This window comes from Homo sapiens, chromosome Y (genome assembly GCF_000001405.40).
Source record: "Homo sapiens chromosome Y, GRCh38.p14 Primary Assembly".
Taxonomy (NCBI): Eukaryota; Metazoa; Chordata; class Mammalia; order Primates; family Hominidae; genus Homo; species Homo sapiens.
Genome location: NC_000024.10, coordinates 3780106 through 3852194, shown reverse-complemented (window position 1 = coordinate 3852194; position 72089 = coordinate 3780106). Strand labels below are relative to the sequence as shown.

General features: G+C 36.7%; 1 long non-coding RNA gene and 1 pseudogene across 3 annotated transcripts; one reads left to right on the top strand and one right to left on the bottom strand.

Annotated features, from left to right (window-relative positions):
• The window catches only part of LOC100533723 (endogenous retrovirus group FRD member 1, envelope pseudogene), a 2027-nt pseudogene extending 872 nt beyond the window's left edge, over positions 1-1155 (top strand).
• Positions 1156-16636: 15481 nt separating this feature from the next.
• LOC105377227 (uncharacterized) lies at positions 16637-51544 on the bottom strand. Of its 3 annotated transcripts, XR_001756053.2 has the most exons (4): positions 48243-51544; positions 47699-47810; positions 42452-42626; positions 19159-19788 (listed from the first exon to the last, which is right to left on the bottom strand). It is a non-coding gene; the product is annotated as an uncharacterized LOC105377227 (long non-coding RNA). The 3 variants fall into 3 exon arrangements; XR_001756054.2 differs by lacking the exons at positions 19159-19788; positions 42452-42626 and adding an exon at positions 16637-16731; XR_938641.3 differs by lacking the exon at positions 19159-19788 and having other exon boundaries at positions 40533-42626.
• Positions 51545-72089: the final 20545 nt, after the last annotated feature.

Here is a 72089-nt window from a genome sequence, read left to right as displayed (position 1 = left end):
CAGCTCTACCACAGAATATGTTCTACGGACCTAACTCAAAATACTTTTTTGGGGGGGGCGGGTGGGGGAAGTGGGGAGAATAAAACCAAGGAAACTAGTCAGAGCCAAACTCCATGCATCCAAGTCTTAGCAAGCATAGCTAGCCACTAGCTACCTGGTGATGTCAGCAACCTTGGGATTTTATGGAGCTGTCCTCACTCCCTTATTTCATTTTGACATCTCTACTTGGCTTAAAACCGGAGGAGCCTTCCTTTCTATATTTGTGGCCAATCATTTCATTAATGTCTCCCCACTAACTAGACTGGAACTTGTACCATAAGCTATGTATCCCAGGACACCTTCATAGCCCTTGGCAATCTCTCTCTTCTAGTACCAATCTGTGGGCATTCCATCTTGCCCAGGGTCAGGAGGACTGACCAATTAATTCCCCTTCCTGTGGGACTTGACATTACAACTGGTACAGGCACTGGAATTGCCACAGTCACACAAGCCTCTTTGACCTATATAGCCAACTTTAAAAAGATATAGCCAACAATATTGGTGCTATGGGTAAAACCTTAACAGCTGTACAAGAACAAATAGACTCTTTAGTATCCATAGTACTCCAAAGCAGCTGAGGACTAGGTATGTTAATAACAGTGCAGCAAGGAATTTGTTTAGCCTTACCCTTAGATAAAAAATGTTGCTTTGGGTAAATCAATCAAAAAAATACAAGATATCAGGCAACTTATAAATTGAGACTCCCATTTACGGGAACAAACCACTCAGGGCTAAATTGTGAAAGAACCTAAAAATGGTTCTTCCGGGTTCCTCCCTTTTTAATATCACTTGTTAGTCTCCTACTTTTGCTCCTTTTTGGTTCGTGTCTTCTAAATCTACTAACCCAGTTTGTCTCCTCTTGTCTTCAGGCCATCAAGCTACAGATGATCCTTAGTAAGGGATACCATACCCTCAACATTTGAGAGTCACCCTCTACAGAGCATCCCTAGATGCCCATCAGTAGAACAGAACAGAAGTGAAATCATGCTTCTGTCACCCTTAGACCTGGCTGGATAACACTTTCATCAACTTACAGAGCTACCCTGCCCTGACAGCTAGCAAGAGGCCAAGACCCACAGAACAACCACCACAGCCTCCCTGTCAGCAGGAAGCAGTTACAGAAGATGGACCTTCATTCATTATCCCAAAGAATTGGGTCTTAGACTTGAGCAGGGAAATGTTACAGTCGATAATTTAGCAGACAATAGCAGGACAGGAGAGCAGAAGAGCACCCTGCTGCCAAGAATGTCAGGCGACCATCAGGTGAATCACGTGATAGTCAAGTGCTTGTTAAACTGCCTCTCTAAAGTGATAATTAGTCACAGCCAGTGCCATGGAAAGACAGTCTCCCAATAGATAGAAAAAAACCTGAAGCTGGTGATCAGTAGCTTCCCAATAAGATCTTAGGAGTTGGATGAGCAGGCTTAAGCATGTGCACTAAGAGGCAAAATGGCAGAGTTTAACCAGTATATGAAATTCCCCTGGAAATGCTCAACTGGTAAGGAAAAAAATGCCTCAAAGGAGGTTGTGCACAACTTCAGTAAACACATTGTGTATATAAGCCCTCACAAGTGCTGGCAGACCACTGTGTATATGGACAGACTGACCCAATGAAAAAATTGAAAGGAGAGAAATGCAAACCATAGATCAATGCCAATGTATAAAACTCTAAATCCAGGGCTAAGCAAGGCACTTGGATCTCCAAAGTCACCCTCTTGTCCCTCTTCGAAGTGTACTTTGCTTCCTATCATTCCTGCTCTAAAACTTTTTAATACACTCTCACTCCTGCTACAAAATTTGCCTTGGTCGCTCACTCTACCTTAAACCTACTTCTGCTCCTTGGCTGAATTCTTTCCTCCAAAGAGGCAAGGATCGAGTTTGCTGCAGACTGTATGAATTTGCCAATAGTAACTCTACCATGAGGACTGGGCCACACAATGCTTTCACAGTGTATTTTACTAAAAATACATACTCAGAGGCTAGTGGGCAACCCAATGCCAGTTAGCCTATTCTGTGATCAGCCCATCCTCCATGGGCATCTTATCCCCCAGTGGGGAGTGTTTATATAGCATCTAGGTGTCCAAAACCATGCTTTTTTTTTTAATCCAAGCACAAAAGAAAACAAGTAGCTCCCTGCAGTAGTAACCATTTACTTTAAGCAACTGCCATCAGCGACCTCTAAAAGTGTATTTTTTTCTTAGCCATTACACATACCAAGGTCAAGTTTTTCACAATGCAAAGTAATTTCTGGTACCCCTAAAGGCCAAAGGGATTGGGTAATGCAATGCACAATAGGCTGAAGATGGCAAAGAGGAAAGAGAAATAGGTTGAATTAAATATGATAATAAATTTTAAGAAAAGAAACAAACATAGGTGCTAAGCACATGTTTTGTTTTGTTTAAGAAAAAAAATGTTTTAGTCCACCTAAAGAATTTCCAAAAATAGGTTGCAAAAAGAAAAGGCAGAAAGGTATGAAAACCATGAATTTGTACCATGAGTGAACCCTAGGCCTTTGGGTGATAATGGTTTGACAATGCAGGTTTATTGATGTAACAAATGTACCACTCTGGTTTGGAATTTTGATAGGGGTGGAGGCTGTGCATACATAGGGCATGGGTTATGTGGGAAATTTCTGTAACTTCCACTCACTGTGGCTGGGATCCTAAAACTTTGTCAGGAAATAAAGTCTATTTTATAAATATATAGTCCAGTATTCCTCAAATATAGATAAAGGAAAACAAATAAAAGGCAATTATATCCATCAATATGTGGGAGTTTGCCCAGGAATTCAAGAGTTATGTAACTTTAAAATATCAATTTTATTCACCATATTAATAAAATAAATGTTTAAAATCAAATGATAATTTACATGTAGGAAAATAATTTAAATAATGTAATATATATTTATTATAAAATCTCTCAGCACACAAGGAGCAAAAAGAAACACACTTAATCTGATAATGGGTGTATTTGAATTTCCTACAACTAATATTACACTCAATGGTGACATGTTGAACATTTTCCCTGAAAATTGAACACAAGGCATGATATTGAATCTTACCACTTTTGATCAACATTGTACTGGAGGTCTTGTCCATGTTGTAAAAGGAAAAAAAGGCATAAAAACTGAAAAAAAAAAACTGTCTGTTTGCAGATGGCATTATTGTTTTTATAGAAATCAAAAAGAAAGCTAAAAAACAACTAAAAGTACTTATAGGTGAGTTTAGCAAGATCACATGATAAAACATACATATAAAAATTATAATGAGAATATAAGAAACAGAAGTGATATTGAAAAATATCTTTTATAAAGTAATAAAAATCAAATATTTATGAATAAATTTAATCAGATATTTGCAGCACATTCACACTGAAAACTATAGAATATTCCTAAAAGTACATTTTTAAAAGAACTGAACAAATATGAAGATTTATTGTGTTTATGTGTTGGAAGATTCAATATGTTAAAACATCAATTCTTCCTAAATTGAATTATAGATCTAAAGCAACTTTTTCCAAAATATTATTAGAAATTAACAGTTTATTTTAAGGATCTGTTATTGTCAAAACAATCTTTAAAAAAGCCAAATTTGATGGAATTACACGGTCTGATTTTAATGATTACCATGATACTGCAATAATAAGAACAGTATTTTTGGGCATAAGAATAGGCAAATGGATCAAGGAAACAGAATAAAAAGTTTCAATATTACTATAATGTGACCCAAATCAATGATATTGAGAATTCAAATTCTTTTTTACATATGCTGATGGAAGAAATGGATGTCCATGTGAAAAACTTCTGAAAAGGCGTGAACCTTGATCCTTAATTCATGCCACTCACAAAAATATTTTAAGATGTATGGCAGAGCCACATTTTTTTGTATGTGTGAGATGGAGTCTCACTCTTTTGCCCAGGCTGGAGTGCAGTGGCATGATCTCAACTCACTGCAATCTCCACCTCCCGGGTTCAAGCGATTCTTCCGCCTCAGTCTCCTGGGTAGCTGGGACTACAGGCACATGGCACCACACCCGGCTAATTTTTGTATTTTTAGTAGAGACAGGGTTTCACTATATTGGCCAGGCTGCTCTCGAACTCCTGACCTTGTGATCCGCCAGCCTTGGCCTCCCAAAGTGCTGGGATTACAGATGTGAGCCACCATGCCGAGCTAGTAGAGCCACATTTAAAAACTGAATCTATAAATCTTCCACTAGAATAAATAGGCAAATGTCTTCACACCCATGATATAAGCAAAGTGTCTTAAATAGCACATGAAAAGCAATACCAAACATTTTTTAAAGTATTAACAAAAATTCCTCAAATAAAAATTTCTGCTCATCAAAAAGTACAATTTAAAAAATGAACAGAGATGCCACTGCTATAAATTATATTCACTCTATATTCAATGAAAGCTTTGTATCAAGAATGAATGAAAGTCCCATATAATCCAATAAGATAAAACAAATCTATTAAAATTTTAAAAAGCTTAAATGCATAGTTCACTGAGAGGACATATGAATAACCAATATGCGATGAAAAAGTGCTCAGTATTATTGGTCATCAGAAAATTGCAAAATAAAACAAAGATATATTACCTCACACCCACATTGATTGGCTACAAAAGGATTGACTAATTCAAATATTAGTGATGGTGTGGAGGAACCAAAGTTCTTGTGGTTGTTTGTAGGTTTTTAAAACGGTATAACTACTTAAAATAACCTATGCCGCTTTGGAAGTTTCTGATAGAATTAAATACACATTTGTCCTGTGATACAGAAATTAGCCCTTCTAGAAATTTACCCAAGTAATATGCAAAAATAATCTACAAAAAGATCTGTACATGAATGTTTATAGCAGCTTTATTCTTAACAGCCAAACCTAGAAAGAAGCCAAATATTTATCAGCATATAATGGATAAATGAAATGTGGTTTATCCTTATAATGAACTAATATTGTAAAATACAAAAGAATGAACTACTTATACGTGCAGCAACATGACGGAATCTGAGAATATTATGCTCAATGAAAAAAGGCCTGGCACAATATAGTACAATTATCTCTCACTATTCACAGGGAATTGGTTCTAAAGCCCCCTGCAGATATCAAAATCCATGAATGCTCAAGTCCCTTATATAAAGTGGCATAGTGCAGTTGAATCCGCATTTGCAGATACAGAGGTCCAGCTATACATATTATATGGTTGCATTTATATGAAAATGTCAAATAGGCAAAATTAAATATTTTAATAAAAATCAAAGCAACAGTTTCCCAAGAGAGATGGTTCAGAAATTGATGGGGAGATACCACACACAAGAAAACTTTCTGGGGTTATGAACATGCTCTGTATCTTACTAAGGTTATGAATGACATAGTTCTAAGTCTTTGACTCATTGAATTTCACGTTTATAATGTATGAATTCTACTATATTCAAATTACAAGTGTAAACCATAGATATAAATTTTATGTATGTAAGCATAAAAAATACATTCAAATAAAAAATACAGAAGTAATAAAAACACACTTTCCTATCATACAGTATCAAATGGAGACTTCCAATCACATTTATAAGTCATCTTTTATATTTTGGACAGATATTACTCAGAATACATTCTCCTAAATTTAAGGACAATCCACTTATATCAATTGAATGCTGCAAACCTGGAGATTTATAGGGATTCTAAAGAATTTTTTTATCATTTCAATTTAATTTTCAAAATCCAATTCCTAGCATGTTACTGACACCAAACATTTAATAAGGATGTTCAAGCTGGAGTATACAAATTCTGCCAAAATATGTCTGATGCTTACACAGACCTCAGGAGTTCAATGAACAAAATAAATTCATTTTACAGTCTCATAACTCTATATAGGACCCTCAAATTTGTTGTAGATAACAAATTCTCAGTAGTACTACTCATTTTGTACAACCACAGGCCATATAAATGTGGTGTAGCATGACACATAAATCAATTTTTTAAAGTCTTACTGGGAACTTAATCTTACTGAGATATTTTTATACCCATGTAGCATTTCCTGACACACACTTTTCATACATGGTCTCTGAGGATTTATTTACACCTGTTAGTTAACCAAACTCTTGCAAGTAAATTTGCATTTCTAATAGCCCTGGAGATATTATAAAAAGTTTCTTCACAATATAAATTACACATGCTTGTCAAGGCAATTTTTGACCCTGTATTCCCATAAAAGTGTCTCTATTACCATCTTATATCAATGCCCAGTAACATTCTGAATTACGATATTAAATGTCCCAGTCCTTTAACATCTCCTTATGAAGATATGTGAGAAACCATCAGTTTGAATGTGAATTTGTAGCTTTTTATAGATCAATAAGCTATATGGGTGTTACTTTGTTGATTGATGCCCACCCAAGTCTTCTGACATTGAAATTACAGAACAAAGACTTTAAAAAATGTTGCTGTGCCATTTATATGCTTTTTTTCTCATTGAGGGTAATCAATGATCATCAAATTATGTTCCATTCAATCATCTCATTAAGGAAGAAAAATCTACCTCCTTTAATAGGAGGCTTTTAAGGTTTTAACAAAACGATAGCAATGAACTTTTTTTCTTAGCCAGTGAACTCATTCCCAATCCTTAAATTTATTTCCTCAAACTGGTGGATCTAAGCTTTCTCAGGAAATCCTTAATCTTTTTAAGAAATTCAAGATTAAAAAATTAGTCCTAAGCACAAACGATGCCTTAAAAAGCCCCGTCGATATGCACAAATATAAATTTCAAGTAAAAGGTTTTTAACACATCAAGCCCCCAATTCCAATTAATTTAATCACTACAGTTTAAAGTCAAGTAGCCTCATATAATTCTCTCTCTACTCTATAAACATGTCATTTTCAGGTACGATCTTATTTCCATAGCATTTCCTCAGCCATGTGAATGGCTGCCAGAGTGTTACAAAATTTAACAATTCACAAAGAAGGCTCCCTTCAGTATATAGTTAGACATAGTTAACACCAATCTTACAGGTTCCTAGACAGGTACATTCCTTACCATTCGAAATTTCTGGTTTCCTATTATTGAACAGAATATTGAGGGAAACGTTATTAGTTTCCTATTGCTGTTGTAACAAATTACCACAAACTTAATGGCTTAAAACAGCATACCTATATTATATTATGGATCTGGAAGTCAGAAGTTCAAAATCAGTCTCACTTGCCTAACATCAAGGTGTCAGCAGAGATGGTTCTTTTGGGAGGTTCTAAAGGAGAATGTTTCGTTGTCTTGCCTTTGCCGACTTCCAGAGACCACATGCATTTTTATGTTTATTTTATTATTTTGCTGTTGGCTTCTACCTCCGTCTTGGAGTCCAGCAGAATAGCATCATTCAATTGCTCTCTCTCTCACTCCTTCTGTAGCCCCATCACCTTCTCTCCTTTTGACCTTTCTGCATCCTTCTTATAAGGATCACTTTAATTACATTAGGCTAACTCAGATACTCCAAGATAACCCCCCATCTCAAGATTCTTAACTCAATCACATCTATAAAGTCCCTTTGGTCATACAAGGTAGCATATTTACAGTCTCTGGCTGTTAACATGTGGACATCTTTGGAGGGCCATTATTCTGTCTACCAGACTTGTTTGCCGTTTACGCTTTGGATGGTATAGATATTCTTTCAAATCTCTAATTGTTATTTAGAGAGGCAGTGAATGCTTACAAGAAATACGAGGAGGTATTTCTTCTACTTCCATTTATGTATAAGCAATGAGGGTACAAATTGTGCTTTTCGGTATTTCCAATATTTAGACATTTCTCTTTGAAAATATAAAGGAAACTGGCCGCACGTGGTGGCTCATGCCTATAATCCCAGCACCTTGGGAGGCCGAAGCAGGTGGATCACCTGAGGTCAGGAGTTTGAAACCAGCCTGGCCAACATGGCGAAACCCCATCTCTACTAAAAATACACTAAGTGTTAATGCTAGAGCACCTCCCTAAATTTACTTCTGCATACCAAGAGAGTTAAAGGTTTCCCAAATAATCCTCCATCATTTTATCACATTTCCCTGTAATTGAATCAATTATCTTTATAGTAAAAAAGCCCCATATAACTGCCTTCTCCTCGTTAAATATGAATCAATTATTTATAAAAATTCACCTATAGCAGTAAAAAAGATAGGTCTGCAACATGTTAGACAATTGATGATTATTTCACTTTGTAGTCATTTCTCTCTAATGTGACATTTCTGTAGACAGTTTGAACACACTTAAACATTTTCTTCACTTACAAGATCCTTAAGAGAGGCTTTTATGCCTTACAGTCACACAAAAATTGAAAAGGAATTGTCTGTATCACATAAATTCTGCAGGCTTTTCAAGGTCATCATGGAAAATTTTTCCCAAAGCCTCATAAAACTGTGCCTGTTACCTCTATTTACATAAACTCTATAATAGTGTGTATTATACTTTTGAGTAATAGAAAAGTTTGAACTCTCCATATTAAGATGAAAAGTTTCTTCTTGTAATTTTGTAACACATTATTGACCAATTATGTACAAGGAATCTGGCATATTAACTAACGGCCCATTGTCTCACACTGTATCTGAACACTATCACTTCAACAATATTGGCTTCATTTAACTTCACAATGATATGCCTGCTATCCATGCAGGTAAGCAAACATTTTCAGTGTCTTCATTACAAAAAGCAATATCTCTTTATCGAAGGGCCACTTTTTTGGACTTGTAGAAATTAAGGCCCTTGTATCATGTAATACAACCATTCCTTTAATTTTCTCTAATAACCTGCAGCAATTGAATAATTTAAGAGAATTCCTTCCTCGCCATTTAGATATGCAAATTTTACGTGTGATATTGTTTTACAAAATTTTAACTTTAATGACATGTTTAAAAATTTAAGTTTGATTATGGTATTGTGTTTATGTTTTCTGGAGGAGTACTTATCTTTTTGAGGAGCATATAGAATATTGACGGATTAAGTAATATAATGTAATATAATTTCTGAAATTGGTTTAATAACAATGTAAAAAGGGAAGTGACAACATCAGTGTGGGTATATATGAGACAAGAGTGCTCATGAGTTAATTGTTGGGGATGAGTTGGGGATGAGTTATGAGTACATCCAGGGCTTCATTATATTATTCTCCTTACTTATATATGTTTGAAATTTCCTGTAAAGTGCTTTATTCTGTTTGTTTTGTTTTTACTTCCATTTGGCAGGGTCAGTATTCTCATACTCCTGGTTCGGAAACAACAGTATCAACACGACCACCACATTAGAGGCTGTCTGAAGTTGACTGGATGCCCCACAAGCACCAAAAACAAGTGACAACTGGATTTAGTGAAAGAAGATCTGTTACATAAAGGAGGTTCATATTATTAAAGAGATAACATCGGGAATACAAAGGCAAATTTAACAAACCTGAATGGCACAATAATGAAAACATTTCTTGTCTGTATCTTGACATGCACTTTGTAAGTATTTTTCCAAATTTTCTGACTATGTCATAACCCTTTTTTCTCGAAGCCATAAAACTTGAACCACCTCTTCGATGTATGCACCATGTTGTGCTAGTCTGGTACCTTGCTGTATTCATCTTTGCTATAATGCAGTTCTCTTTCATTTAGTGTCTCTCTCTGTTTCCACTGCCAACTCCCTAATGTTGAATTAGCTGGTCTCATAATTAACTGACACAGTTCCATGTAAACAAGCAGTGAACCATTTTTATAACAGACATTTATTTTATTTCAATTCGTTTTCATTTTCATATTTCTATAAATTTAAGGGGTACAAATACTGTTTTTTACATGAATGTATTGCATAGTGGTGAAGTCTGGGCTTTTAGTGTAACCATCACCTGAATAGTGTACATCGTAGCCATTGAGTAATTTCTTATTTGTCATCCTCCTCCCACCCTTCCAAGTCTTCAATATTTATTATTTCCACATTCTATATCCATGTGTACACATAATTTGTCTCCCATTTATAAACAAGAACATGTAATATTTGACTTTCTGTTTCTGAGTTACTTCTCTTAAGATGATAGCCTCCAGCTCCATCCACACTTCTACAAAAGACATGATTTCATTCTTTTAATGGCTGAATAGTATTCCAGTGTTTGTGTGTGTGTGTATGTGTGTGCATGTGTAGTTTGTGTGTATATATACCACGTTTTCTTTATCCAATCATCTGTAGATTGACATTTAAGTATTCCATGTCTTTGCTATTGTGAATAGTGCAGTGATATGCAAGCATAATATCTTTTTCATGAAATGATTTATTTTCCTTTGTGTAGACATCCAGTATTGGAATTGCTGGATTGAATGGTAGCTCAACTTTTAGTTATTTGAGAAATAGCCATATTGTTTTCCATAGAAGTTGTAATAATTTACACTCCCACCAACAGTGCACAAGTGTTCCCTTTTCTCTGCATCCTTGCCAACATCTGTTGTTTTTTGCATTTTTAATAACAGCCAGTCTGACTGGTTTGTGATGATATCTCATTAAGGTTTTAATTTGCATTTATCTGATGACTAGTGATATTGAGTATTTTTTTCATATGCTTGTTGGCCATTTTTATCTCTTCTTTTGAAAAATGTCTATTTATGCCCTGTGCCCACTTTTAATGCTGTTGTTTGTGTTTTTGTTTATTTATTTCAGTTCCTTGTAAATTCTGGATATTAGTCCCTTGTTGGGTTCATAGTTTGTAAATATTTACTCCCATTTTGCAAGTTGTCTGTTCTCTGTTGATTATTTCTTTTGTTTTGTAGAAGATTTGAAGATGAAGTCCCATTTGTCTATTTTTGTTTTTGTTGTTTGTGCATTTGAGGTCTTGTATTTTTTGCCAAGACCAATGTCAGGAAGAGTGTTCCCTGGATTTCTTCTAGTGTTTTAATAGTTTCGGGGGTTTTTTTAATCCCTCTTGAGTTGACTTTTGTATAGGTTTTTTATTTGTTTCTAATATCCCAATAAACATTTAGGTAAAAAAAAAAAAAAAAACTCAGGAAATTAATAGGACCTCTAGCTCTAAGAGCACATTTGGGGGAGGAAGAAAACAGAATTATTTCTCAGTCAAAGGCCCAGCATTCTCCTGCCTGCCAAACATGTAAGTTGGCATGCGTGACTAGTGCTTCCTGGAATGTGGTGCTCCTGTGGCCCACAGTGGCGCAGCTACCCTTGTCATCACATCATAAACAAGGAAGCAGAAATCATTATATATATGCTATTAGCTCAGGAAAAGTATAAACCGTTAACTTGACAAGGTTTTTGTATTTATATTATGCATTAATACAGAAGAAGTTAACAACATAATCTTAATGAACATTTCTTTGGTTCAACATAATATAAATGAAAAATCTATAGATGAATTCAAAGGAATGCTCTTTAAGACTAGTTGTCTCTTACACACATCTAAACATTATTTAACACATTAACTCAAGAAATATTTATTGAGTGTCTCCCATGGGATGGGCAAGTTTCTAGGCACTGGAAATACAGTGGTAAACTAGGGAAACTAAGAAGTACCCTAATGGAACTTCTATTTTGTTAAAGAACTCAGACAATTCACTAATATAATCAACTTAATGCTTGAAGAATCACTGTCATGAAAAGAGAGAAAGTTTTCTAAGGACATTAATTTTCAGCAAAGACATTTTAGAAATGCAAACCTGGGGAGCTTGAGATCTTAAGACTTAAATTTAAAGTTCTCTTTCTTACTTGTCTTTCTTCCTTGCTGCCATTTCTACACATCCTTTGAAAGATCCCTACCACTCCAAACTAGCACGTAGTTTCTACACCCAGGGCCTTTCAGCCATGGTTTCATTCCCAGTTTAATGTCCCCAGGGCAAATATGTCTCCTCTTTCTCCCTCACAGGTTTATATTCCAGGTTCCAGAATTTTGAAAGAGTCTGTGAACTACATGACAATATATCCTCAAGAGACTTAATAACTTCTTTTTTTAAGAAATACAAACTTGTTGGTTAAATTGAATTTTGGTTAACTGTGTGTATCCTTCTAAATTCCTATAATTTGTTATTGCAATCCCTGTTAAAGAAAAAAAATTTTCTCACACTTGTTAAAATAGTAAAGAAGACATCATTCAAGACTATTGCAATAGGTGCCAAGATAATTGCAATAGGGGTCAAGATAATTGCAATCGGGAAGAGAGATGAGACTCAATGCCAAATACAGTAAAGATAGCTGGGGATGTACATCCAAAGAGCAGAGTGAGAAAATCAGTGGATGAAAAATTGCTAGGAGGAGACATTGAGGTTAGAGGGATTTTTGCTAACCCAACAAGAGGACCTTTGTAGAAGTCAGCAAACCAGGGTGATCAGATATTAATGGTGGAGAGATCCTTGCTAATTAAGCAAGATTTTTTGCTAAAACTGGGAGAGGCAGGTCAAAGACAGGGCCAAAGGAAGGGGCCTAGTTTGAAAGAAGGCTCGGAGGAGCCTGTCTACAGTTTAGCCAAGGACAGAGTTGTTGTCATACAGAATATGTCAAAGTATGTATAGAATTTTGAGTCACATCTGCTCTGAAGTTGAAACAAACAGGGATAATATAAAATATTGTTTCCCTCAAAATGCTACTACTTACAGGTAAACTAAAAAAAACATGTATTTAATGAGATCAGTAGAAATTCTAAGTTAAACAAATTCCTCTCACTTACTCAATAATATGGAATACCCTGGCAACTGTGCTATATTCTTCAGCATTTTCAGAAAATCACACCAGCCCTCAACAAGATCAAGCTGCATTTTTTTTTTTCAGATGCATTGTTACTCAGGCTGAAGTGCAGTGGTGGATCAAATCTCACTGTAGCCTCAAACTCCTGGCCTCAAGTGATTCTCCTGTCTCAGCCACCCAAGCAGCTGGGACTACAGGTATGTGCCACTATGCCTGGTTAACAAGCATGTAACTGAAATATATATATATATGACAGAGTCTCACTCTGTCACCCAGGCTGGAGTGCAGTGGCATGATCTCGGCTCACTGCAACCTCTGCCTCCCAGGCTCAAGCGATTCTAGTGCATCAGCCTGCCAAGTAGCTGGGATTACAGGCATGCACCAGCATGCCTGTAATTTTTGTATTTTTAGTAGGGTCACCATGATGGCCAGACTGATCTGGAACTCCTGGCCTCAAGTGATCTGTCTGCCTTGGCCTTCCAAAGTGCCGGGATTACAGATGTGAGCCACCATGTTCAGCCTGAACAATAATTTTTAAAGACTTATTTTAAATGTCACTATAATTCTTCTGTGACTTTTGTTCTATTATAGTAGACGAACTGGCTGGCTCTCTTGCTCATTTTTCCAAAGCAAAATATATGTGTGTGTGTATATATATATATACACACACACACATGCATATATACATACACACACATATATACACACACATATATATAAATACACACATATGTATGTGTTTTTTTATTGTTTTATATATATAAAACAATATTTAATTATTTTATATATATATATATAAAAGAATTAAAAAAACTGATGGACTCGTCTTTTGTCCACAACAAACCTATAATAACTTTTGTAAAACTGATGAAAAAAGGCCATCATTTTTTGTTTGCATTTGACAGGTGTAATGTATGCAGTTTACTAAAGTTTTTTGTTTGAGGAATATATTTTGACATACTGCATTTTATGAAGTGAGTATGTAAAACCCTTGTGCCCATTTCATGATTCTATTAGATTGTAGTTATGAAAAATGAAAAAAATAATATTTTAGCAATCCCGCATTTTATAAGAAAGAAAAACAAGTCTTATAAAACTTGGACACATATTAAGAGGAGTAGATATAAAGTTTGGATAAGTAAAAGTAGAAGTGATTCCTTAACATATTTGCATTGTGAGTTTGGGTGCACTTGACATTGGCCTGTCTCTCTAAAGGGGGAGAGCAATTTTATCAAAGGCCCAAAGTGGAACCAAGGCAGTACATGTATAACTGGGTTCTGCTCCCACTTTTGCCAATCTGACTCAGCATCAAAACCACCTACAATGCTTTGTTACAAATGCACTTTCTGGACCCCATTATCAGTACATATTGAGCCAATAGTTTATTCTACACAGTCCACCAGTGCAAATTTAGGAATAGCATCTTAGAACATAGGAAACCATTACATTTTAGAGTGAATAAGTGATAAACTGAAAAGATAGGTGCTTTTTTTTTTATAGCAGAACCCCATATTTGGCACGTCAGGTGGAAATTTCTACTCAGAAACTCTGTGGAGAAGAGGGGCAGGAGGTTAATGATTTTTCTTCTTTTTGTTTATGCTGTTGTGTTTTTAAATATATTATTTGATACAAAACTGATGTGTAATATACATGTTAATTTTAACACAATAATACAACAATCACCTATAAGTCCACTAGAGATAACCACTCTACTAAATCTTGTGTTTTTACTCTTTTGCTGTTTTTGTTACAGTTTTCTCACAAACGTATGTAGGCTTAAATAATGAAGTATTTAGGTAAGTTCTATAAAAACTTTGCCACACTGTAAATGATCCATGTTATTTTTTTTTTGCCCTCAATATTATGCTTTTAAGACTTTTCTGTGTTATGTGCAGTAATATTTTATGGTCTGATTTGCAATATTCCACTCTGTGAGGAAACATTAATTCAATTGTGTTTTTTCTGGTTGTTGGACATTTGGGCTATTTACATCATTTTGCCATTGTGAACATTACTGCAATAGACATTATGGACGTGTATCCCTTTGGATCCCCATACTCTCCAGGACTTGATATTATCAGATTGCTTAGTAGTTTAACAATTACAGGTAAATTACATTTTACTGTGTCTTAATATAAATTTCTTTGATTACTGAGATTGCTTAAATATGAGCTACTTTTTTATATACTGGATTGTTCTTTCTTGTTGATTTATGGCAGTTCTTTAAATAGTCTACATACGAATCTTTCTGTGCATACTAATCTTGTTTTAGTGATTCTTATTGCAAAAACATTCATCTACCTTGTGGCTTGTCTTTTCACTTCATGGTGTTTTTCATTTGTTTGTTTTGTTTCTGTTTTTTTTTTCAACTTTCATTATGGAAAATTTCAAATGTAGAAAAAGTTGACAGAATTGCATAATGAACCTCCACATACCATCATCCAGATTCAATGATTATCAATATACCAACATTCTTATATCATCTATAATTCACTCACACCCCACGAATGGCAAAAAGAAAAGAAATGTCTAACTACCCCATAAATTAATGCTATAAAAATACCATATTCACCCATATGTACTTGGCTGGTTTTATTTTTATGTTTGTATATTTGATTGTTTTGTTTTATTTTAGTCTGGGGCACTCTGGTATTGTGGCATCACAGTATCACAAATGATTTCAAGATGTTATAGAAAACTTAGAGAATTTTAAAAATTAAATTTATTCTATATTTTTGAAACAGACACTGAAAAGGTGATGTTTTAAAAGAAAGTATTTTATCCTCCAATTATTCTCAATATTATAATACAACCAAACATATTAAATAGTGTCCTGTGATTTTTATTACTAGTGCTTATTTTATAGAAAAACCATGGACTTGTGGATTGTGAAAAATAGCCAAAGATTGACTCATTGGAAGTTACAAGTTCCAACTTTTTGCATGGTGAAAATTAAAGTATGCAATCTAGATTTTTTTTAAATGTTGTAAACTAACTCTGCCTTCTGTTTATAATTAAATATACATATATATTTATTTTCCTGCTCTTTCTAAGAAATGCAAGCATCAACCCTGTAGTATTAGTATTGAACTGAAATCTATTAGAAAGTTTAATGTTTAGTTACTTTTACTCTCATTACATTGCTAACTAAAACACCGATTCAGATAATCACAAAATTCAATTTATATGTTTCTTAAAATACTGAATGCTTTTCTTTTAAAAAGTCATTTAGAACGGTAGCACTAAGCTTTAAAAAATCCTTTGAACTAACTTTGTGAAGAATGTTATTTCTCTGGGTTCCCAAGAACCCAAAGTACAACTATTTAAAAGTATTAATCATAATAATCATAAAAATAATGTGGCCTGGAGCAGTGACTTCTGCCTGTAATCCCAGCACTTTGCGAGTCTGAGGCGGGAGGAACACTTGAGGCCAGGAATTCAAGACCAGCTTGGGCAAAACAGTGAGACTCCCATCTCTACCAAAAACAAAAGAAAAAAAGAATGTGATCATATTAGTTTAAGATAATGGCATATTAGTTGTTATACAAATAATTTTGATTATAAAGGGTAATTTTGAATAATAATTGATTTCCAAGACCAAGGAGGATGGAAAATGGATATACGTCACAGCATTTGGTTTGCTTTGCTTTCAATTTCACACTCAATAAGCAAAGAACCAACAATATTTGGAAGCTTGTTTTAAGAGTTCTGCATCAGTAAAGCAGAGGCAATGAAAGTACACAGCTAGTCTATCCATCTGCTTATATCATATTTGGAAAAGACTATATTAAATATTTTGAAACTAATATGATTACAGAGCTGTCCATCATATTACTAAACTCCATATATTATTGCTGCATTTCTCTCTAATATTCAACATTTTTGATAGGAACAGTCTTGATTTAACTTCCATAAGAAATCATTGTTCTTAGTTACCTTAGAGGTGATATCATCTGCTGGAAAGGGTCAGCTCCAAGACAAGGAGAACAACAGATTTGGATTTTTTCTATCTCAGAAGATATAAGCAAACAAAACAAAATAACATATATGTTGTTTAGCATTGTTTTTCTCAGACTATGTGAGCTAGCTTGCAATGGAGTTGGGGGTGTTTTTCTGTTGAATTTATTTTAGTACTTCACACTTATTTTTAATTTTCACTTCCGTATCACTGAAAGAGCCCCAAGTTGGAAGTCAGAAAATCCATAATCAAGTATCTTTCTTGGTAATCTGGTATATTTGTTTTCTTATATGTAGCAAAGCAGTATTTTCTAGATCAAATCTAAGAATAATTTTAATGTAAGTTTTTGCTATTGTGTCACTGTATTTGGGCTGCTATAACAATATACTCTATATTGGGTAATTTGTAAATAATAGAAATATACTTCTCACAGTTCTGGAGGCTGGGAAGTTCAAGATCAATATACTAGCAGATTTTTGGTGAAGGCTTGCTCTCTTCTTCATAGATGGTGCCTTTTGCTGTATCCTTACGTGGCAAAAGGGCCCCCAAGCTCCCAAGAGCACAACTGCCATTCATGATTGCAGAGTCCTCATGATCTAATCAACTCCCAAAGTCCATACCTCTTAATATTATTGCATTGAGGATTAAATTTTAATATATGAATTTTTCAGGGACACACACATTCAGAACACAGCACTATTGTGTGTGTGTGTGTGTGTGTGTGTGTGTGTGTATAAAATAGACTTGGAATGTCTCGCATAGTTAAACATTAGGCCATTGGGTAGACACCAAGAGAAATGGACAGTAATGGCTCAAAAAGAATCTGAATTCTAAATAAAATGGGAAACTCCATCCTTTCTTTTCAATCTCTTAAGCCAATAGTCTTATCTTGCTTCTACGTTTTGCTTTAAGTTGGAGAAATTCTGAGACTGTAACTGCATATGCAAACAGAAGTTGAGGATACAGCCAGTTTTGGAGACTTAAAGGCAAAATAACTTGTTTTCTGTTTTGTTTTGTTTTTTATCTTGATGACCATAACCGTGAAAAAAAATGGAGATTGCTTCAAGGAATACTTTGAACAAGTATTTAGCTATTAAGGATTTTCCTCTTATGGAGAAGCTGTCAGATCATATGTTTCTTTTCATTTTCATGTTCTGATAAAAGGAGAAAAGGCAAGCAGAATTTAAAATATGTACATTAGATAAAAAATAAATTGCAAAATTTCCCCTGTATGCAGATACTTATCTAATAAGGAAAATCCATACAGAGTATCTTCAACTGTAGTTATTGATTTCAAATGGGCACAAAGAACTTACTAAGCAGTCACATAAGGTACTATAACAAGATTCCACAACAACATGTAGATTTCCCTACGCCTATAGTTCAGCAAATAAAATACTACCAAAACAATAAATCAGTTGGTTTTCTAAATATTTATAGTATGTTTACTATGTACCAAAGTAATGCACATCAACTCTAAAGTATCTAATGAACTCTAATAAACTCAGGTAATTACTAAAGTAGAATAAAATAAGCAGAGCTATAACTAGTAATCTTTCCATAATTTTACCATTCACATTTAAAATGGTGTTTGCTGTTTATTATTCATGTTATATTTACTGTTGCTAGTATTTTTTCTCATTTTCACATTGTTTCTTAAAAACTACAATTCTAAATACTGTACGTTATCTCTTTGTCATTATGGATGTAATTAATCCACAGTTGTTGAACATGTAAAGTGTCTTTAACTTTCTATGCTGTGAAAAATACTACAGTATATAGTTTTGTATACTTGTCTGTAAACACTTCTCTGATTATTTTTTCGGAATATAATCTTAACATTGAATAGCTTGTAAAAGAAAAGTACGTTTTTAAGGCAGTTACTAAATTTCCTTCCGGAAAGACTGCACAAATATGTTCTTACCAAAACTGTACAAGAGTATCACTTGGTTTCCTTACATCAACCAGCTTTGGCTATTATTATTATGAACAAAACATGATAATTTAGTAATTGAAGGAATTGTTCCTTTTCTTCTTTTAATATATATTTCTTTAGATATTGACATTTTATATAGGGACTATTTTAGTTTCATCACTTGTGAATTATTTGCTTGTGTCCTTCCAAGTATTCACTTCTAAAGAGTTAAATAAGTTACATGTGAAAGAGAAATCTGGTTTTAGCAAACAGTTGACACATATGGCCCAAGCTAACTCTTCACGGTACTTCATAGATGCAAAATAATTATTCCCTTAACTTTTATTTTATATGTACCGGGAGCTAAAATTCTTCCCTGAGATTACTTTGCAGTGTTTTAAGAATTCCAAAAGTGTTGGCATGTAACCTCGTATAATGTGCCTTAACTTAGTATGCCAGATTAATTGTAGGGGAAAATGCAGTGAATAATCAGCTTAGTGAGAAACTGCGTCATTAAATTGCATCTAAATGAGAATGCATCACTGTTCCTATTCCTGAACTTGGGTTATGTTACATTTTCCCCATATAAAACAATATCTTGGTAAGTATCCATACTTGATGCTACCTTAGTCTTTACCATTTTATACGAAGCTGTTGAGCTAAAATAAATAGACAATTATTTTAAAGCTGTAGGCAATTTTATTAATGACTCTAATCAATGATAGAAAAACAAAACATGTTTGTAAGAATAGGCTGTTATTGAAATTCAAAGAAACAATTTTAATTCTCAAATATAAGGAAAATATGCCATATAAGGATGCATATTCACAACAATAATCCTACTTCCCTAGCTACACTTCCAAGTCTAAGACAGTATAGCCCTAAGTCAGTCACCATTGCAATGCCATGCTTCTTATGTTCTTCCTTCTACTTATTATGTTCTCATTTATCCCCAGAAACTCTTCGCATTCTTCAATACCCACTTTGAGTATCATCCTCTCTGTGGAAGTATTTCAAAACTTCCTCTCCCACAACACTAGCGTACATTGTTCCATTCATGGTGATTTGTAAATGTTTCTAAGTGTCTGTTTCTCCAATCTCTTATTAAATTCTTTGATAGAGACTTTGTATTTACCTTGTATGTCTAGCACCTTGCAGGTTTTGATATATTAAAGATATTCAACAGCAATCTGTGAAATGAATACATTAACTGATGAATTAATTAAATAAAAACTGGGAAGTATTTAAATACATGTATAATTTGAGCTTTCAAAAGAAACATTGGACTATATTTTCCCCATTAATATATCAGTTTTTAAAAACTGTATTTCTTATTTTATACAATAATAAGTCTGTGACTTTATCTAACTAGGTAAAGGAAGGTGAAGAGCCAATTATCAGATTAATGAAATTAGAAAGAGCATTTTTCACATAACATTTTTTTCTAATATTTCATTATTCCTTAAGAATGAAAAATATTATATTTAATTGGCCTTTTTACTCTTTGCCATTTTATTTTTTTTTTTTTTTAGCAGTTTTGGAAGTACTGCTTGATACTCTTTTCCCATTCTCTGATAGGATGCAATTCAATCTCCATTTACTGCATTTGTATTCCAAGTATTTCACCAGTACTGGGAGTGGGGACAATGATGTAAGGCACAGTCTGCACTCTCAAGACATTTATAATCTATTGGAGGAATTATATGTATATAACAATTTTACAATTTTATGGTGTAGTTAGTACGATGAATAGACTATCAACATATATCTGGGAAAGGGATTGTTAATTTTACCTGGAGCTTTCAATGAAGAGCATATAATTCAAGAAAGCATTAAATGAAAGTAAGACCTCAAAGAAAGAGAGCAGAGGAAAGAAAGAACAAGGGGAACTATAGCATGAATTTGTAACATTGATGATCTACAACTATACTCTTTTAAAATGTTATATTAGAAATAGAAAGAGAAGATTGAGAATTATAACAAATTAGTGTAGCTTTTGAATTCCATGTAATTGAGTTAAGACTTTACATTCAGGAGTCAGCAAATATTTTTAAGCACAGAAATTGCAGAAATTGTTTTATGCTTAAGAAAGTCAACTCTGGCAACAGTGTGAGTAGAGCAAATAGACTTCAGCATTTGGAACTTTGAAGAATTAAGAAGCTGTGGCAATAGAAATGATCCATAATTACCTAGACATGATGGAGGTAGAACTGATAAATCTGGTGACCAGTTGGATAATAGAATGCAGTCAGATTTCTAGACTCAGCAATTCAAATGAATGACAAGTATCATTAACCATAAGAATACACAATACGTTTTTACAAAAAACTTATTCAAAGTGAAAATGGTATTAAAGAATGCATTTCATGATGCAAGAGCCATGCAGAAACTTATGCCTTTTACTTATCCCTGTTTAAAAGCCATAGAACGGGTGAATATACCTATAAAGTTCAGAGGAAAAATTTGTGGTAAAGTGCCTTTGAGACTTTCCTTATTCTGGTGATCTTTTCTTTTATATGAAGCTTTTCCCTCTTGTCTTTTCTTGACTAATATTTTAAAGTTCTAGATACCACATTTAAACAACTCAACTCATTTACCAAATACAGGATTCCCTGTTTTCTCACTTTCCCTCAAAATTGATCTCACTCCAATGCTGCCTCATATGTGAAGAAACTAGATCTTTCATATATGGCTAGTAGAAATGTAAAATGTCACAGCCACTCTGGAAATTTGTATGGTGGTTTCTTGAATAACTAAACATTCACTTAGCATATGGTTCAGCAATCACACTCTTGAAAATGTACCCTAGAGAAATGATAACTTGTGTCTACACAGAACCTGTTCATAGCAGCTTCATTTATAGTGCCCAAAAACTGGGAAAAATTCAGATGTTCTTCTGAATTAGACTTCACTGCTAAAGAAACCATAGAATGATAGTATATCCATAACACAGAATAGTAGTCAGTAATATAAATGGACTATTGATATTTGCAAAACTTTGATGAATTTTCAAAGAATTGCACTGAGTGAAAAAAACAAATTTTGAAAGATTACATAATATATGTGCTTTGGACTGAATGTTTGTGCCCCTCCCCAAAAGTATATGTTGAAACCCTAAACCTAAATGTGATGAGATTTCAAGGTGAGGTCTTTGGGAGCTAATTAGGTCATGAGGGTGGAATCCTCATGATTAAATTAGCACCCTTATAAAAAGAGAAAGATATTTGAAATATTTCTCTCTAGCCAGAAAGAAGGCCCTCATCAGAGCCTGTTTAGGCTGGCATACTGATCTCATACTTCCAGGCTCCAGAACCATGAGAAATAAATGTTTGCTGTTTAAGTCACCCAGACTATAGTAATTTATTAAAGCCGCTCCAACTGACTAAGGCAATATAATTCTATGCATATACCATTTGTGAAATGAAAAAATTATGAACATGGAAAAGAAATCAGTGGTTGTCAGGGCTTAGAGACAATGGTAAGCAGGGAGGAAGGTGTGACTTCAAAGAGGAACACAAGATAGACCTTTGTGGTAATGGAATATTTCCGTGTCTTTTTTGCAGTGATGGTTACTTGAACTTATACATGTAAGGAAATGGTATAGAACTATACAAATTTGTTGTACCAATGTCAATATTCAGGTTTTGATTGTGTGCTATAATTCTGTAAGATATAACCTTTGGAGGAAACTGAGTAAAGGTTATGATATGATTTGGCTCTGTCACCACCCACATCTCATCTTGAATTGTAGCTCTCATAATCCCCATGTGTTGTGAGAGTGACCTGGTGGAAGGTAATTGAATCAAGGGGGGAGGTTTTTCCCATGCTATTCTCATAATAGTAAAAAAGTGTTACTAGATCTGATGGTTTTATAAAGGGCAGTTCCCCTGCACATGCTCTCTTGCCTGATGCTATGTAAGATGTGACTTGGCTCTTCCTTTGCCTTCCACCATGATTGTGAGGACTCCCTCACAGTTAGCCATGCTGAACTGTGAGTCAATTAAACCCCTTTCCTTTATAAACTACCCAGTCTCAGGCAAGTCTTTATTAACAGCATGAGAACGGACTACTCCAGGGTACATAAGACCTTTCATCTTTGCAATTACTGTGCTATAATTAAATAATTCTTTAATAATAAACGGTTAAAAATGAAGTCTTTATTAAGACTACTTTTCCCCCAGGATTGACTTTGTGAGTATACAATCTGTGTGTTTATCATCAGGACCCTGAGCTTTTCTTAATGTTGTGCTGTTGCTGTGTTGAAACTCTTAATAAAATTTTAACAAGAGACCCCACATTTTCATTTTGCACAGGGCTCCACAAATTATGTATCTGGTCTTGGTTGCCCTAGTTAATTCCTGATATTTGTTTAAGACAGTATCAAACTTTATTTTCTTGTGACTCTTAGGAAACTTTACTCATTATCAGGTATAATTTTAATTTTTTTAATCATCATTTGAGACTGACAATTTTTCTTTTGTTCTCCTTCACCACAAATATCAAAATGAAAGTTGTCATTCTGGGGAAGCGGCCAAATACTTTAGAGACAACACGAACATCTTGCAGTTCAAAATAAAAGGGATAATCTGATTTTTATTTAATTAAACACAAGCCAGATGATAAATATACAGAACTGACTTTAAGGTATCTTCCCAACATACGTTAATTTTCAGTTGAATAAAAACAGCATATGTAAAGAACACTTTGATCCATTCTTTTTCTTTTAATCTTATTTTTTTTCACAATGATTCTTCTTACAACTCAGAACATTTATCCTTTTGATTATAAACTTCCCATCCTTTTTAAGTTGGATAAAGGATACTTGCTTGCTCCACATACAAGAATCATTTCAAGTGATTTATTATAGTAATAACAATAAGAATGACAAATTAAATCAGGATAGCACTTAAGGTACTTGCTAAATGCAAGTCTCCTAGATATTTGAATTGTTCATTCAGAGAATAGTAACTTTATCTGCATATAGCCACATTTCAAAATCAGAAGAGTTTATTTGGAATTTTACATTGTTCCTCCTGTAGCTTTCCTGTTCCAGTGCCAAAAGCAGAAGGGGGCTATCACTCTCCCTCTACTAGCTTTAAAGAGAAGAGGTAAGGACAAGAATGACATCTTGCTGACTTCACTTCTCCTTGCCCTGACCCCTGAAACTAAGTATGTGTAAATCACTCTTGTAATATTTCTGCCTTGGCTTATTATCCCATACTCTGTTTTTCTTTTTTGTAAATTCTCCTTCTTGCCTCCTTGTGGTTAAGTTCATTATCAACACCCTCTACCTTAAAATTAAAGTAATCAGAGCTATATTTTTCTACATTGATGCTTAAAACTTTGCTTTCTTCACCTGTACCTTGCATTCACGCTGTTTATTTCACTTTAAGATAATATTAATTAACTTATTTATTTATTTTGCTCTTTTATTTTTTTTATTTCAATAGCTTTTGTGGTACAAGTGTTTTTGGTTACACAGATGAATTAAATAGTGTTGAATTCTGAGATTTAATGTACCCATCACCTGAATAGTGTACTCTGTAGCCAATATGTAGTTTTTTTATCTCACACCTGCCCTTTACCTTCCCCCTTCTGAATCTCCAAAGTCTGTTATATCACTCTGTATGCTTTTATGTACTCATAATTTAGCTCCCACTTATAAATGAGAACATAAGGTTTTTGGTTTCCCATTTCTAAGGTACTTCACTTAGAATAATGACCTCCAGATCCATCCAAGTTGCTGCAAAAGACATTATTTTATTCCTTTTTATTTGAGTAGTATTTCATTGTTCGTATATACCACATTTTTTTATCCACTCATTGATCGATGGCCACTTAGGTTGGTTCCATATCTTTGCAATTGTGAATTGGACTGCAATAAACATATACATGCATGTTTTTTTTTTTTTTGATAATGACTTATTTTCCTTTGGGTAGATACCCAGTAGCGGGATTGCAGGATCAAATGGTAGATCTACTTTAAGTTCTTTAAGAATTTCCACACTGTTTTCTATACAGATTGCACTAATTTACATTCCCACCACCAGTGTATAAGCATTCCTCTTTCATCACATCTATATCAACATCTATTGTTTTTGAATTTTTCATAATGGCCATTCTTTCAGAACTAAGGTGGTACCTCATTGTGGTTTTAATTTGTATTTCTCTGGTGATTAGTGATGTTGAGTATTTTTCTCATACATTTTTTCATCATTTGCATATCTTCTTTTGAGAAATGCCTATTTATGTCATTTGTCCAGTTGTTGATAGGATTATTTGACTTTTTCTTGCTGACTTGTTTAAGTTCCTTGTAGATTTTAGATACTAGTCCTTTGCTGGATGCAGTTTGAAAATGTTTTCTCCCATTCTTTGTCTGTTTGCTGATTATTTGTTTTGCCACGCAGAAGCTTTTAAATTCAATCAGGTCCCATTTATTTTTGTTTTTATTGCTGTTGCATTGTCTTTTGGGGTTTAAGACATAAATTATTTTTCTAGGGCACTGTCCAGAAGAGTTTTTACAATGTTATCTTCTAAAATTTTGTATGGTTTTAGGTGTTGGATTTAAGTCTTTAATCCATCTTGAGTTGATTTTTCTATAAGGTGAGAGATAGGAATACAGTTTCAGTCTTCTGCATGTGGCTAGCCAGTTTTCCCAGCACCATTTATTAATAGGGTGTCTCTTCCCCAAATTATGTTATTGTATGCTTTGTTGAACATCAGTTGGTTGTATTTAGTTTTATTTCTGGGTTATCGATTCTTGTTCATTGGTCTATATGTCTACTTTTATACCAGTACCATGCTGTTTTGGTAACTACAGCCTTGTAGTATTACTTGAAATTTGGTAATGAGATGCCTCTGTATTTGTTCTTTTTGCTAAGGATTTGCCTTTGTTACTTGAGCTCTTTTTTGGTCCCATATGAATTTTAAGGATTATTGTTTTTTTCTAGTTCTATGAAAAATGATGTTGGTATTTTGATAGAATTGCATTGAATCTCTAGATGGCTTTGGGCAGTAGGGTCATTTTCACAATATTGATTTTTCCAATCAATGAGCATGGGAAGTGTTTCCATTTGTTTCAGTCATCTATGGCTTCTTTCAGCAACGTTTTGTAGTTCTCCTTATAGAGATTTTTACCTTCTTGGTTAAATATATTCTTAGATATTTTATTTTATTTTTTGCACCTATTGTAAAAGGGATTGAGTTCTTCATTTTATTTTCAGCTTGATCATTGTTGGTGTATAGAAGTGCTACTGATTTGTGTACATTGACTTTGTAACCTGAGACTTTGCTGAATTCGTTTTTGAAATCTAGGAGTCTTCTGGAGGAAGCTATAAAGTTTTCTAGGTATATAATTATATCATTGGCTAATAGTGATAGTTTGACTTTCTTTTTTCCAATTTGGATGCCTTTTATTTATACCTCTTGCCTCAATTCTCTGGCTAGGACTTCAAATACTATGTTGAATAGAAGTAGTAAAAGTGGCCATCCTTGTCTTGTTCCAGTTTTCGAAAGGATTCTTTCAACTGCACTACATTCAGTATGTTGGCTGTGGGTTTGTCACATATGACTTTTATTAATTAAGTTGAGTCCCTTCTACGCCTAGTTTGTTGAGGATTTTTATTATAAAGGGATGCTGGATTTTTTTGAATGCTTATTCTGTATCTGTTGAGATTATCATATAGTTTTTGTTTTTAATTCTGTTTATGTGAGTATTGCATTTATTGACTTGTGTATGTTAAACCACCCCTGCATCCCTGGGATGAAACCCACTGATGATTGTATATTATCTTTTTGGTTTGCTGTTTGATTAGGCTAGCTAGTAATTTGTTGAGAATTTGCATGTATGTTCATCAAGGATGTTGGTTTCTAGTTTTCTTATTTTGTTATATCCTCTTCTGATTTTGGTATCAGAGTAATACTGGCTTCATAGAATGAATTGGGAAGGATTCCATCTTTCTTAATCTTTTGGAATAGTTTTAGTAGGATTGATACCAATTCCTCTTTGAACACCTGATAGGATTCAGCTTTAATTCCATCTGGCCTTGGCTTTTTTGGTTGGTAATTTTTTATTACTGATTCAATCTCACTGCTTGTTATTAATCTTCTAAGAGATTAAGAGATTATATATCTTCCTGATATAATCTAGGGGGGTACATGTTGATATGGTTTGGCTCTGCGTCGCCACACAAATCCCACCTTGAATTGTAATAATCCCCGCATGTTGTGGGAGAGACCCAGTGGCAGATAATTGAATCAATAGTGGGGGTGTGTTTTTCCCGTGCTATTCTTGTGATAGTAAAAATTCTCACAAGATCTGATGGTTTTATAAAAGGGAGTTCTAAACATGCTCTCTTGCCTGCTGGTATGTAAGACACGACTTTGCTCCTCATTTGCCTCCTGCCATAATTGTGAGGCCACCCCAGTCATGTGCAACTGTAAATCAATTAAACCTCATTCCTTTATCAATCAATTACCCAATCATGGATATGTATTTATTAGCAGCCTGAGAACAGACTAATACAGTAAATTTGTACTGAGTAGTAAGACGCTGCTGTAAAGATACCCAAAAAGTGGAAGTGACTTTGGAACTGGTTAACAGGCAAATGTTGGAACAGCTTGGAGTGCTCAGAAAAATACAGGCAGATGTGGGAAGGTTTGAAACTTCCTAGAGACTTGTTGAATGGCTTTGACCAAAATGCTGATAATGATATGGACAATGAAGTCCAGGATGAGGTGGTCTCAGATGGAGGTGAAGAAGTTGTTGGGAACTGTAGTAAAGGTGACTCTTGCTATGTTTTAGCACAGAGGTTGGTGGCATTTTGCCCCTTCCCTAGAAATCTGCAGAACTTTGAACTTGAGAGACATGATTTAGAGTATCTGGTGGAAGAAATTTCTAAGAAACAAAGAGTTCAAGAGGTGACTTGGATGCTGTTAAAATCATAAATTTTATGTATTCACAAACATATGGTTTGGAATTGAAACTTATGTTTAAAAGAGAAGCAGAGCATAAACGTTTAGAAAATTTGCAGCCTCACAATAAGATAGAAAATAAAAACCCATTTTCTGAGGAGAAATTCAAGCCAGCTGCTGAAATTTGCATAAGTAATGAGGAGCCAAATGTTAATCACCAATATGATGAGGAAAATATCTTCAGGGCATGTCAGAGACCTTCATGGCAGCCCCTCCCATCACAGACCTGGAGGCCTAGGAAGAAAAAATGGTTTTGTGGGCCAGGCCTGGGGACCCCATGCTTTGTACACCCTAGGGACTTGGTCTCCTGCATTTCAGCATCTCCAACTGTGGCTAAATATGGCCAATGTACAGCTCAGGCTATTGCTTCAGAGGGTGCAAGCCACAAGCCTTGGTGGCTTCCCCATGGTGTTGGGCCTGCAGGTGCACAGAAATCAAGAACTGAGGTTTGGGAACCTCTGCCTAGATTTTACAGGATGTATGGAAACACCTGGATGTCTGGGCAGAAGTTTGCTCTAGGGGTGGGGCCCTCATGGAGAACCTCTGCTAGGGCAGTGTGTAAGGGAAATGTGGATTTGAAGCTCCCACACAGAGTCCCCACTGGGGCACTGCCTCATGGAGCTGTGAAAAGAGGGCCACCATCTTCCAGACCCCAGAATGGTAGATCCACCTACAGCTTGCACTGTGTGCCTGGAAAAGCTTCAGACACTCAATACCAGCCCAGGAAAGCAGCTGGGATGGGGACTGTTCCCTACTACAAAGCCACAGGGAAGAACTGACAAGACCATGTGAACCCACCTCTTGGATCAGTGTGACCTAGATGTGAGACATGGAGTCAAAGGAGAACATTTCATAGCTTTAAGATTTGGCAGCCCTGCTAGATTTTGGACTTGCATGGGGCCTGTAGCCCCTTTGTTTTGGCCCATTTCTCCCATTTGGAATGAATGTATCTACCCAATGCCTGTACCCCCCATTGTATCTAGAAAATAACTAATGTGCTTTAGATTTTACAGTCCCCTAGGTGGAAGATACTTGCCTTGTTTCAGATGAGACTTTAGACTGTGGAGTTAGTTCCTTTTGAGTTAGTGCTGAAATGAGTTAAGACAATGGGGGAAGTGTTGGGAAGGCATGACTGGTTTTGAAATATGAGGACATGAGATTTGGGAGGGGCCAGGGGTGGAGTGATGTAGTTTAGCTCTGTGTCCCCAGCCAAATATCATCTTGAATTGTAAGAATTCACATGTGTTATGGGATGGACCCAATAGGAGGTAATTGAACCATTGGGGTGGGTTTTTCCCATGCTGTTCTCATGATAGTGAATAAGTCTCACAGGATTTGATGGTTTTATAAAGGGGAGTTCCCCTGCACATGCTCTCTTGCCTGACACCGTGTAAGACATGACTTTAGTCCTCATTCACCTTTCACCATGATTGTAAGGCTTCCACAGCCATGTGGAACTGTGAATCAATTTAACCTCTTTCCTATATAAATTACCCAGTCTTGGGTATGTCTTTGTCAGCAGTGTGAGAACAGACTAATACACGTTTCCAGGAATTTATCCATTTCCTCTAAGTTTTCCAGTTTGTGTATATAATAGTGTTCATAGCAGTCTCAAATGATATTTTGTGTTTTTGTGGTGTCATTTGGAATGTCCCCAGTTTCACTTATAATTCAGTTTATATGAATTTCTTCTTTTCTTAGCTAATTTTGCTAATGGTCTATCAATTTTGTTTATCTTTTCAAGGAACAATAGCTTTTTGTTTCATTGATCTTTTGTATTTTATGTTTGTTTGAATTTCATTTACTTCTGCTCTGATCTTTGTTATTCCTTTCCTTCGCTTGCTTTGAGTTAGGTTGTTCTTTCTTGCCTTGTTCCTTGAGGCATGACACTAGATTGTCAATTTGTGGTCAAACTTTCCTCTTAGCACTGCTTTTGCTGGATCCCAGAGGTTTTGGTAATCAGTATCATTATTATCATTCATTTCAAAGACTTAAAAAATTTTTCATCTTAATTTTTTTATCTCAAAAATCATTCAGAAACAAATTGTTTAATTTTCATATATGTGTAAAGTTTGAGGAGTTCCTTTTGAAGTTGATTTCCAGTTTTATTTCACTGTGGTCTGAAAATATACTTGATATGATTTTGATGTTTTTAATTTATTGAGACTTGTTTTGTGGTCAATTATATGGATTATATTGAAGAGTGCTCCAAGTGCTGGTGAGAAGAATGTATACTCTGCAGTTCTCAGGTAGAATGATCCATAAACATCTGTTAAGTTCATTTATTGTAGAGTGTAGTTTTAAGTACATTTTGTTGTTGTCATTGTTGTTGTTATTGTTGACTGTCTCAATCTGTCTACTGCTACCAGTGGATTATTGAAGTCTTCCACTACTATTTTGTTGCTATCTACCTCATTTTTTAGGTCTTGTAGTATTTTTTTACCTTTTATTTTAATTCCGGGGTACAAGTGCTAGTTTGTTACATAGGTAAACTTTTGTCATAGGGGATTGTTGTGCAGATTATTTTATCACCCAGGTATTAAGCCTAGTATCCATTAGTTATTTTTCTGATCTTCTCCCTCCTTCCACATTCCACCCTCTGAAAAACCCCGTTGTGTTTTTTTTCCCCTCTATGTGTCCACATGTTGTCATAGTTTAGCACTCACTTCGAAATGAGAACATGTGGCATTTGGTCTTCTGTTCCTGCATTTGTTTCCTAAGGATAATTGCCTCCAACTCCATCCATGTCCCTGCAAAGGACATGATCTCATTCTTTTATGGCTGAATAATATTCTATGGTGTCTATGTACCACATTATTTTTATACTGTTTATTACTGATGAGCATTTAAGTTTATTTCATGTCTTTGCTACTGTGAATAGTGCTACAATGAACATATGTGTGCATGTGTCTTTATAATAGAAAGATTTATACTCCTTTGAGTATATAGACAGTAATGAGATTGCTGGGTTGAATGGTATTTCTGTCTTTAGGTCTTTGAGGAATTGCCACACTGTCTTCCACAATGGTTGAACAAATTTACACTCCCAACAACACTGTATATGTATGCCAGCATTTGTTATGTTTTGACTTTTTAATAATTGCCATTGTGACTGGTGTGACATGCTATCTCATTTTGGTTTTGATTTGCATTTCACTAATAATCAGTGATGTTGAGCTTTTTTTCATGTGATTGCTGGCCACATGTATGTCTTCTCTTCCAAAGTATCTTTCATGTACTGTGCCCACTATTTTAATGAGGTTTTTCTTTGTAAATTTGTTTAACTTCCTTATAGATGCTGGATATTAGACCTTTGTGAGATGCATAGTTTGCAAAAATTTTCTACCTTTCTGTAGGTTGTCTGCTTACTCTGCTGATGGTTTATTTTGCTGTGCAGAAGCTCTTTAGTTTAATCAGATCCCATTTGTCAATTTTTGCTTTTCTTGCAATTGCTTTTGAAGACTTCGTTGTAAAATCTTTACCTGTGCCCATGTTTTGAATGGTACTGCCTAAGTTATCTTCCAGGATTTTTATAGATTTGGGTTTTTCATTTAAGTATTTAATCCATTTTGAGTTAATTTTTGTATATGGTGTAAGGAAGGGGTCCAGTTTTAATCTTCTGCATATGGCTAGCCAGTTATCCCAGCACCATTTATTGAATACAGAATCCCTTTCCCATTGCTCGTTTTTGTTAGGTTTGTCAAAGATCACATAGTTGTAAGTGTGCAATATTATTTCCAGGTTCTTTATTCTGTTCCATTGGTCTGTGTTTCTGTTTTTGTACCAGTCCCATGTTGTTTAGGTTACTGTAGCCCTGTAGTATAGTTTGAAGTTGGGTAGCGTGATGCCTCCAGCTTTGTTTTTTGTTTTTTGGGGATTTTTTGTTGGTTTGTTTAGGATTACCTTGGCTATTCTGGCTTTTTTGTAGTTCTATATGAATTTTTAAATGGTGTTTTCTAGTTCTGAGAAGAATGTCATGAGTTGTTTGATAGGAATATTGTTGAATTTATACATTGCTTTGGGCCGTATGTTCATTTTTACAATATTGATTCTTCCTATTCATAAGCATGGAATGTTTTTCCATTTATTTGTAGCATCTCTGACTTCAAGGAGCTGTGTTTTATAGTTCTACTTGTAGAGATCTTTCACCCCCCAAATTAGTTGTATTCCTAGGTGTTTTATTCTCTTTGTAACAATCGTAAATGGGAGTAGATTCCTGATTTGGATCTTGACTTGACTGTTGTTAATGTATAGGAATGCTAGTAATTTTTGCACAGTAATTTTGTATCTTGTGACTTTGCTGAAGTTGTTTATCAGCTTAAGAAGCTTTTGGGCTGAGTCTATGGGGTTTTCTACATATAGGATTATGTCATCTGCAAACAGGGATAGTTTCTTTCATTTGCCTGATTGCCCTGAGTAAGCCTTTCCAATACCATGTTTAATAGGAGTGATGAGAGGGCATCCTTGTCTTGTGCCTGTTTTCAAGGGAAATGCTTGAAGTTTTTGCCCATTCAGTATGATATTAGCTATGGGTTTGTCATACATGGCTCTTACAATTTTTAGGTATGTTTCTTCCATAACTACTTCATTGTAAGTTTTTAACATAAATCAATGTTGAATTTTGTTGAAAGCCTTTTTGGCATCTAGGGAAATAATCATGTGTTTTTTGTATTTAGTTCTGTTTATGTGCTAAATCACATAAATTGATTGGCATATGTTGAATAAATCTTCAATCCCAGGGATAAAGCCTACTTGATTGTGGTGAATAAGCATCTTGATGTGTTGATCGTTTCAGTTTGCTAGTATTTTGTTGAGAATTATTGTATCTATATTCATCAAGGATATTAGCCTGAAGTTTTCTTTTTGGTTGTATCTCTGCCAGGTTTTGATATCAGAATAATGCTGGCTTCATGGAATGACTTAGAGAGGAGTCCCTTCTCCTCATAGTTTTGGAATATTTACAGCCATAATGGTATCAGCTCTTCTTTATACTTCTGGCAAATTTCGGCTGTGAATTCATCTGGTCCTGGGCTTTTCTTTGGTTGGGAGGCTATTTATTACTGACTCAATTTTAGAGCTTGTTATTGGTCTTCTCAGGAATTCATTTTCTTACTGGTTCATTCCTGGGAGGGTGTATACATCCAGTAATTCATCTATTTTGTCTGTATTTTCTAGTTTATGCATATAGAGGTCTTCATAATATTCTTTGATGGTTGTATTTCTGTGAGGTCAGTGGTAATATGTCCCTTGTTATTTCTGATTGTGTTTATTTGAATCTTCTCTCTTTTTTGTTCTTTATTACTCTAACTAGCAGTCTATATATTTTATTTAAAAAAAACAGCACGTGGATTCATTGATCTTTGGAATTTCTGTGTGTCTCTGGCTCTTTCAGTTCAGCTCTGATTTCAGTTATTTCTTGTCTTCCACTAGCATTGAGATTTGTTTGCTCTTGGCTCTCTAGCTCTTTTAATTGTGATGTTAGGTTGTTAATGTGAAATCGTTCTAACTTTTTGATGTGGAGATTTAACACTATAAATTTCCCTCTCACCACTGCATTTGCTTTGTCCCAGAGATTTTGGTATGGTGTAGCTTGGTCTTCATCATTTCAAAGATTTCTGCCTTAATTTTATTATTTATCTAAAAGTTATTTAGGAGCAGGTTATTCAATTTCCATGTAATTGTAGGGATTTGAGTAAATTTCTTAGTCTTGATTTCTGATTTAATGGTGCTGTGGTCTAAAAGACTGTTTGTTAGGATTATAGCTCTTTTATATTTGCTGAGGAGTGTTTTAACTCCAATTATATGATAGATTGTAGAGTATGTTCTATGTGGCAATGAGAAGATTTTATATTCTGTTGTTTTTAGGTGGAAAGTTTCATAGTTACCTATAAGGTTCATTTGATCTAGTTTAGGTTCTGAATATCTTTATTAATATTCTGTCTTGATTATCTGTTTAATATTGTCACTGGGTTGTTAAAGTCTCCCACTATTACTGTGTGAGAGTCTAAGTCTCTTTGTAGGTCTCTAATAAATTGCTTTATGAATCTGAGTGTTCCTGTGTTTCAGTCCATACATATTTAGAATAGTTAACTCTTCTTGTTGAATTTAACCCTTTGTCACTATGCAATTCCCTTGTCTTTTTTTATTTTTGTTGATATAAAATCTATTTTGTCAGAAACTAGGATTACAAATTATGCTTTTTTTCTGTTTTCCATTTGCTTGGTAGATTTTTCTTTATTCCTTTATTTTGAGCCTCTCTGTGTCAGTGCATGTGAGATGGGTCTCTTGAAGAAATTGTACCAATGGGTCTTGGTTCTTTATCCGGATTGCCATTCTGAGTCTTTTAATTGGAGCATTTATTCCATCTACATTTAAAGTTAGTATTTATATGTGTTGATTTGATCCTGTCATAATGATGTTAACTGGTTATATTGCAGACTTGTTTATATGGTTGCTTTATAGTGTCAATGGTCTGTGTACTTCAGTGTGTTTTTTTAATGACTGATAATGGTCTTTCCTCCCCATATTTAGTGGTTCCTTCAAAAGCTGTTGTAAAGTCAGTCTGGGGGCACCAAATTTCCTCAGCATTTGCTTGTTCGAAAAGGATTTTATTTCTCCTTTGTTTATGAAGCTTTGTTCAGCCAAACATGAAATTCTGGGTTGGAATGTTGAATACTGTCCCCCAATCTCTTCTGGCTTCCAGTGTTTCAGCTGCGAGGTCTGCTGTTAGTCTGATGAGCTTCCTGTGTAGGTGACCTAACTATTATTTCTAGCTGTCTTTAACATTTTTTCTTTAATTTCACCCTTGGGGAATCTAATGATTATGTGTCTTGAGGATGATCTTTTTGTGAAGTATCTTACTTGGGTTCTCTGCATTTCCTGAATTTGAATGTTGGCCTTTCTAGCGAGTTTTGGAAAGTCCTCATGGATGATATCCTGACTATGTTTTCCAAGTTGGTTCCATTTTCCCCATCTTTTTCTGGGACACCAATCAGTTACAGATTATTTTCTTTTTACATAATTCTATATTCCTTGGAGGTCTTGTTCTTTCTTTTTATTTATTTTTTCCCTATTCTTGTTTGCCGATCTTATTTCAGAAATCCAGTCTTTGAACTCAGAGATTCTTTCCTCTGCTTGGTCTATTCTGCTATTAATTCTTGTGATTGCATTAAGAAATTCTTGTAGTGTGTTTTTTGGCTCTATCAGGTCAGTTATTTTCTTCTCTAGACTGGCTATTTTGTCTGTCAGATCTTGCATTGTTTTATTATGGTTTTTAGCTCCTTGTATTGGGTATCATTCCAGCCATCTCAGCCTCAGCCCAGTTCTGAACCCTTGCTAGAGAGATGATGCAGTCATTTGCAAGAAAGAGGGCACTCTAACTTTTTGAGTTTCCAACTTTCTTACACTTTTCTTTCTCATGTTTGTGGGTTTATTTACCTTCTATCTTTGAGATTGCTAACCTATGAATTTTTTCTCTTTTATGCTATTTGATGACCTTGAGGGTTTGATTGTGTCATAAGGTGGATTCAGCTAGCTGGGTTCATTTCCTGGAGGTTTTAGGGGGACCAAGGATCAGCTCTCAACTCCTGGACTTCGTGCTCGAAGTGGGGGACTTGTATCAGTTCCAGACATTGTTCTCTGTCTCCTTGAGTTATGGAGTCCACTGCACCAGAAGGTGCGGAGAGTGGAAGCACCTGCAGTAGAGTGCTAGTAAATGCAGGTGTGCCTGCCTCCCTGCAGGCATTCACCACAGTGGCAGATGCAAGAAAACTCTGGGGGATGCAGGGGGCTCCTGTTGGAGACTGTGTGCACCATTGCACTGAAGGTGGTGTTGGTTTGGGTTGGAGTGCTGGCTGGCACTGGTCTGGGTGTCCTTTCTGTGACCTGCAAGCAGTTGTGATTACTCAGGTTGTAAAAAGGTCCACTGTTCTCTGTGCAGTTTTAGCACAAGGGTGTGGTACATTCAGGGGCTGGGTTTGCTGGCTCTGTGCCCACCAAGGCTGTATCTGCGATGGTGATTAGTTGCGGGGGTGCTGGTGGTGGACTACACTTCTGCGTGCTGGAAAGACAAGTAAAGCAAAACCTTCCCATATAGACACACACCTGTGGGGAGATGCTGTGGGCTTTGGGGAAGCTGCAGTATCAGGAGGGAACATGTGGGCTCGTTCATGGATGTAGAAGCCACCTCGCTGGAGCTCTCTATTGATCAGGCACAATCCACTGTTGTAGAAGCTATGGTGTGTGCCCCCAGGTCACCCAAGACTTCCCTGTTAAGCAGGCATGGCCAGGCCGTGGCCCTGGGAGAGGCCAGCAGACCAAGGAGTGCTCAGATTGGGCCAGCCCCATCTTAGTGCAAGACTGCCCTGCAAAGACAAGGTCTGACAGTTCCCCTAGGACTAACATCTCTTATGGGAGCAAGACAAGCCTAGAGCAATGGCCATCTCTGATCATGCTCCACTAGAGATGCTACCACACCAAACCCTATAGGCTTCACATCATCTAGCTTGCTGCCCCACCACTTACATGAGCAGCCTTCCCTGCCACCTTAAGTGTCTGCTGTGGTCAATGGGTCCCCTTCTTTTGGGGTCCCAAAGTTCTGTTTTGAGAGTGGGTTGCTCCTTGCCAGGTAAACTCCTCCATTCTGCTGGAGTTGTTGTGGTTAAAAAATGAGTCTCTGTGCACAGTAACCAATGAGGGGTTCCCAGTTTTCTTCCCCTTCAGCCTAGCTTCTGTGTCTTTTCTCTGCCCACTCTCAGCACCTTCCCTCTAAATATCTTTTAAAAGCATGCCAGCAGTCTCAGTCCCTCCATGGGAGCTGTTCCACTTGTGTGCATCTAGTCAGCCATCTTGCTCTTCCCTAGTAATTGTTTTATGAATCTGGGTTCTTCAATGTTAGGTATATATATAATTAGAATTATAATGTCTTCTTGTTGGAATGATCCTTTTATCATTATATAATGACCCCCTTTGTCTTTTATTATTGCTGTTGCTTTAAAGTCTGTTTTATCTGATACAAGAATAGCTACTACTGCCTGTTTTTGGTTTTTATTTTTATTTCCATGGAATATCTTCCACCCCTTTATCTTGAGTTTATATGAATTCTTACATTTTAGGTATCTTGAAGACAGCAGATATTTGATTTTGTTTCTTTTATCCATTCTGCCAATCTATATTATTTAAGTGGAGCAATTGTCATATACATTATATTAATTATTACCTAGTGATATGGTTAGGTTTTGTGTTCCCACACATATCTCATCTTGAGTTATAATCCACATAATCCCCAAATGTCAGGGGAGATGCAAGGTGGAGGTAATTGAATCATGGGGCAGCTTCCCCCATTCTGTTCTTGTAATACCTAGTGAGTGCTCATGGAGATCTGATGGTTTTCTAAGGGGCTCTTCTCTTTTTTCTCTACACTTCTCCTTTCTTTTGCCTCGTAAAAAAAGGTGTCTTGCTTCCTCTTTTCTTTTTGTCTTGATTGTAAGTTTTCTGAATCCTCTCCAGCCAAGATGAACAGTGGTCAATTAAATCTATTTTCTTTATAAATTACCCAGTCGCAGGCAGTTGTTTATAGCAGTATTAACATGGACAAATACAATAAATTGATACTACAGGGAGTAGGGTGCTGCTATAGAAATACACAAAAATGTGGAAGCAACTTTGGAACTGAGTAACAGACAGAGAATGGAACAGCTTGGAGGGCTTAAAAAAAGACAGGAAGATGTGGAAGGTTTGGAACTTCCTAGAGTCTTGTTGAATGGTTTTGACCAGAATGCTGATAGTGATATGAGTAACGAAGTCCAGACTGAGGTGGTTTTGGGTGAAGAAGAGGTAACTCTTGCTGTGCTTTAGCAAAGAGACTGGTGGCATTTTGCTCCAGGCCTTGCTATCTGTGGAGCTTTGAACTTGATAGAAATAATCTGAAATAGGAACTTATGTTTAAAAGGGAAGCAGAGCATAAAAGATTGAAAAATTTGCAGCCTGACAATGCAGTCAAAAACAAAACACATTTTCTGGGAAGAAATTCAGGCCTGGCACATAAATATGCATACGTAAAAAGGAGCCAAGTGTTAATCACCAAGACGATGGGAAAATGTCTCCAGGACATGTGAGACACCTTCATTGCAGCCCCTCCCATCACAGGCCCAGAGATCTAGAAGGAAAAAATGGCATTCTGGGTCAGGTCCAGGGTCCCCATGTTGTGCGCAGCTTTGGGAATTGGTGCCCTGTGTCCCAGCCACTTCAGCTGTGGCTAAAAGGAGCCAAAGTACAGCTCAGGTTGTTGCTTCAGAGGGTGAAAGCCCCAAGCCTTGAGAGCTTTCACATGGTGTTGGACCTGTGGGTGTGCAGAGGTCAAGAAATGAGGTTAGGGAACCACTGCCTAGATTTCAGAGTGTGTATGGAAATGCCTGGATGTCCAGGAAGAAGTCTGGTGCAGAGGTGGAGTCCTCATGCAGAAACTCTGCTAGTGCATTGTAGAAGGGAAATGTGGGGCCAGAGCCCACACACAGAGTCCCCTCTAGGGCACTGCTTAGTGGAGCTGTGAGAAGAGGGCCACCATCCTCTAGACCCCAGAATGGTAGATCTACCAACAGCTTGCACCATGTGCCTGGAAAAGCCACAGACACTCAATGCCAGCCCATAAGAGAAGCAGGGATGGGGGCTGTACTCTGCAAAGCCACAGGGTCAGGGCTGCCCAAGATGGTAGGAGCCCACTTCTTGCATCAGTGTAACCTGGATATGAGACATGGAGTCAAAGAAGATCATTTCAGAGCTTTAATATTTGACTCCCCTGCTGGATTTTGGTCCATGGGGCCTGTAGCCCCTTTGTTTTGGCCAATTTCTCCCATTTGGAATGACTGCATTTATCCAATGCCTGTACCACTTAGACTTCCTAGTGACTAGGAAGTCACTAACTTTCTTTTGATTTTACAGGCTCATAGACAGAAGAGACTTGCCTTATCTTAGATGAGACTTTGGTCTTGGACTTTTGTGTTAATACTGGAATTAATGAAGACTTTGGGAAGGCATGATTGGTTTTGAAACATGAAAGGGCATGAGATTTGGGAGGGGCCAGGGGCAGAATTATATGGTTAGGCTTTGTGTCCCCACCCAAATCTCATTTGAATTATAATCCCCATAATCCCCAAATGTCAAGGTAGAGACCAGGTGGAAGTAACTGCTCATTGGGGCAGTTTCCCTCATGCTGTTCTCATGATAGTGAGTTCCCATGAGATCTGATGGTTTTATAAGGGGCCCTTCCCCCTTCACTCAGCACTTCTTCCTACCACCTTGTGAAGATGGTGCCTTGCTCCCTCTTCAACTTCGCCATGATTGTAAATTTACCATGGCTTCCCCAGCTGTGCTGAACTGTGAGTCAATTAAATTTCTCTCCCTTATAAATTGCCCAGTCTTGGGCAGTTCTTTATAGCAGTATGAAATCAGACTAATCACCTAGATACTTGGCTTTTTGTTGTTTTGTTATTGTTTTATAGGCTTTTTCAGTTTTATGCTTTCAAGAGGTTTTATTTTGGTACATATCAAGTTTTGTTTCAAGGTTTTGGACTTCTTTTAACATTTCTTGTACAACTGGCCTGATAGTAACAAATTTCCTCAGCATTTGTTTGACTGGAAATGATTTTATTTCTCCTTCATTTAAGAAACTTTGTTTTGCTGGATACAAGATTATTGGCTGACAGTTATTCTGTTTAAGGAAGCTAAAGATAGGACCCTATTTCCTTCTGGCTTATAAAGTTTCTGTTGAGAAGTCTCCTGTTAGTATGATGGGTTTTCCTTTATAGGTTACCTGATGCTTTTGTTTTACTGCTCTTGGAGTTCTTTCTTTCATATTGATTTTAGATAGCTTAATGAATATATGCCTTGGTGATGACTTTTTGCAATAAATCTCCCAGGAGTTCTTTGAGCTTCTTCTGTTTGAATATCAGTCTCCAGCAAGGCCATGGAAGAGTTTCTCAATTATTACCTCAAAAATGTTTTTCACACTTTTAGCTTTCCCTTCTCCCTTAGGAACACCAATTATTCTTTGGTTTGGTCATTTTAGATGATTCTGTAATTATGGAGACTTTGTTTATTTCCTTTGATTCTTATTTCTTTTGTTTTTCTCTGATTGCATTAATTTGTAAGCCTTGTCTTCAAGCTCTGAAAGTCATTCTTCTACTTGTTCTAGTCTATTGTTGAAACTTCTTTCCACTGTATTTTTTAATTCCCTGAATATGTCTTACATTTCCAGAACTTCTGATTGATATTCCTTAAGATATCATTCTCTTTAGAAATCTTGTTATTCACGCCTGAATTATTTTTTGTTTGCTTGTTTTACTTTCTTTATGTTGGTTTTTACCTTTCTATGGTGTCTTGTTGAGTAGCTTAATAATCAACCTTTGGGGATTCTTTATCTGGTATTTCAAATATTTCATCTTGATTTGAATCCATTGCCAGAGGGCTAGTGTGATTTTTGGAGGGTGTTATAGAATCCTCTTTTGTCATATTACCAGAATTACTTTTCTGGTTCCTTCTGATTTGGGTAGAATATTTCTTCTATTTTTTCTTAATTTTATTTCTTATTTCACTGTGTTTATTTCAAAATTGCCCTTTTTCCCCTTAAGCATATGACTTTAATGTTTATAGTTTATTGTAGTATAATTAAGCTCTTAATGCTTTCAGGATGATGGTTTTATATGAGTTCCATGGTTACAGAGAGTCTTTATATGATTGCTTTCTCAGATGCTGGTTGTAGTGGAAACATGCTTGATGTGTGAGAAGTTCAGTCTCCTATAGAGTTGGAATGGCAGAGATCTCTTGAAACTCATTCCCTATGGTTTGCACTTTTATTTATTTATTTTTCCCCACTATTTTATTTACTAGGTTGAATATTTTATTTACTGGGTTGAATATTCCCAAGTAATTTATTTACTGAGCCAGACTACAGTGAATGCTGTCGCTTTATTTATTTATTTATTTATTTATTTATTTATTTATTTATTTTTCCCAGTATTTTATTTACTGGGTTGAATCACTCAGGTTTCTGGCCTGTATGGGAGGCGTCCTTAGCTAAAAACTGTCTATGACTAAAGCAGGTTGGTGAATGCAATACCCAATGGTGGGCAGGGGTCCTAGCCTTGACAGAGATGGCTGGGGGAGCTCTCAGTGAGTCACACTGAGTTCTTGTCAGAGGAAAGGACTGGAGCCATCTCAACTCCCCTGCCAGGACAGCAGGAAAGCAATCCACCTCCCACACATACTCTTGACCCAGTGTTCTGGGTATTCAGATCAGACAGGCATCTCTTTTATTATGCAGGAATGTTGATGCTCCAAGTAGAGACGAATGGTGACTGTACATCTCCTGCAAGCTTGCACCTGGAGGGTGCCCCTCCTATGTGGATCACCCTGAAGTGTTTCAGAAAAGCTGTCTATATGTGCACCCATGCCACTCTCCTGAGAGAAAAGCCCCAGCTATGTCTTCAGTGGTGGAAAAGGGGGGAAATATTTCCTCTTCTCCAAGATGCTTCATGAGCACCAGGGCTTCCTGACTGTTGGAGTAGAACTGCAGACTTTCCCTGCTGAGCCCATTACTGCAACTGTGCCTCTGCTGAAAAAAACATTCCACAAGTGGAAAAATCTGGGACTGAAGGCCTGCTATCCAGATACTTTTGTGCCGTAGTGTTCCCTTTACGTGACGTACTACCCCTTGCCCTAGTAGTAGGAGTCCCTGAGAGCCAGAATGTGAATGTTGTTGCTCTTCTGGGCCTAGCTGCCTAATGGGTCTGCCACACTCTAGGCTGGTGCTGGGAAATGTCTGCAAGGGATTCAGAGATGTGACCTGTCCTCAAGTCTCCCAGTATCAAGTACCAGCACCAGTTCTGATGCAGGCGGCAGGGGAGTAATGTAGACTCGTTGAGATTCTTTGGCTATGGATAGTGTTAGTGTGTTGGCTTTCTCAAATGCCAGTTGCAGCAAAAATAAACTGGTCACGTAGATAGTATCAGGACTTCCTGGTTAGTCATGTTGGTGCAGGCAATGGTGATAGCTGATATCATGTACAAATTTTCTCCTTCCGGGGTGCAGTGTTATCTACCTGAAAGTGCTGTAATGGACTGTGTTGGTTGGCCTCCAGCTAGGAGGTCGTGTTTGCAAAGGAGCATCAGCTGCAGTAGTAGTGTTGAGATTTGTGTTTGCCTTATGTTACCCAAAGGAGGCACTCTGGTTTCTCAGGTGATGGGTGGGGACATAAAGCTCCCAAAAGTTCCTGTCTTTTGTGTTAGGCTATCAGTGTGGGTAGAGGGGCAAAATCAGGTGTGGGCTGGGTCAGAGAGATCCATGCTCTGACTCTCCATATGTGGGGCAATCTGCAGCCACTGTGGGAGTTGAGGGACAGTTACCTCACCACTGATGTAATGTACCAGAGTGGAGAAAAGCTGCCTCTACTGCACAGAATAGTTTGTGCAAGAAGTGGGGCACAGCAGGCATCAGTAAGCCCCACCCAGATCCCATGCACTTGGCAAGGTAGTTCTCACACCTGTAGATTTCTGCTAACAGCAGTGAGCTAAATTCCAGGACGTCTATATTCAGAACTAAGACTGCCGCAGACCAGAAGCCTCCCTGGGAAATAGCTATTTCACAAAATTCAGGTAGGAGCTTCTTTCAACTTGCAAATGTTGCCTGAGTTAATTGGGTGACTTCCACAAGGTCCCACACAAGGCTCTTCCCATTCCTCACTGCTCCCTAAATCAGTACCAGCTCTGTGTAGCGTTCAGGCTTTTCCTGAGGGCTGGATTTCCAGGTTTCCTGGTGGGAGGGTATATCCCGAAGCACTCTCTTTCCCTCTCACATTCTGGGAAGTTAAAACAGTTTTTTGCCTACCTTACAATGTAGGCTGCAGCATGCAGCTTCTTTCAGAGAATTGGTGGATTTCCGTTTTCCTGTTAAGTTTCTGCATTTCTTCTTGGAAATAGAGTTCACAGTGTGAATGACTATACACTATTTTGTCTTTCCAAGTGGGAGAGTCTTGCTAACACTGACTCCAATTTGCTATCATCTTGGAAAAACAAAATAAAATACAATAAAATAATAACAATAACAAAAACATATGTAAACTTGCATTGTGATTAGGATGATCAATTTACATGATAACTGTAAGAGAAACAATTATACATAAAACTATTATATATAATTGCTCAGCAGCTTGTGGGAATGAATGCCTTTTATAAGAAATTTTATCCATTCAGAATATTTGTGCCATTTTAAATATGAACTGATGCATGTAAGTATTGATAATATAGGGAAATCTATTTAAAATGATGATATAAATGCTTCATGGTGATTTAAATTTTTACATGTATATGTAACTGAATGGGGGAAATTTTGCCATTTCTATTATAATCCAATGTTTTTACTGATTTCTTAAAAAACGAATGTCTCAGAAATAGCACACTAAAATATATTTCTGATATTAGTACTTTCTAAAACAGAACAGAAAATTTTTCAAAGCACATTATATATCTATATGCGCAATCAGAATTTGAATTTGTTAAAAGTAATTAGGTTGGTATAATTTCCTTTGAAAACCTAGTGTTTTTCTATTTGAAAGAAACAAACAAGTTTAAAAAGTTGAAAAGCTCTTTCCATAAAATCAAAGAAACAAACAGAAGACCCTGTCTAAACGTTGAAATACAACAGGGGTAACATTCTCTGGAGTGAGACCTGCTTTATTGTTGCCATTGAGATTGTGCTCAGAAGGATTTGGTTGGAGATGGAATTTACATCTAGAAATTGTGCCTGCTGATAATCTTGAATAATTTTATTGGCTTGCTTCTCTTCGGAAAGATAAGTCCTCCAGTTGGCTACTTATGACATAGCTAAATTTGAACTTTTCCAGAGAATCTCTTTAATAAAGACATGAACTAATTACTGTGGAAATTAGGCTGAAGTAAAAATTCTACATGTGTAATGAAAAAGGATTTAGTAATTATTTTTATCCTCACGTTTAATAACATATCAGGGCAGAGTATTATGAATCTCAATGTTACAGTATGATGTGTCATAGAAAATAACTTTTTAAAAATTATGATGTTTAAAAAAAATTCTATCAGTGATAGCTTCTTTTCCTGATCTGACACTGTATATTAAAAAAAAAAATCTATGACTGCCTCTGATTAAGATGAAAGTATACTTTATACTTGTATCTCTTTGGACAGTGAAAAGCAAAGTATTGCTCTGCAAGGTGTCTGGGATTCAAAACTATGCCACAAAATTGATCAACCAAAAAATAAAAAATGCAATTGTTTTCAACATTAACATAAGGATTATATTGTTAGAATCATTAGCAAAATTTTGAAACAATTTAATTTAGTTGCATTTAATAAACCAGGGTATGGATGTGTACGTCTCAGTGGTCTTAACCTTTCTACATACCCAATAACGTACAGGTTTGTTGCAAAACATTCATTACTTTTTCATTGAAATTCAGACTGCCTCCATGTCTAATGTAGGATATTTGTCAGTCTGGCCTAGAAAGGCAGTATATAAAGTAGAAAACATGATCTAACCAGATATTTTGAAAAAATAAGACAAATATATCAAAGTCAGATCATTCAGTCATGAAATAAGTATCTTTGTTCAAATAGATCATGAAATTAATCTACATGACTTGATTTTCACACCAAAAAAAGGCAATTTGGGAAAATAAGCTCAAGTATAATAGTTATAAGATGAGTGACTCTGAGTTATTAATTTGTATTAAGCCCGGGGCTCTGGAAATTATTGTATTTAGACTATTTTGTGATGATATTAACTTTTGTCCTGTTTAGTTTTCTGCAAGGAAGGTGGAGCATCAACAGCAAAACACAGAGAAAGAAGCTTCCCTTTCTAAAATCCGTGGTGTCTCTCTTTCTAAAATATAGTATATAATTCTTTTTCATTTTTACTCTTGTTTCCTCAATAAGATAAGCATATTAGAGCTGAAAAGCCTTCCAGAAGAGCAATAAAAAAGGATGAAGTATTGGCTGGGTGCGGTGGCTCATGCCAGTAATCCTAGCATTTTGAGAGGCCAAGGCTGGCAGATCGCATGAGCCCAGGAGTTTGAGAACCGCCTGGGCAACATAGTGAAACCCCATCTCTATGAATAAATACAAAAAATTAGCCAGGTGTGGTGGCGCATGCCCCTAGTCCTAGCTACTTTGAAGGCTGAGGTGAGAAAATCACTTGATCCTGGGTGGCAGAGACTCCTATTCTGAAGTAACTAATTTTAAGACAAATGAGAAGGATGAAATTGCTGGCAATAATTTGTCATGAATAGACTAACTGATTTTCCCCAAAGAGTGAAACAGGATGAAAGTACCAATAAATTTCAACAGAAAATTCACAAATGGTAAATATACAGTAAATTGTTAAGAAAACCTAATTTATAAGATAAAAACTTTTATTCTTATAAAAAATGAAATATCATTGTTAATTTATTTTCAAAATTTAGAAAAGCATATTGAAATAAAATATCAATATGACTTGATTTTGACACCAAAAAAGGCAATTGAGGATAATAAGCTCAAGTATAATTAGTTATAACATGATTGAGTTATTAATTCGTATCAAGCCCAGGGCTCTGAAAATTATGGTATCTAGACTATTTTGTGATGATATTAACTTTTGTCCTGTTTGTCATTCTCCAAAAAAACACATTATGAATGTTTTCTGCTGTGTTCTTCTATTTTATTTATTTTACACTTTGTTTCATTTATCAAGCAAATATTTATTGAGTGTTTACCATGTGCCAGACATTAAGATACAATGTTGAGCAAAAACAGTTTGATTCCTACTCTCAGGGAACTTGTAGGTTAAAGGCAGTGACTGGTATTAATCAAATAATTAAAGCAACAAATTAATGAGCTTCAACTAGGCTGAACATAGGAAAACCAGGCACAAGTCTATTGCTATAACCCTAGTAAGAAAAAGGCTTAGTTTGTGTTGGTAGTAGACATGGAGAGAGGTGGAAGAATTTGTGAGCTTTGTGGTCAGTAATATTTCTTTGCATAGTCCATTAACTATGGGTGTATAATGCATTAAGAACTGGGATTATTGGTATTATAATTATACATATATTATACAATGGTTTAAGATTTTAAGGAAATTTCCCCCTTCTTGAAGCTTTGTGTAATTACCCTAATGTAGCCAGGCCTACAGTAATAAGAGTGTTTTAAAATATATGTAGCATAAAAATCATAATTCCCTGTGAATTTATATACCTAGTAATAACCTAATTTTTAAATTATCATCACTAATTTAGAAAGTGTTTCATAAAGTTACTCTCCCAAATGTGTCTTGGTGTGCCTAGTTGCAAGACATCATCAATTTGAAAAATTTGGCAATTAGAAATCAAGATTAATAATTAACAAACATATTATATAACATTCCCAATTCACAGTGCATTCTAACTTGTGAAATATTTCATAAAATGAATAATATTTTTGAGTTAAAAAACCCCAACACTTTTGTTATGAAATATCTCTTTCCTCTTCATTCTTGTTTCTTTGAAATGAAACAGCAAATAATAGTTTTCAAGATAATTTTTCACTAAAAATCAAACATTTCCTGACATTTTATATGACCTTTATCAAAAAAAATATAACCCAGAAATCACTGAAAAGTGCAATATGTATATATTACAAAGATGTATTTTAGCCAAAATGTTACCACAATAAAAGGCATTGCTGTTTGAACTTTGAATTTTCAAACTTTTTTCAATAAACTTGAGAGACAAATATATTAAAGAGATTAAAATTCTTGGAGTACTTTACAAATATTATTTATCTATAGTGTTCTCATTTCAACATGGATCTAGTTAATTTTACTATTCTCAGAGTGATTTTAGAAAATGACAGCAATTTTTTTCTCATTTTGATATTATATGAAAAATGTTTCTTAAAATATATCTGGCAAAAATTATTAATTATGTCATTTATCTTATAGTTAATTTGATGAACAATGTCATTAGATTTTCCACCACAAAAAAAAATTCATCCTAGGTATTAAAGTATTTTTTATTGTTGTTTTATATATTTTTTGAGATAGGGTGTCTCTCTTTCACCTATGCTGGAGTGCAGTGTTGTAATAATGGCAATCAAATGATCCTTCTGTTCAGTCTCCTGAGTAGTTGGCAGTACAAACATGTGTCACACTATGCCCAGCTAATAATTAAAAAAATTGTAAAGACTGTGTCTCACTATGTTGCTCAAGCTGGTAAAGTATCTTTTGAAATAGAGTCTATACAAGGTCAATTGTTACATAGTATTTGATTTATCCTGTCCTTCTCTACCCAAAATACAAGCATATTTTAATTTCTGAATTGTATATAAGGCAACAGAGATAGTGTTATGATAAACCAAGGTAGGAACTGACATTTGCCTCCCTCAAGAGAAGTTTAAATTATAAATCAGTATTTTATCACTGGCATATAGTTTGATCACAGGATAAAAGTGAACAATGAATGTGTTTTCTGGCCATTAAAAACCCATCACATACTAAAATTTGTTTAGTGAGAAAAAGTGTAATTCAATAAAACATTAATTTGAAAATAAGAGGTCTTAATCAAAGAACTAGTTATTAAAGATGTTTTAAGGAATGACGTCAAGGAATATTTTCAAACTGGTTAATGTAGTGGGTATAGAAGTTTACACATTCCACTGGCAATAGCTATCATTGTTATTGCAATGTTCCATACTATGCAATGCTAATGCAGTGTTCCATACTATGGGATTTACCTGGTTGAGGAATTTGGGATTTAAGTCTATTTGATGTGGAGTGTCTGAGGAGGGGTTTTGTTCTTGACATAATAATAAGTAAGGGTGGCTTTGATGTAGGGCTAATAAATAAATGATTCCCCCTAGTTTGTGTAGGATGTTCCTTCCTAGTAAAGGAGTGGGACAATGGGGAATGACCAAGAGTGAGTGAAGGTGACTACCTCAAATGAGCAGTATAGTGGTGGTGTTTTGTATGGGGTTACTTGTATGTCCTTCATGCCAACAACAGAAACAGATGAATGTCCTAATGGGCCTTGATTTTCAGTTAATACTGATAGACTCGCCCCAGTATCCAAAAAGAAGGAAATAATCTTACCAGATACCATCCCAGTTACCCTGGGTTCCGTGGACTCACTGGATGTGGGGGTGAAGGATCCCGGGCACCCTCAGTCTTCCATTGTCAGTGCCAGCAGTGAAGAGATTTCCTCCTGTAATGGTGAGGGGGCCTCATTATGAGCCTCACCCAAACAGGAGGGTGTCCTCTCTGGTTGGGGGGAGGTTATCTTAGGGTTGGAATGTTTCTGGTTGGAGATGTAATTTGTGGTTTATGGTCATGCTGACCTCAGCTATTAGGCTGATGCCCTTTGGATTTAGGCAGTTTTTGATCAAGGGGAACTTTAAAATGGTGGTGCTTGTACAAGATGGCAATGCTCCTGCTCTGTCAAACATAATTTTAACAGCTGAAATAAAAGGGAATAGAAGGCTGAGTGCAGTGGCTTACACCTGTAATCTCAGCAATTTGGGAGGCCAAGGAAGGAGAATCGCTTGAACCCAAGACTTTGAAACCAGCCTGGGAAACATAGTAAGACCTCATCTCTATAAAAATTTAAAAAAAAATAGCATGGCATGGTGGTGCATACCTGTGGTCCCAGCTACTTGGGAGTCTGAGGTGGGAAGACAACTTGAACCTGGAAGGTGAAAGCTGCAGTGAGCTGTGAATATGCCACTGAACTCCAGCCTGGGTGATGGAGCAAGACCCTGTCTCTAAGAAAACAGACAAAAAAACAAACAAATTAAATACAAAAAGAGGACCTTAATGATATAGATAATAAAATTACACAAAGACAACTTTCCAATTGTTAATGAGTCAATTTTTTAAAATATGCCCATATAGAAGGAATATTTTATAGTAGCCCATTTTAAGACATGATAAATTGAACACTAAATGCACATGCTTCGTAAACAGACTTGATTATGAGTCCTGATGCCATGTTTGTCTTAAATGAAATTAGAAACCTGTGGTGAGGTATTTTAAATCTTATATATGTGATGATACTCCCTTGAGGAAAAAAAAATATTGCAGATACTTCAGAGTTGAGAATGAGAGGCAAGGGTGCCCCAGTGAAGACATGACTTCCTTTTCTCTGCTCTAGATTTTTAATGCTATACTTTCTTAGATGGAATCTCCTTTGCAGACTGAAATAGATGCTAGGTTGTTAGAATAAATGCATAGGTACTCAGAAACCTGGTACAGTGGTGGCATTAATGATTTTTGAATATGGACCATTCTTTGCCTTCAATTACCTCTCCTATTTAGTCTGATAAATTAAGATTATCATATTCTCTTTTGGAGTAAATTTCTAAGTTACTCACAGGTACCTATTGACACATATTTGTGTTACTTCAATGAGAGAGTACATTTATTCATTGACAATCATAAACCTACAACCTAGATTGATTTATCAAATCACAATATTCAACAAAGAACCATGTCCTGAGGAAAAGAGGATCAAGACAAGTGGTAAAAAAGAAAAACCAAAGAAAAGCCATTAGCTCAAGCCGTCATTGAAACCTTTTGAATTGACGACAGCTCAAGATGACTGTTCTGGGTGGAGCAAGATCATTAAAAATTCATAAACTTGATCAAAAAAGGTTAGAGTTGAGTTTAAATTTGAGAATTGGTCATTGACCAAATTCATGGAAAGTATGGGAAAACTGAGGCTATGGTAATAATAGCACAGGCAGGAGGAACAATGAGACTAGGCTTTTAGTTTTAGAAGCCATGAGTTGGTCAATTGGATTTGACAAGAGGGATGGGGAAGACACTTGGAACTCCATGAAAAACTTTTAGTCCTGCCATATTTTCACAAAGGCAAGTTTGGATAGCTAAGAAGAAAATACAAGTGAAACTTAAATGGACTACTGTGGGAAGGTAGGTCTGCAAAGAGTGAAATGTGGCCTCTGCAAACTTAGAGGTCAGCACAAGAATACTGGATTTCTGGGTTGAGGGCTCTACAGAAAGAATGCTGAGAAAGACAGTAAAAGCAAACAGAAACAGAAACAGACACAGACCAAATACATATTTTATTCTGAGTATCTTTCTCCGTTTAAACAGATTTCTCTTTTATCTCTCTTCCTATTATCTGCTTTAAAAAAGCTCTAGATGAGGCTGAGACTAAAACATCTGGGTTAATTCCAGAGAAGGAGCTCAGATGTAGGCTTTGAATGTATTCAAACTAGAGCCACAGTTAGATTTTTAGAATAGCTTTTTGGAAAAGACAATGTGCATTTAGGTTTGTGCTTTGCTGCAATCTCCTATAACATGTTTCAATTAGTCGGTCAAAGATTTTTACCACAAATGTTAGTACTAGACACTGTAGAGTTAACAAAGAATTGACTCTGAAGGAAGGAAAAGATAAGACCTCTAATCTGGCCTTTCTATATCTCCAAATACCTTAGAGATTTTTGGACTTCAGCCTTCTGTTATATGTATTGCTACCAAATCTCAGCAGAATTTTTTTTCTTCAGTACTTTAAGGTTAAAGCCTGCAGCAACTTTTATTCAGTTGTCACCTTTGACCTGTTTCTTAGTGTCCTCCTTTTTTCATCCATCACTGATTCCTGGAGTGTTTTCTGAATAAGAGGAAGAGCCCCAGGAATACACACTGTCAGGATATTAGGCTATGTATAGTATCCTTTTCTATATCCCTCTTACATGTTTAACATATAATACAGAGGGCTAGATGAGTTCACTGAGGCATTCCTGTGATTCACAACAGCAGGCACAATTCACAGGCTCTGTCTGAAGTCTCTGGGCTTGGAAACGATCATTTGGACAGGTTTTCCTGAAGATAATTGAAAGTAAATACATTTATTACTAAACCTCCTTGATTCACTTAATTATGCACTAATGATGTGAAATGGCCTTTTAAAGAGGGTTGGGGATCCCTTTTGCAGTGTTGTAGCTTATTGTGCAATTTAGCTCCTCACTCAGAACTAGCATCTTTCTCTTTGGGATCGTCTGTATTCACTACAAAATCTGAGTGTGTTAAACAGATTATTACACCTACTAAAAACTTTTCTGAATGTGGACTAGAAGAAAATATAAATAATGAGTTCATTATAACAACCTTAATGGAGCTATTTTAAGGTCAGGGAGCAGACACCCAAGCAAAGTTCACTGATTTATAAATCTTCCGAATTTAAGTAACGTATTTCCACCCAAATAAATGTCTTACGTTGACCTAGTAGCTGTTAAATCTATTGTTGTTAATAAATTCTGTAATATACAAATTACCTCCCAATGTGCTTCATACTCCCATGGAATATAAGATATAATTAACCTTGTATGTTCACTTTAATGGTAATGTAGTATCAAGATAGATTTGATGATAGCTTTAATAATATCATATTATGGACAAACAATATATTTGCGTTTATTGTAAGTTACAGAATATATATTAATCAGAGTTAGACTATGTAATAGGTCTATTTTTCCACTAAATATATCCATGTTTTCAAGTACACGTTATACTATACTATACAAAAACATCCTCACAATCTATCTTTAATAAATCATTCATGAAATTGGAAGGATAACATGACTAGGTAATGACAGGACAGTTGGTCAATGTAAAGCATGGATTTGGGCCAGAAAATCTAAACAGCTATTCTTTGCAAAGAAAGACCACAGGGAAGCTGTAATACACCTAAAGATAAAAACAGTGAGATGAGGAAGCAATGTCAGCTCTCCATTTTCTTTACACTCTTGCTATGCCCAGCCAGTCATAGCATGAGTAGAATGCTTACCAAAACCATCTAAAGAAGCTTCCAAAAATAGGATTTACCTATGATCTGGGCCAGACTCAGGCAGTTGGTTGGACGCTTTGGCTTACTTGAGTCCTCAGATTCTTGGCCTTCTCAGAACTCTATGCACAAGGTTACTATAGCAATAAGAAACACCTTTATTCTCTCACCATCAAATCCACGAACCTATGAACATCTGTATTTTTCTACTCTCTAGCATTCTTTCTTCATATGTCTTTGAGATGTGAAGCTTTTTGGATGATGGTAACCTTGCACGTCTTCCTTTCTCATTCCCGTAACAGAGTTGCAGCAAATATCTAGCTCAAAATAATGACTTCTCCATCCCCTACCAGGTTGAGAATATAAAATTTAGTTTACATCTCAGCTTGACACCACTGTGTTACAATCTCCAGCTCAATATCAACATGACAAATAAACCTAAGAATGGTGAAACAGGGAAGAGACATGATATGAAATTCAATACATTATTGTCCAAATACAAACCCTACCACTTGCTAGCCACTCGCTAGCTCTATGGCCTTGGGAAAATCCCTTCACTTCTTTCAGGCCTAGTTTTCTTATCTATAAACTGGACATCATAAAATCTAAGTTTTTTTTCAAGTATAACATTCTCTAACTTTTTAAACTACCTTAGTTGGAAATCTGAATATAATTGATAGATAATCTGCATGGCAAGCATAAGACATAGAGACCAAGAAAGGCCAAGATATCACAAAAACCTCCTCAATATTAAGCACTTTAGTGGGTATGGTGGGTGGGAGAGGTAAAAAATTATCGGCACCTGGAATAGACAAGATGGGCTTCTAGAAATATAAAAAATAAAATAGGTTTTGACGTAACTATATTTGTATCACTAGACAAAAAGAAGAAATGTCTGCTAAATGAGGTAAAGCAAAGACCAGCAGGTTGAAATAAATATATTATATTGGATACAAATTAAGTGGAATAGGTCCATTGAAACAGAAGGTTAATATTTGGTAGTAGTTAAGAATCAGTCTTATTCTAGGTGTTGACTTAATAACTAATCAACGATCAATCAGTGAGAAAAATAATCAGAGGAACCATGTGACACAAGGAAAGAAAAAAATATCTTTTTCTAATAGTTGCTACCCCAAATTCCATCCAGATAGGGCATTAGCCTTCTCAAAAGTCCTTACTGATACATTCCTTGAACATGTATTGTCTACTATGTGCCAGGCACTCTGATAATTAGTGGAGAATGTTTTCAGTTTCACTTGTGAGGAACACAGAGGAAAAGCAGGTAAATTATATGAAAGAGATGTTATTACGTATCAGTAGAAAAGTATTCATTATTTAATATAGTGTGAGTCTATCACAAGATGAAGTCCCACGATAAGCCATCTGCAAGCTAAGGAGCAAGGAAGCCAATCCGGGTCCCAAAATTTCAAAAGTAGGGAATCTGACAGTGCAGCCTTCAGTCCATGGCTAAAGTTCCGAGAGCCCCTGGAAAACCACTGGTGTAAGCCCAACAATCAAAAAGCTGAAGAACTTGGAGTCCTACATTTGAGCGCAGGAAGCATCCAACATGGGAGGAAGATGAAGGTAGGAAGACTGAATCAGTCTGGTCCTTCTACATTCCTCTGCCTCCTTTTATCCTAGCTGCACTGGCAGCTGATTAGATGGTGCCCACCCAGATTGAGGGTGTGTCTGCCTCTCCCAGTACACTGACTCAAATGTTAGTCTCCTTTGGCAACACCCTCACAGACATACCCAGGAACAATCCTTTGCATCCTTTAATCTAATCAAGTTGACACTCAGTGTTAACCATCACAATAACTAATAATCTCATGATAAAAAATCCAAAGCTTTCTTCATCACAAAATTCACAGACATAAATTTCCATAGATTTAAAAGCAAATCATAAAAAGACTTTTTAAGTCTTAGAAAAAATACTTTTTTACCTCAGGGTAGAAAAAGATTAACTTAAACACAAAAAAACACAAGTCATAAAGTGCTGATAAATTCTGAATGGCAAAATGTAGGATAAGCAGATATGAACCACAATCTGGAATAAGATATTTGAAATGTATACCAGAAAATAATATTAGCAAACATATTAACGAACTTCAAGATATCAATAAAAAGAAACCTCAAACAAAAATTGTCAAATATATGACCAAGCACTTCATAGAAGAGGAAATCAAAATGGACCAGAAACATGAGCATGCTCAAAATTACCAATAATTAGGTAAATGCAGATTAATACAAAATTATTTACAATTTCACAACCATGAAACTGACAAAAATATTAAAAAATGGATCATACTTAGAGTTAATGACAATATGGAGAATTATAAACTTTCACTCACTGTTGTTGGAAGTGTGATTAGAACAACACTCTTGATATGAAATTGAGAACTATCAAGGGGGATTAAAATTGTATATAATTTACAACTATTTCTACTCTCAGTGACATACAGTACAGAATTTCATACATACATAAAAGGAGATATATACGAATGTTTGTTATATGGCAACAAATAAGGCCATATTACTAGTTTTTCAAAGAATGAAAAATTACAATTAAGATCTTCAGAAGCTCAGGTGAGCCAGGAATGAGCTAAGCTATCAGGCAGTGGAGTAGACAATTAAAGCAAGTCAATAATGAAACAGTTTATGCTTGATCACTTACTGCAATGTACAGACAAGAGAGGAAACTGGAGAAACTTGGATTTCTCTTATGGACAGTTGCACTGGTTGAGGCTCAGCAAAGATAAAGGGGTCCTCTCCCTGCTGAGGGAGCCCGAAACAGAAAGCCCCTGCAGTTTTATGAACCCAGGGCCAGAGGCAAGCAGAAGGAGAAGGGTTAAGAGTGTAAACATACTGGGACTAAGTCAGAATGGAGAGAAGTCTCTTCAAAGTTTCCCCCTGTCAAAATTAAAAATAGACAAACATTGGATAAAAACAGGTTTTATTCAGTAATTACTGACTGTAGGGGAAAGAACTGAGCTCCATTCCCATTTGTGGAAACATGCCTGTACATTTTCAAGGGAGCGTGAAGGAGGAGGGACTGTGGGCACTCAGTAGAGTCAAAAAAGCAAAAATGTACGAAGGGTTGGTTAATGTAAACATGATTAGGCCAGCTGTGTCTGCTTGCTGGAAGTTATGGAAGTTAGGATGCTATACTCTCACAGAGACTAGGAGAGAGGCCTTATCCTTCTTGTTGATTACATTTCAATGGAATGGCTCTTGTGTCCTTGAGAAAGATCATTCTGAGTTGCAAGAAATACATGTTCACAATTGTAAGCCCTTTTTAGAAAATGCTCTAAGAAAGGGAGCTCCAGGGTCTATCATCAGGTGCTGACTAGAACAAATAATAAATTTCCTTTGTAGCCTTAAGTTTTCTCAGGCAGGCATATAAATAGGGGGCTGGGATAAATTTAGGGACACAGCCTTAGGCTGTTAGATGCCATAGCAGAATTTCGTCAAGTCTCTTAGTGCAGGGATTTGGATGGAGTTGTTATGTGACAATAGTCCTGCAGTTCTTATCTCTCATTCCCCCCATTGGGAGGCATTGGAAAAAATGCCTGAAAAGGGTCTCAGATAACCAGACCTAGGAATAAAGATATTGGGGCTACAGTGTTTGTTAGGAGTGTCTGAAGTGGGAGGGACAGTGTCATAATATTTATGAGGTTTTAGGGTTTGGTTTAAGATGATTTCTTCAATGTGAGGGCTTGATTAGGATTAGGTAATGATTATGTAATAGCTATGAGTTAGGAGACACTGTAAGATGAGGATTTTCATCTCAGAGATTGAAAGAGGGTACTATTATTTGATGTTATCCATTGAAAAACTGAGCCGTTTCCAGTGAGTTTGGGGAAAGTTCTTGAAAGTAACAATAAAGTTATTTACAACTCTTCTCTTCCTAGGAAAAAGTTAAAATAGTAAAGTAATGTTAGTGAAACCAGCCTAAAAATATAGACATATTAATGTGGACGGTAAGCTATATGTGTTTTGGTTCTCAACTACAAATGTGTGGTACTACCTCAAGTTCCCTTTAATAATATATTATGATTAGACTGATTTTTATTAATGGTTTTGTGATTATTTGTAAGGTTTAGAAGTTATTTAAACCTTATATTTAAATCTTATATGTCTGAACATTCCCTGCATTTTTTTCTTAAATAGAAATTTTTCCATTAAATATTTCAGTTACAAGAGAGGTATTTATTTTTCTTATTTTATGTTATACTTTTTCTCATAAGGTTTATTCTATTCTTTAAGCCTTTCATTATAATTGTTGTTAAAGGTGTTTGGCAACAAGAAGGACAAAAGAGAAGTAAAGACTAATACTCTCTCAGAATTGAATTTTTCTTGTCATTCAAACTTAGTGAGAAAACAAATAAAAATACAGGCGAAATAAGTAGGCATTCAACAATCATTTAACAAATAAATAAATATGTACCTTAAAATGTGTTTGATTTTTAAGAACAACCCAGTAAATGGCAGGATACCATTTGCGGTTGATTTCATACTTGGGTTTCAGTGATCAAACCAACCCAACAACCAAATAAGAAATAGCATTACGAGTTTGGGGTAGGGGGAGTGTATTAGCCGCATTTCCATATTTCACAAATTTGAAGCTAAACATCTGCCCTATATGCGTATGCCAGGCATACCTTGTTCTGAGCAACCAAATAATATGCTCATGTCATCTTGCCCTGGCTCCCCATCTTCCTTGTTGACTCTCCTTAGTAACAGTTTGCTTCTCAGGTTTGTGCTTTTTAAATACAAACCAACCAATCCAGAGCCCACAATCCCAACCATCTCTTTCATCAGGCTCTTATACTCCAGACCACTATTCACCTGCCCTAAGCACCCCCATGGCCAGCCACCAGACCAACAGAGACAGTCCCTATGCCCCAGAGCCTGCTGAAAGTATTCAAACGGGCCAGTCCTCAGCCTGCTTACCATGCGTCATCTGTCATTTCCCACACAAATCACAAAAAGGCTCTTCTCACAGTCTTTCTCCCTCTGTCTCCTGACCAACTCCAGTGCTGTCCTGTGCCCCTCACTTCCATAGCTTGTCCCCTCCCTTTGAGAACTGTGAGTAATACACTATCTCTTCAATGACAATTGCCTCCTGAACTTTTGGCCTTTCTATACCTCAACTTTTCTATTTCACGCTGTCATTTAATTCAGGTTATGTCATATATATATGTATATATATATGTCTCTATATATGTATATATGTCTATATATGTATATATGCATATATATGTATATATGTGTATATATGCATATATATGTATATATGTATATATATGCATATATATGTATATATGTGTATATATATGCATGTATATGTATATATGTATATATGTATATATGTATATGTGTACATATGTGTATATATGTATATGTGTATATATGTATATATGTATATATGCATATATGTATATATGTATATATGTGTATATATGTATATATGTATATATGTATATATGTGTATATGTGTATATGTGTATATATGTGTATATGTGTGTGTATATGTGTATATGTGTGTGTATATGTGTATATGTGTATATGTGTATATGTGTATATATGTATATATGTGTATATGTGTATATGTGTATATATGCATATGTGTATATGTGTATATATGTGTATATGTGTGTATATGTGTATGTGTATACATGTGTGTATATGTATATATGTATACATGTGTATATATGTATATATGTATACATATGTACATATGTATACATATGTGTGTATATATGTATATGTGTGTACATATGTGTATATGTATATATGTGTACATATGTGTATATGTATATATGTGTACATGCGTGTATATGTATATATGTGTACATGCGTGTATATGTATATATGTGTACATGCGTGTATATGTATATATGTGTACATGTGTGTATATGTATATATGTGTACATGTGTGTATATGTATATATGTGTACATATGTGTATATGTATATATGTGTACATGTGTGTATATGTATATATGTGTACATGTGTGTATATGTATATATGTGTACATGTGTGTATATGTATATATGTGTACATGTGTGTATATGTATATATGTGTACATGTGTGTATATGTATATATATGTGTACATGTGTGTATATGTATATATATGTGTACATGTGTGTATATGTATATATATGTGAGTGTATATATATATGTTTATATATATGTGTGTGTGTATATATATATATATAGTTTTTCCTGGGTTCAGATTTAGATTTTAATTTCATCATATAACATTTCCAGATTTGACAAAAAGAATGACCACCACAAATGTAAGAAGAACCGAAGACTAGGATAAATATAATGTTTTCCCCAGGAAATAATAGTTAATATTGAATATTTATAATGTACTGGGAACTAAGTTAAAATTTTCATTTTCATTATTTCATTTAAATCTTATTACTGTATGAAGTCTGATGATTACTATCAACATTTTATGGAAAAGGAAACAGAGGCTCAAGGACATTGAGTGTCTTCCTCAAGATCACAAAGCTTACATGTGGCAGAATTGGTACTCAAAGCCAGACAGAGTACAGAGCCTGCACTCTTAACATTTGTACACAAAATTTTTCCTAGAATAACCATAACCAACAAAAATCACAATGGTGATTTTATATATATATATATATAAAATATATGTAATTATGTACATATAATTATCAACATTGATTATGCTATTACTAGGCATTAGGTGATACTATACCACTGAAAAGTGATGGACCCAGGATTCAAGCTAAAGCTAGTTAACCTAAAAATGTGTGTCCTTTTAAGTATCAGTGTTATTTCTCTCATTTTGCCCCAGTAAAGCTTTCATCACTAAGAGTATTTGGGAGCCACTTTGTTGTACTATAACAAATTTTCCTTTTTCAATAAAGAAAGATTTGTCCAAGATAGATTAAAATAACATTAATTTAAGTGATATCTAATTATAGAAGTCTCTTTCACATTTATTTCTCCAAAGAAAAGTACCAATTCCTGAGCAAATAAAAACTAATTTGACATCTGGAATCATGTTTATCAAGCTTAGCAAATCAGGGGTTCTTTTAAAACCAAAAGACGACAACTTTGAAAAAATTGTAGGCAACCAGAGGATTCAGATACTTTTTCCAAAAGATTTAGCCCTTTATTTTTATTTTTCTCCACCTTAATTGAGGTGTAATTGACAAATAAAATTTGTGTATATTTAAGGTGTGCAACTTGATGTTTTGATATTCACAATACATTGTGAATTGATTGCTATAATCAAGCTAATTAATATACCCATTAATTCACATAGATGCCTTTTGTGTGTGTGGTGAAAATACTTATCTCTTAGCAAATTTCTAGTATACAGTACATTATTACCAACCGTAATCAACATGTTGTATAATAAATCCTTAGAACTTAATCATCCTATAACTGAAAGTTTGTGCAATTTGATCAACATCTCCCCATTTCCCCCACCTCCCAACCCCCAGTAACTACCCTTGTACTGTCTATTTTTATGAGTTTGAGTTGGTAAGATTCTACTTATAACTGACATCATGCAGTATTTGCTTTCTGTGGCTGGCTTATTTCGCTAGCATTATGCCCTCCAGGTTCATCCATGTTGTCACAAAGGACAGGATTTTATTCTTTTTTATGGCTGAATAATATTCTATATATATGGTGTGGAGAAAATGAGGGGATATTGATCAAAGGGCACAAACTTTCAGTTGTAAGATGAATAGGTTCTGAGGATCTATTTTACAGCATGGTGACTGTAGCTAATATGTTGTTATATAATAACATATATGATAATAATGTAAGTATGTGTGTGTGCGCCACATTTTCTTTATTTATTCATCAATTGATGCACACTTAGGTTGTTTCCATGTCTTGGCTATTGAGAATAATGTTCCAAGGAACATAGGAGTACAGACATCTCTTTGACATACTGATTTTATGTCCTTTGGATATATGCCCAATGTTAGTCCTAACTGCACCATTTTGTAAGCTCCCTGCTATTTTGCAGACCTTGGTCAAAGTGAAACAATTCATGGGGGTTCGGGCCTTGATAAACCACCTGACCACAAGGTGGACAAAGGCCCAACTGAAGAAAGAGCCTGCCTCTTATCATATTCTGCTGGGAGAAAGTACAAGGAGTACCACATTCTGCCGGAACAAGGGTCAGAACCACCTCATCATGGGGACATCTTATCAATATCCTTCCAGGCAGCAAGCCATATTGCTCAGACCCCTCCTGCCCATACCTAGAAATTACCCCAGCCTGTAAGCAGCAGCGGGCACTGACATAGGCTGGTCCCCCACTTCTGTAGGTTTTATCCTGGACATAAAGCCTGCATTTGCTGTGAAGCTCTTTCTGTGTGTGTGTCTTTCTTTAACCCTCACCTTCCCTTCAAAACCTAACATTTTGGTGCTGAAACCAGGTATGAGGATTGGGTTCTAAGGTGTAAGTCTTCTCTTGTAACCTGGAAAGTAGCAAACAGCAAAAACTAGACCCGGGCCTGCTTCCTGATCCAGAGTGGACTCCCTGTTCCCAGCCCCATTCGCCTTATTCTCTCTTCTTCTCTGGCCCTGGGCTAACCTCCAGACCCTGGTCAAACTCTCCGTCCTCTTTTTCTTTCTTCCTCTTTCCAAGCAGCTCCAGCAAGGATTGATCCCATTGTTGGACATCACATCCAACACTGGTCTCCAATTAGTGGATGAGTTTCCCTTTCCTCTTTTCTGAATTCCTCTCTGTTTCTTCTGGTTCCAGAAAATCCCAGCGCTGGGTGAGAGGTCTCCCTGGTCACCAGGTGACCGCAGCCCACTTTCTCAGGGGATGCCCTCAGAAAGCTTGCTGCTCCAGCTGCTCTGGCCACTCTGGCCTCCAGGGGACAGCAAAGATCTGCAGGGATGCCCTGGCTCTCCTATGTCCCTTATCCAGGGAGGAATGGGGTACTCACTCCCCTCCTCTAAATTTCTCACCCTTCCAGTCACCAGTATGGGGCAAGGCTCTTTAAAACCACCTGGAGACACCACTCTCGAATGTCTCATCTGGAACCTCCAGGCCCAGGGCTTAGAGGACTCCATTAAAACTGAACACCTTATTTACTCCTCTTACATGTCTCATCTGAATTCTCCAAGCCCAGAGCTTAGTGGACTCCTTAAAACCAAATGCCTTGCTTTCTTCTGTACTTTTCCTCTGTAATGTTGCCTAGCCCCAATGTAAATTGGACAATAATAATCAATGGGCAAAAATCAAAACATTTATTTCTAAATTCAACAAAACCTAAAAAACTTCCAATGCAATGGTAAATGATCCGAAGTGCTTTGCTTATCTCTGTTCGTGGCTCTCTATCTCTGCTAATTCTGTTAACCTTTTCAAATCCTCCTCTTCAGCAAAAAACCCACAAAAATGCCTCTTCCCCTGGACATGCCTTCCTCCTCTAATTTCAACCCGGCCAACAAACCGTGTCTCATGCCCAACCCCCTTCCGACAAAAACCAGGCACATGCTCAAAGGCCCTCCAAAGTCTTCCCTTTATAAGAGGTGACAGGGAGGAAAGCATAATCTGAAATCACATTCCCTTCTCCCTAGCCAACCTCTCTCAGCTTGAAAAGAGACTAGGCTCCTTTTCCCCGGATCCCACCTCTTCCTGCAAAGAATTTCTGCATTTCACTCAATCTTATAACCTTACCTGGCATGACATATATGTCATCCTCTCCTCCACCCTCACCCCGGAAAACAGGGAACACATCTGAATGGCCTCCCAGGTCCATGCAAACACCTTCCACCAACAAGATGCTGCCCATAACCCAGTAAGGACCCTAGGTGCCCCCAGAACTGATCCCAGTTGGGATTATCAAGCAAATTTTGCAGGCAGACAGAAACAAGACCATATGATATCTCTAGCCATATTATGCCTCCTAGCTGGCATAAATAAAGCCATTCCTGCTCTTTTCCTTTCCCACCTTTCAGAGGCCGTAACTAAATCTACCACTTTATGACCTAATACCAATAAGGGCAGAATCTATCTCCATTTTCACTTCATTTCCCAGTGAGCCCCAAACATCAAATAAATAAATAAATATATAACTGGAGGATGGCCCTCAAATCTCCCAAAGAGACTTAATCAAAGTGACCTTCAAGGTCTTTAACAATAGAGAGGAAAAACTGAAAACCCAAAAGCTTAAAACAGACCGAGCTAAATACCAACCGCTGGCAGCTGCCAAACAACAGGGTTCCCAATGCATACAGAAATCCTCAACCTTACCACAAACTCTGCCGGAAACCTGTTTGAAGTGCAGCCAACAGGGTCACTGGGCAAAAGCCTGCTCTAATCCCAGGCCACTCTCAAAACCTTACCCCATCCATGGCATCAACGAACACTGGAAGTCGGACTGTGCTCTGCAAAACTCATCATCCCACTTCATCACCTCTAACTGAAGAATGCTGGGGCCCGGAATCCACTGTCCCCACTGTCCCCACTGCCATCACCACCACGGAACCCAAGGTAACGCTGTCAGTCACTAGTAAGCCCATGTCTTTCCTATTGGATATGGGGGCTAGTTACTCAGTTTTACCAGAATATTCTGTACCCCTCCTCAGTTCTTCTATCTCTATTGTGGGAGTCAATGGAATCCCCTCTAGGCACAAACAGACTGGTCCTCTATAATGCAACCTATTCAACACCCTCTTCACCCACTCCTTCCTGGTTATCCCTCAGTGCCCTTCCCCTATCTTGGGGGTGAGACCTACTAAGTAAGTTCCAGGCCTCCAGACAATTTGCCTCCTGCAATTCTACCTTTTTTATTTTACTCTGCCATGCAGATGCTTCCCTCTCCTCCCCCTCATCCTCATTATCTGCCCTGTTAGCTTCTGTTAACCCTGAAGTGTAAAATGTTTCTAAACCCACAATAGCCACACATCACATCCCAGTCAAAATAACCCTCCAAAACCCTTCCATGTTTTTTTCATCAGTCTCAATATTCCCTTAACCCAGCCAGCCTCTGGGACCTTAAACCTATCATCTGTAAACTTTTACAAGCTCAAATTCTCAAGCCTGTCAACTCTCCTCACAACACCCCTATCTTGGCTGTCAAAAAGACAGATGAGTCCTACTGCTTGGTCCAGGATCTCTGAGTTGTTAATCAGGTGGTGGTGCCAATTCATCTGGTTGTCCCCAACCCATATATTTACTCTCCCTTATTCCTCCATCTATCACACACTTCTCTGTATTAGAACCAAAGAACACTTTTTTCATTATTCCCTTAAATCTGGCACCCCAAAGCCTTTTTGCTTTCACTTGGTCAAATCCTTATACTCACATGTCCACCCAACTAACATGGACTGTACTCCCACAGGGGTTTCAGGATAGTCCCCACCTATTCAGGCAGGCCCTCACCAAGGGCCTAACTAAATTTCCCCTTGCCTCTAGCACCCTCCTCCAATACATCAATAACCTCCTTCTCTGTAGCCCCTCCCTTCACCTGTCCATCTTATACACCACTCAGCTTTTAAACTTCCTCCATAGTCAAGGATATGGGGTCTCACCCACAAAATTTCAGGTAGCCCAAACCCAGGTCACTTACCTTGGACTTGCCCTAACCCCTAATTCTCGGGCCATCCGAACCCAACAAAAGGAGCTAATTTGGGACATACCCCTTCCCCACACAAAGAAGCACTTCCTCTCCTTCTTGGGCCTTATGGGATACTTCTGGCTGTGGATTCCCAATTTCGACATACTGGCCAAGCTGCTCTACACAGCCTCACATAGACCCATTACAAAACCCCTTGATTCAGCTTGCCCCATCAACTACAACTGTAAAAAAAATTAAAAATGCCCTTTTTGTAGCCCCAGCACTGGGACTGCCCAACCGCACCAAGCCCTTACTCTGTATGTATATTCTAACTAAGACCTTGTTCTTGGACTACTTTGCCAAACATACAGCCACTGCATACCTCTCAAAACTACTGAATTATGTCATCCAAGGCTGGCCGCCCCGCTTAAAAATCTTGAGTGTGGCCACATTGTTTGCCTCAGAGGCACAGAAACTCACTCTCTACCAACAACATTACTATTGCATCTTCCCATAACCTACAGGAACTCATGAGCCATCAATGCCTTCTATGCTTCCCACCATCCCGCTTACTGCAGGTACACGCCTTATTCATAGGAAACCCTCTAATCACCTTCCAGAGATGTAAAGCTCTCAACCCAGCCACCCTCTTCCCTGTAAACATCTCCAAGTCTGAGCTCTCTCACTCATAAAATCCAATGCTCTCACACGCCATACTACCTCTCACAGGTGGAGCTAGTTGCATTAACCAAGGCCCTAACCCTAGCAAGGGAAGAAGGCTTAACAGTTACACCAATTCCAAATATGCATATCACATCCTACACTCTCATGTCTTAATCTGGCAGGAAAGGGGTTTTCTAACCACAAAAGGTACCCCCATAGGAAATAACAAACTCATTTACAAGTTGCTGGAGGCGGCTAAACTACCACCACAGGCTGCCATTTTCTATTGTAAGGAACACCAAAAGGCTACAGATGCCATAACCACGGGAAACTTTTTAACAAATTCAGCACCCCAGCAGGCAGCCTTTAAAACCCCATTATTATTGCCCATTTTTCCCAGCATACACCCTATATATACCCAGGAGAAACAAACCTCATTTGCCCAGGCTGGTGTTGTTCAGGAAAAAATGGTTCTACCTCAATGACAAATTGTCTTGCCCAATTCCCAGAAACCTTCTGTACTTTCATATACGCACAACCATTTCCATGTGGTTTACTGCCACCTACTCCAGCTTTTAAAAACTTATATATATTCTCCCATCATGGCCGCCAATCACAAAAATATTACTAACGCGTGTTCCCTTTGCACTCAGACTTCTCCTCAAGAAGGTATCAAATCACCTCCCTTCCCCACACACCAAGCTCAAGGACACCTGCCAGGGCAGGACTGGGAAATCAACTTCACACACATGCCTCCTATAAAACGAGTCTGATACCTTCTGACAATAATAGATACATTCTCTGGATGGATAGAAACTTTTCCTACCACCACCAAAAAGGCACACACTGTCACTTCCATTCTTCTCACCCATATTATCTCCCAGTTTAAACTCCCCTCTTCCATTAGGCCAACATTTGTTTCACAGATTAACCAACAGCTGGCGAAGGCTCTAAACATTAAATAGCGTTCCATATTCCTTATTGCCCCCAATCTTCAGGAGAAGTTAAATGGACCAATGCCCTTTTGAAACAACAACTAACCAGATTCTCTAGAGGTTAAAATGGCTGGACTTCACTTCTCCTATTGGCCCTCATGCCCTTGCAAGCCATTCCCCAAAAGCCCCTCATCCTAAGCCCATTTAAACTCAGGTACAAACACTCCTTTATCCTCCAGAATCTCCCTGTCTCTTCTTCCCCTTCTGTACCAGATACTTGGCCAGCACTACACTTCACTCAACATCTAATAAGACAGTATGCAAATGTTTACTTGCCCTAGCCTGAAAGTCCATCCTCGAAATACCCCTCCCTCTCCCTACAACCAGGGGACTGGGTCTGGATCGCAGACTCTTCCTCCTCCCCTCTCCAACCTAAGTGTACGGGTCCTCACCAGGTTATCCTAGCTAATCCCACAACAACAAAGCTAACATCCCTTCCACACTGGATACATCATTCCAAACTAAAAAGAGAACCAGATCCACATCCAGAAATTTCCTCCCCCCCCACCCCCCCGCCCCCACCAAATTATTCTCCCTCTCTCACAGGACCAACCTCTCTGCACTCAACAGAAATTCCAGAAGTTGCCAATCCAGAAGGCCTTGATCCATAACATTCTCTGCCTTTAATTTCAAATCTATTATCTCATACCTTGTTTCAGATCTTTCCTGGTATCCCTTTCCCATGTCCCTGGAGAGTCCACTCCAATTTCTCACAATAATCTGGGAGCTATGGCTGCAGGACACATTCCAAAATTTCACTCCTACTCAAATCTCCTTTTTCTCCTTTTGTCCTCTTTGTCTGTGGGATACTGTAAGTCCCCACTCCCAACCTCTGGCAGTTGGGCCCCCTTTGTCAGCCTCACACATCCCCTCTTAAATCAGTCACACTCCCTTCTTTCTTCCAACTGTTAAATTTGTTGTTGACACAAATCCAGCAGTTCACAGCCCTCCGGTTAACCTAACTGCATAAATCTGATCCAAAAATAAATCCGAATCTCACCTACTCAGCCAATCCATTCCCAAAACCTGTTTATAATCTTGCTTGGCTAAACGCGATTCCCGCAAATCCACCCACAGCATCACGCACAGGGCTGTCACCCTCCTTTGCCTCATGGCCTCTAAATTAAACATGTTACAAGCCGGATTCCATAAAACGCCCCTTACCAATCTCTCCCCTCTCTGCTGCAGCTGCTCTCCATGTATCCAACTCACAGACACTCTGAAAGAAATGCACAAACAATTCCCTCAACTGCAGCCTACATCCTTCTGCCCTATCAGGACTGCAATGGCTATTAGTTAAAAAGCTCTTTTATCTCTCTCTCTACAAAGCCAAACAGCCTTCACCTCCTTCTCCACCAACATTCCCTATCAGGCTCTCATAGTGGCTACTGTTGTTAACAGCTATTCAACCTAGAAAAAACAAAAAGGTTGAGACAAAAATTTTTTCCAGGATTCAACTGCCACCTTCTCATGGCTTGCTACCTTCACTTACAACTTTTGCCTGTCAACCTCCAGTCTTTTCTGGGTGGCACAAACTCTTATCTTGCTTACTGGCAGGTGGGTCAGGAATGTGCACCCTGGTTTGTCAATCTCCAAACATTAACATTTTGCCAAACAACCAGCCCATCCAGGTTCCTTTAGTAACTTCTGTCTCATCTTCCTCCACATGCACTATGTGGTTTCTACATCTCATTCCTCTGGAAACAGGAATACACATCTCCTCTGCACTTGCTACCAGAATAGCAAATATATCAACCTCAACTGCCCTATAAAAAAATATCTACAGTCCTCTATAATACCCTAAAGGACATGTATAATTCCATTACGAGACTCCAAAGGCAGATAAATTTCCTTGTGGGAGTCATCTTCCAAAACCAAAGGGCCTTAAACCTGCTATCTGCTGAGAAGGGGGGGGGTACATAAGTATATCTCCAAGAAGAATCTGTTTTTAGGTTAATGAATCTGGCATTGTTAACTGCACAGCCCACAGACTCCATAACGGCTGCAGAAATCCAACATCATGACACTGACTCTTAGTGGCAGGAGTCATTCCTCCTAAAGTGAATCCCCCTTTCTTAGGGCCCCTGATTTTCTTCCTCATAATAATAACAATCGGTCCATGTATAATCGCCTTCATATTCTACTTTATCTCCCAAAGGCTGAACTCCCTTGTCTAGGCAGCCACCCAAAAACAATTGATACCATCTTTCTCCTCCGCCAAGTCTGGTGTCAGCACCTCCAGGAAAACAACTCTGAAGTCAGACATCCACTACTTCAAAACCCAAACCCTGATTACAGTGCCGTTATTCAGCAGGAAACAGCCAGATAACCAAAAATGCCCCACTTTCTTTTATATTAAAGTAAAAGGCAAGAATGTTAGTCCAAAGTGCACCATTTTATAAGCTCCCCATTATTTAGCAGGCCTCAGTCAAAGTGAAACATTTCACTGGGGTTCGGGCCGTGAGAAACAACCTGCCTAACCACCTGACCACAAGGTGGACAAAGGCCCAAATGAAGAAACAGCCTGCCTCTTATCATATTCTGCTGGGAGAAAGTACAAGGAGGAGCACCACATTCTACCGGTACAAGGGCCAGAACCACCTCATCATGGGAACATCTTATCAGTATCCTGCCGGGCAGCAAGCCATACTGCCCAGACCCCTCCTGCCCATACCTAGAAATTACCCCAGCGGTGGGCACTGTCATTAGGCTGGTCCCCCACTTCTGTAGGTTTTATGCTGAACTTAAAGACTGCATTTGCTGCCGAGCCACCTTCTTTCTGTGTGTGTGTCTTTCTTTAACCCTCACCTTCCCTTCAAAACCTAACACCCAGAAGCGTGATTGCTGGATCATATGAGAGTTCTATTTTTAATTTTTGGAGAAACTTCTATGCCATTTTCCATAATGGCTATACTAATGTACAATCTCACTAACAATACGTAAAGTTTCCCTTTCCTTCACATCCTCTTCAACACTTGCTATCTTTTGACTTTTTGATAATAGTCTTCCTAATAGGTATGTGGTGATATCTCATTATATTTTTCATTTACATTTTCTAATGATTAATGGTGTTTGATCAATTTTTCAGATACTGTTGACAATTTGTATGTCTTTCTTGGAGAAATATCTATTTAGATTCTATGGTTATTTTTCAAAATCAGGTTATTTCTTGTTTGCTATTCAGTCGTAACAGCTTCTTACATGTTTTGAATTTTAACCTCTTATCAGATACATAATTTGTAAATAGTTCTTCTATTCTGTAGGTTGCCTTTTCATTTTGTTAACTGTTTCCTTTCCTGTGCATATATAGTCACATTTGATTATTTTTGCTTTTGTTGCCTTTGCTTTTGGTGTGATATCCAAAAGATCATTGCCAGGATTAATGTCATGAAACTTTTCCCTTGTGTTTTCTTTTAGGAGATTTAGTTTCAGGTCTTCAAGTTTAGTCTATAATCTATTTTGAGTTGATTTTTGTGTATGGTGTCAGATAATAATTCAATTTCATTGTTCTGCATGTGGATGTCATTTTCTTAACACCACTTACTGAAACTTCTAACCTTTTTCCATTCTGTATTTTTGGCACCTTCATTGAGGATTAGTTGACTGTATATGTGTGGGTTTATTTCTGGTCCTTCTATTATGTTCTGTTGGTCTATGTATCTGTTTTTTATGTCAAAATTATGCTGTTAGGCTCACTATAGCTTTGTAATATAATTTAAAATTAAGAAGTATAATGCCGCTAGCTTTATTCTTCTTGCTCAAGATTGCTGGAGCTATTAGGGTCAAAGTACTTAATCTTATTTATTCAAATATATTAGTCTTTATGGTTTGGTTTGACCATGTGTTAATGGTTTCCCTAAGTATTTGATCCTTTTTTTTTTCCTCAACTATTGTAAATTTCTAGTATCTGAAGTACTGTTTGAACTTTGAAATCTTAGTAATGCTGTTCTCTTCTCTTTCTATGTTCACTTATTTCTCATTTTTCTCTTACCTATTTCTGTCCTAATCTGTCCTTAATATTTTACCTAACACAAATCCTGAAAAAAAAATATTTCTCTTTGGAAGCTTTCAATACTTTTTTTTTGCCTTTAGCTTTCAGGTGTTTAAGTAGGATGAGTCTTGGCTGGAATTTTTGTTTGGGGTTTGCTCAGATTACTGAATATGTAGGTGAAGGGGTGGCCTGCCCCTCCACACCTGTGGGTGTTTCTCATCTGGTGGGACCAGAGACTGAGAAAAGGAAGAGACACAGAGACAAAGTATAGAGAAAGAAATGTGGGCCAAGGGGACCCGCGCTCAGCATACGGAGGACCCACGCTTACACCGGGTCTCTGAGTTCCCTCAGTATTTATTGATCATTATCTCTACCATCTCGGAGAGGGGGATGTGGCAGGACAATAGGGTAATAATGGGGAGAGGGTCAGCAGGAAAACATGTGAACAAATGTCTTAAGAAAAAGGTGCTGTGCTTTGATGTGCACATACATAAACATCTCGATGCATTAAAGAGCAGTATTACCGCCAGCATGTCTCACCTCCAGCGTTAAGGCGGTTTTCTCCTATCTCAGTAGATGGAACATACAATCGGCTTTTACACCGAGACATTCCATTGCCCAGGGATGAGCAGGAGACAGAGATGCCTTCCTCTTATCTCAACTGCAAAGAGCCCTTCCTCTTTTACTAATCCTCCTCAGCACAGACCCTTTACGGGTGTCGGGCTGGGGGATGGTCAGGCCTTTCCCTTCCCAGGAGGCCATATCTCAGACTATCACATGGGGAGAAACCTTGGACAATACCTGGCTTTCCTAGGCAGAGGTCCCTGCAGCCTTCTGCAGGGTATTGTGTCCCTGGGTACTTGAGATTAGAGAGTGATGATGACTTTTAACAAGCATGCTGACTTCAAGCACTTGTTTAACAAAGCACATCCTGCATAGCCCTAAATCCACCAAACCTTGAGTCAATACAGCACATGTCTCTGCGAGCACAGGGTTGGGGGTAGGGTTACAGATTAACAGCATCTCAAGGCAGAAGAATTTTTCTTCGTACAGAACGAAATGGAGTCTCTTATGTCTACTTCTTTCTACATAGACACAGAAGCAGCCTGATCTCTCTTTCCTTTCCCCACAGTAGGTTTATCTCTTTCACCAAATTTGAGAATTTTTAGGCATTATTTCTTTGAATACAAACATATCTCATTTTATTGTGCTTTATTTTATTGAACTTTTCAGATACTCTGCTTTTTAGAAAATAAAGGTTTGTTGCAACCCTGTGTTGAGTAAGTCTGTTGGCACCATTTTTCCAACAGTATGATCTCACTTTTTATCTATCACATTTTGTACATTATCACAGTATTTCAAACTTCTAAATTATTACTCTATCTGTTATGGTGATCTGTGATCAGTGATCTTTGGTGTTACTATTGTAACTGTTTTGGGGCACCACAAACCACACTCATATAGGATGGCAAACTTAATCTATAAATGTGTGTTTTGACTGCTCCACTTACTGGCTGTTACCCTGTGTTTCTTCCTCTCCTAAGGCCTCCCCAATCCCTGAGACACCACAATATTGAAATTAGTCCAATTAATAACCCTACAATGATGACTCAGTGTTCAAGTTAAAGGAAGATTTGCACATATCTCACTTTAAATCAAAAGCTAAGGATGTCAAAAGCTGGGTCTCTTAAGCCAAACAGTCAGCCAAGTTGAGAATGCAAAGGAAAAGTTATTGAGGGAAATTAAAAGTGCTACTCCAGTGAACATACAAATGATAAGGAAGCAAAACAGCCTTATTGCTTATATGGAGAAAGTTTGATTGGTCTGACAGAAGATCAAACTAGGCATAACATTCACTTAAGCCAAAGCCTAATCTGGAGCAAAGCCCCAAATATCAGTTCTTCTAATCTGTGAACATCCTATATATTTCCATTCATTTGTGTCTTCTTTAATTTCTTTCATCAATGTTTTATAGTTTTCAGTGTTTAGCACTTTCACTTTATTTGTTAAATTTATTTTTACATATTTTATTTTATTACATTTTGCTTGTGTAAATAGAATTGCTTTCTTGACTTTTTTTCGTATAGTTTGTTTTCAGGGAATAAATGTTACTGATTTCTGTATGGTGATTTTGTTTCCTGCAACTTTGCTGAATTTGTTTATTACATCTAACAGCTTTTTGGTGAGTGGCTAGGGTTTTCTAGATATAAGATCATAACATCTTCTTTTCCAATTTGAATTTCATTTATTTCTCTCTTGATTATTCTAAGACTACCAGCACAATGTTGAATACTTATCACAAGAGGGGGAATCCTTGTCTTTTTCCTGATCTTAGAAAACTTGCAATTTTTCACCATTGAGTCTGATGTGAGCTTGGGTGCTTTTCATATATGTCCCTTATTGATGTATATTCCTTCTGCACCTAAATCATTAAGGGTTTTTATCATGAAGGGATGTTGAATTTTCTCTGATTTTTTTTTCTGCATCTATTGAAATGATTATGTTTTTTGTCCTTCATTCTGTTAATGTGGTACATCACATTTATGGATTTGTTTTTGTTGAAACATCCTTGTATTTCAGGAATAAATCCCACTTCAGTGTGATGTATTATCCTTTTAATGTGCTGTTGAATTTAGTTCTTCAGTGTTTAATTGAGAATTATTGCATCTGAATTACTGGCTTGTAATTTTCTTTTCTTTTAGTTTCTCTTCTTAATTTCTTATTGTTCTTTTCTTGTCTGACTTTTGTTATACAGTAATTCTGGCCTCATAAAATAAGTTTGGAAGTGTGTCCTACTTTTCATTTTTTTTTGGAAAAGTTTGAGAATGATTGGCAATAAGTCTTATTTAAATGTTTGGGAGTATTTACCAGTAAATACATCTAATCCTGTACTTTTGTTTGATAGGAAAATTTTTATTACTAATTCATCTCCTTACTCATTCCTGATCTGTTCAGATTTTCTATTTCTTCATGATTTACCCTTGGTAAGTTTTATGTTTATAGTTACTTATTTATGTCTTCTAGATTATCATATTTGTTGGTGTATAATTATTCATAGTATCTTATGCTCCTTTTTATTTCTGTGGCATATCCGTTGTAATGTCATCTATTTCATTTCTAAATTTATTTATATTCTTTTTCCTTTTTTCCTAGTTAATCCGTTTAAATGTTTGTCAGTTTTATCTTTTCATAACCCAACTCAGTTTTATTGATTTTTCCTATTAAGGCTCTAGTCTGTATGTCATTCATTTCTGTTCTGAGCTATATTATTTTCTTCCTTTAACTAAATTTGCACTTGGTTGTGTCTTCTTTTTCTAGTTTCTTGATGTCTAACGTAAGGTGGTTTATTTGGGATCTTTTTTTTTTCTTTGAAGTAGGCATTTATTGTTATAAACTTCCTTCTTAGAACTGCTTTGGCTGAGTCCTGTATATTTTGGTACGTTGTGTTTCCATTTCCA